Source organism: Vicia villosa, linkage group LG5 (genome assembly GCF_029867415.1).
Source record: "Vicia villosa cultivar HV-30 ecotype Madison, WI linkage group LG5, Vvil1.0, whole genome shotgun sequence".
NCBI classification, from domain to species: Eukaryota; Viridiplantae; Streptophyta; class Magnoliopsida; order Fabales; family Fabaceae; genus Vicia; species Vicia villosa.
The window spans coordinates 141,693,601-141,754,548 of record NC_081184.1 but is presented as its reverse complement, the minus strand read 5'-3'; the positions used below and the strand labels follow the sequence as shown (position 1 = coordinate 141,754,548).

At 34.6% G+C, this 60,948-nt stretch overlaps 2 protein-coding genes, 1 long non-coding RNA gene and 1 pseudogene across 4 annotated transcripts; all 4 read left to right on the top strand.

The window, feature by feature from the left end:
* The first annotated feature begins 5,881 nt into the window (after positions 1–5,881).
* LOC131607595 (uncharacterized) lies at positions 5,882–13,458 on the top strand (annotated as a pseudogene).
* Positions 13,459–29,652: 16,194 nt separating this feature from the next.
* Positions 29,653–30,445, top strand: LOC131602828 (RING-H2 finger protein ATL78-like). Its single transcript, XM_058875031.1, has one exon. It carries the CDS (start codon positions 29,686–29,688, stop codon positions 30,370–30,372), a length of 687 nt encoding a protein of 228 aa, XP_058731014.1. The 5' UTR covers positions 29,653–29,685; the 3' UTR covers positions 30,373–30,445.
* A 12,851-nt stretch (positions 30,446–43,296) lies between these two features.
* LOC131602830 (uncharacterized) lies at positions 43,297–44,111 on the top strand. Its single transcript, XR_009284146.1, has 3 exons — positions 43,297–43,426; positions 43,738–43,808; positions 44,013–44,111. It is a non-coding gene; the product is annotated as an uncharacterized LOC131602830 (long non-coding RNA).
* A 7,468-nt stretch (positions 44,112–51,579) lies between these two features.
* LOC131602827 (uncharacterized) lies at positions 51,580–53,552 on the top strand. Of its 2 annotated transcripts, XM_058875030.1 has the most exons (3): positions 51,580–53,079; positions 53,156–53,422; positions 53,501–53,552. In XM_058875030.1, the coding sequence occupies exon 1, from the start codon at positions 51,650–51,652 to the stop codon at positions 52,901–52,903; it is 1,254 nt and encodes a 417-aa protein (XP_058731013.1). In that variant the 5' UTR covers positions 51,580–51,649; the 3' UTR covers positions 52,904–53,079; positions 53,156–53,422; positions 53,501–53,552. The 2 variants fall into 2 exon arrangements, with proteins under 2 accessions (XP_058731013.1, XP_058731012.1); XM_058875029.1 differs by having other exon boundaries at positions 51,580–53,422.
* The last annotated feature ends 7,396 nt before the right edge of the window (positions 53,553–60,948 follow it).

Below are 60,948 nucleotides of genomic sequence, written 5' to 3'. Positions count from 1 at the left end.
ACATGCTAACAACCCTAGCATCTTCGACACAAGCATGTGAACAACCTTCGACTTCATGCTCAATCCTATCGAACCAAGAAGCTACCTTTCGACCATACTAGAGTTCGATCCAATATCTCACAAATCTCCACCTTGGACCTAACTCTACAACGTCAAGGAACAGACTAGCTTTCTTCATGCAGCTTTATCAACTGCATACAGTGGAAAAACTTGCAACTCGGCAATGTCTTTGTGATCATATCAGCAGCATTGTCTTCAGTCGAAACCTTCAGCACTTGGACTTCTCCACGCTCGATTACTCCTCTGACGAAATGCAGCCTCACATCAATGTGCTTAGTTCGCTCATGATAGGCTGAATTTTTCGACAGGTGTATTGCACTTTGACTATCACATTTAACAGTGATACCTCGACCTTGAAGTTTCAGCTCATTCGCAAAACCTTCAAGCCACAATGCTTCTTTCACAGCTTCAGTTAGGGCAATATACTCCGCTTCAGTGGTTGATAGAGCAACAACCTTCTGAAGTGTTGCTTTCCAACTAATTGCAGTGCCAAACATAGTGAAAACATATCCAGAAATAGATTTTCTGGAATCCATACAACCTGCATAATCAGAGTCGACATATCCTTCTATTACTGCTTTACTATCTTCACCCAAGGCTCCACCATAAATTAGGACTCTATTCAGAGACCCATTTATGTACCTTAAAATCCACTTCAATGCTTGCCAGTGAGCCTTTCCAGGATTCGCCATGTACCTGCTTACAAGACTTACTGCATATGCTATGTCGGGTCTAGTACAGACCATAGCATACATCAAAGAACCGACTATATTAGCATATGGGATGCTATTCATATAGGCTCTTTCGACATCAGTACTGGGACACTGATCAATACTTAGCTTGAATTGAGGGTTTGTTGGAGTCACAACTAGCTTCGAATTCGACATACCAAACTTTTCAAGAATCTTCCGTAGATATGCCTCTTGAGATAGGCATAACTTCGACTTCTTTCTATCTCTTCGAATGTCAACTCCAAGAATCCTGGAAGCAACTCCCAGATCCTTCATATCGAACTCCTTATTGAGTTCAGCCTTCACCCTCATCACATCTTCAACACTGTTGCTTGCTATGAGAATATCATCCACATAAAGCAACAAAATAACAAATGAATTACCAGGTCGAAATCTGAAGTAAACGCAGTGGTCGAACTGACTTCTAATGAAACTTATGCGTGCCATGAACTTGTCGAATCTCCTATTCCACTGTCGAGGAGATTGTTTCAGCCCATACAAAGATCTCTTTAACTTGCACACATAATCTTCCTTCCCCTTTTCGACATACCCTTCAGGTTGCCTCATCAGGATCGTTTCATCTAGATCACCATACAAGAACGCAGTCTTCACATCCATCTGTTCCAGTTCAAGATCGAACTGTGCCACCATGGCAAGCAACATTCGAATGGACCTATGCTTCACAACAGGAGAAAACACATCATTGAAGTCGACACCTTCTTTCTGAGTGAAACCCCTTGCAACTAACCTTGCCTTGTATCTTTTCGACGTCACTCCTTCAATTCCTTCCTTAACTTTGAAAATCCATTTACAGCTGACTAACCTTGCCCCATCAGGTTTCTTGATCAGTTCCCAAGTATGATTATCATGAAGAGATTTCATCTCATCATCCATGGCCTTCAGCCATTCAGTCTTATTTCGACTCCTCATAACTTCCTTATAGTCTCTAGGTTCTTCGTCTAGAACCTCACTTGCAGAGATTAAGGCATAAGCTATAAGATCTGCATATCCAAGTCTCTGAGGTGGCTTGATGACTCTTCTCGACCTATCTCTCGACAATAGGTAGTCATCGTCAGTTTCCTCAACTTTAGCATCTTCTGCTTCTTCTTCGACTTCATCTGGGATATGCAATTCAGCATCAACATGCTCCACCTCAACAGGAATCTCTACCTGTTCCAGCTCTTCGTCCGATGTTTCTGTACTTCGACCAACATCACCAGTTTTCTTAAAAGCCATTTCAGCTTCATTGAAAACTACATCTCGACTGGTGATACACCTCCTGTGACCTGGCTCTAGGCACCATAGCCTATAAGCTTTGACTCCTTCAGGGTATCCCATGAACATGCATTTCAGAGCTCTAGGTTCGACCTTGTCTTGCCTAATGTGAGCATAGGCTACGCAGCCAAATACTCTCAGTTTGTCGAGATCTGGTGGATGTCCCGACCAAACTTCTTCAGGTGTCTTCATATCTAACGCTGTCGAAGGACATCTGTTTATCAGATATGTTGCTGTCGAAACAGCCTCAGCCCAGAACACCTTTGTTAACCCCGCACTAGTCAACATGCATCTGACTCTCTCCAAAATAGTTCGATTAAACCTTTCAGCCAAACCATTTTGCTGTGGAGTACCTGCAGTAGTTCTATGCCCTGCAATACCAGAGGCAGCACAAAAACTGTCGAATGCCTCATTGCAAAATTCAAGGCCATTGTCGGTTCTCAACCTCTTGACCTTTCTGCCAGTCTGATTTTCAACCAGAGTCTTCCAACTTTTGAAATTCTCAAAAGTTTCATCCTTAGTCTTCTGGATGAATACCCATAATTTTCTGGAATAATCATCTACTATGGATAGAAAATACCTTGCTCCTGAATGTGATGGACACCTTGCAGGCCCCCAAAGATCAGCATGGATGTAATCAAGGGATCCATGTGTTCTTTGTTTGCCTTTGTTGAACTTCACTCTGCAAGATTTTCCAAGTACACAGGGTTCACAAAACTTCAGCTTTTCGACTTTGTCTCCACCAAGCAGATTTTGTTTCCCTAATTCGACCAGACCCCTTTCACTGACATGGCCCAATCTCATGTGCCAGATTTCTGTTTTCGACAAAGGTTTCGTGGATGCAACATTTGTCGAACCACTTACAACTTCAGCCTCAAGGGTATACAAGCCTTGTTTCTTCACGCCTCTCAAGACTTCCTTCGAACCCTTCATGACTCTTAGGATACTTTTCTCTCCTTGGAAAACATATCCTTTCTTGTCGAATTCACCAAGAGAAATCAGATTTCTCTTCAAATCAGGAACATACCTGACTTCAGTCAACAACCTTATTGACTCATCATGGAGCTTGAATCTCACAGATCCAACACCTGCAATCTTGCAAGCCTTGTTGTTTCCCAGCAATACTGATCCACCATCTTGATCACATAATTCCTCGAACAAGTCTTTGTTTGGAGTCATGTGCCAAGTGCAACCTGAATCCATAATCCACTCCTTCTTAGAGTCACTGCTTGAAACCACAAGAACATCAGATGATTCGAAAACATCTTGAACAATGGCAGCGTTGCCATTATCCTTACCTCCATGATATTTCAAGCGTTCAGGGCACACCTTTCTTGTGTGACCCTCCTTCTTACAATGGTAGCATCGAATGCCAGATGCTTCGCCACTGTAAGTCTTCGACTGGCTTTTGCCTTTCTTCTTGTCGAACTTACCATCCTTTCGTAAGAGTTTTCCTTTAACGGCCAAACCTTCGCCAACAGTCGAAGGTTTATGCTCCTTTCGTTCATTCAAGTCCTTAGAGTACAAGGCTGATTGAACTTCTTCAAACGTCAGGGACTCCCTTCCATACAAGAGAGTTTCTTTGAAGTGAGCATGTGATCGAGGCAAAGAACACAATAGTAACAGCGCTTGATCTTCATCATCGATCTTCACATCAATATTTTCAAGATCAAGAATCAGCTTGTTGAACATATCCAACTGCTCAGCCAATACTTTGTCTTCAATCATCTTGAATGAATACAAAGCTTGCTTCAGGTAGAGTCGATTTACCAGCGATTTGGTCATATACAAACTTTCAAGTTTCACCCATAACCCTGATGCCGTCGTCTCCTTTGATACCTGCCGGAGAACCTTATCACCAAGGCTCAACAGAATTGCGCTGTGTGCTTTCTCGATCATATTCGTCTTCTCCGCTGCCGTCAATTCTGCATTCATGGCTGCCTCTCCCTTCAACGCTTCCAAACAACCCTGCTGAACCAGTAGGGCTTTCATCTTCAAGCGCCACAGACCGAAATCATTCACTCCGGTGAACTTTTCAATCTCATACTTTGTTGAAGGCATCTTCTCCACGCTCACCGCACCAATTTGTTGTGAATTGAATACCAAGAACAAAGTATAATAGGGAATTAGGGAGGAGAAGAAGAACACAATATTTGGTTATAACTGCTATTCTTTTACTTTCTCTTAAAACAAGATTACAAGTTTACAAGAATAACAAATAACCTCTCTCACCCTAAATTAGGATTTGCAGCTTAGCAATGATGAGAGACTAGTATGCTATTTATAATAAAACCTAACATACTAACTAATGGGCTTTTTTCCACAAGACCCATTATACAAGCCAACTTAATAAACAAGCTAACTTAACAAATTAGGGTTTAAACACTAAAACCTAATTTAACATGCTAACAACCCTAGCATCTTCGACACAAGCATGTGAACAACCTTCGACTTCATGCTCAATCCTATCGAACCAAGAAGCTACCTTTCGACCATACTAGAGTTCGATCCAATATCTCACAGAGACCAATAATAGAAGCGAACAGACACACCTCTTCGGAAACAGTTATGTCTGTTGGAACGGGTGCAACTATTCAAACGAATCGTTATGTCCGTTGGGAACGGGTGCAACTATTCAAACGAATCGTTATGTCCGTTGGGAACGGGTGCAACTATTCAAACGAAACGTTATGCCCGTTTCTATTATTCATATTCAATTACGCGTTTGGTTCGACGAGCGTGCACTCCGCACTACCCTAACTCGTTTCAAACTTAACGCATAATTGCATTGGCCTATAGTAAATCACATTACTACCAAAATGCATTGATGATACTAAAATCACCAACTAGCCCGGGCGGAGACAAGGCCCAACTAGCCCGGGCAGCCGCCCGGGCTCAACCCCTATTTTCTTTGTATACCTCCAATTTAATAGTCGATTTTTAGACAAAATTAATAAAAATAGGATGTAAAAATTAAAACAGATAAATAATTAATGGTGTAAAGTTTTTTCTAAGGTGCATAAAATTTCTGACTCCGCCACTGGGATTATCCCATTCGGTTGGATATTTCCACCCTTGAAGATGATATCTATTGATAAAAAGCTTGTAATACAATGATGTTGGGAACTTTATTTTCTATTCTTATAAACAAAGGTGAGCTTTGGCTATTCCCTGCAACGCTTGCTCTTCTCTTATTAAGGAATTTTTTTTCTTTAAACTTCTTCTTTTAATCACTTCTGCCTCCATGCTCACAAAGGATATTCTTGTTTGTTGGCTAACCGGGTCACTTCTTAAACCTCAACACATTAATCACTTCTGCCTCTCACTTACCCCCATGTATTTCACTAAACAAAAGAGTGAGTGTTTGGATAGTATTAAAAAAAAATTCTAGCACTCATCACAAATCAATTATAATTAAAAAAAAGGAAAAAAATCCCACACACACTTAGTATGAATATAGTTAGATTAGATTGAATCAAATGTAAGCCTAAACATTTTGTCAACTTGATCTAGTGTTGTCATTTACAATACCCCCTCTTTAATTAGAAACCACAACTTCTAAAGCCAAATATATTGCAATCTAACCACTTGCGTAAATATTTTAAGTAAGCAAAGCAAAAGGGATTTGTTATATATTCTAACAAAGTAAAGTAGGCTACTATAATATATAATACAGATATAGTATAATTTGTCAAGAATTATGCAACAGTATACAAATTTAAAGATATATAGTAACTTATTTAATTTAATAAAAGCAAGATACCATATTATATAACTTTCCTATATATAGTTCCATATCAAAGACAACATAACAATAACCTCAAGCTCTAGTTAACAATAACTCATCAAATTCCCAAACAAAGAACATGTATGCTTCTACTTCCTTTACTTCACAACATGTCCATGAGATTCTTGTAGAATCTCACTCAAGAAGGTTACTCTTCCAAAATCCAAATGATCATCCATCACTTAAAACCATTTCTCATTTCTTCATAAACAACCACAACTCAACTGACCCGTCTTTCGGAGCACAAGAGTTTGATTCAAATGTTGTGATGATAGTTGCAGTCCTATTATGTGTGTTTATATGTTTACTTGCATTAAACTCCATCATAAGGTGTGTGTGTTCCTTAAGGTTTTCAAACGTAGCTATCGACAACAGCGACTCTGCTTGGAGTTCGAGTAGCAATACTTCACCTAAATTGGCTCAAAAAGGAATCAAGAAGAAAGCTCTTAAGAAATTCCCAAAAGTGAGTTATTCAACTGAGTTGAAACTACCAGGTTTGGATACCGAGTGTGTGATATGTCTCTCCGAGTTTACAAATGGTGAAAAGGTGCGCATTTTGCCTAAATGCAACCATGGATTTCATGTATGTTGTATTGACAAATGGCTAAAGGAACACTCATCATGTCCCAAGTGTAGACAATGCCTTCTTGAAACTTGTCGAAAGATTAGTGGGTCGCAGGTGCAGCCAATTGTGTTGCCAGTGCCAGAAACCATTATACAGATCCAACCACTAGAACCTGAAGCTTTGGAGAGTAACTATAGGGAAATATGAGATAATTCTAATTAATCTCTTAATTTCTTTGGTTATGGTTGAGCAAGAAAGTTCCAATACGGTGAATTACAGTTAGGAATTTTCTTTTCTTTACTATGACCTCAAATGTAAAAATACATTACTTCAAGTATTTACTGTGACCTCAAATGTAAAAATACATTACTTAAACTGTTGAGTTCATTTTTACATCCAACAAGTTACCGTGTAATTATTTGAAATTTTGAGCTGAGAATACTTATATAATATTGTTGTGAAATTTATTTGTTTTGTTTGTCAGTTTCTTCTTATTGATCTCTGTCTTTTGGGTAGAAGATTTACTTGGTTCCAACCAAATGATTATGTGGAGACCCATGTCGATTGTACTTTGGCGTGTGATGGTTGGTGGAACTAGTGAGGGTCTAACTCCTACGGGGTCTTCCTCAAAAATGTGTCTGATCATTCTTCCCCTTATACTTCATTATCGAAAAAACAAGTTTTAGATATCATATCTTTTAGATTCAATAACCATTTGCTTGATCATCGAGGTTTTTTTGGATGTTGTCTACACTTGTTGGACTAGTTCTTACTCCTCCAGTTGGAAGGTATCCATGCTCAAAATGAAACTTAAGACCCTTTCTTACATTCTCAAAACCTGGAGTATTACATTTTCTAGTGTGTTAGAAATGTCGAACGAGTTCTCTATTTATAGGTAAAAAGGTGGCTAAAATATAGAAATAATCGATGGACTTTTTAAGATTTCAAATCGATTATGAAGTACAAAAATGGAAGGTTTTCAATAGAGTCCTTACTAATTGACTACTAACCCTAATAGTTGATTATGAGGCGTTACAAAAAGGGGTAATAAAACCTCATCCCAAAGTGATGGTAATGAAAGTCCTGGACTATACTGCTTCAATATTTCCTTCTTTAAAATTAGTAGGCACCTTCTCGGAGCAGAGTTAAGGTAGTTTATTGAGATGTACCATTACCAAGCATTCCTTCCTCGTATCTTTTTCTATTTCTTTGTTACTATGTTCCCTCATGATTGACTATTCCTCTAATTTTGAAGATTTTTTGAACCATATCCTTTGTTGGATCGCTCACAAACTTGTGGCTAAAGTCTTGGTGACCAGGTTTAACATATGTGATAGTTAAGTTGCTTTCCCTTAACCAATCATCTTTTCTTAAGGGTGGACTTCAAATTGATGACGATGTGACATTCAAGTAATTTGTTGATTTGGTTAAAAAAAATCAAGAAGAATTAACATAATTTAATGAAGATTTAAAGAAGCTAATGATTGTGTGAGATAGAGTTTTCTAGACTACATGTTAGGTAGGTTTTGCTTTTGTGGTAAATGGTGTGCTAGGGTTCGTGAGTATGTGTGTTCTCTATTAATCTAGATGTTTTTGTTTCTGTATGAATATTTTTCCTCTCTTGTATGTATTTTTGTTGATCTTGAGATCATATATATATATATATATATATATATATATTACAAATTATTATTGGTATTGTTCTTATCTTTTTGTTTAAATGCTTTGTATTTGTGTTGTTGTAGAAAGAGACATCATAGATCTTGATTAAGAATGATACCTGTTAGTTTCTATACTCTAGACATGGATTTAGGGCTAATCATCTTTATGGGTATCGGAGTTTAATGCCTTTGTGTTGTTCGATCGGTTGGGAAATCGTCGAAAGAGCAATATAGTTGAACTCTCGTCAGTGTTACAGGAATGGACATTGATGTGGTGCGTCTTGAATGATGCCTGGTGATTTCGATGCGTATTATGAGTGTGTTGTGATAAGATCTTCAGATTTAAGTATTCAACGAGTTAAGTAGAAATATGATTCCAGAATGAATTCTCTTAGGCTACAATAGATTGTTTATTTGTTTTATTTATTTTCCCGCATTTACTTTATGTAACCCAATCATGAAACTTAGAACGTGAGAAAGTTGAACGACAGTTTTTCTCTACCAATCTCTATGGACTACGATACGATATAACCTATATCACCCGGTAATAATTAACCTATTACTTTTTGCTTGCTGCTTTAACGCTTCAACAACATGGTGTCGTTGTCGGGGATTGGTTTTGAGATTAATCGCATTGCAATGGTTTCACATTTTAAGTTTCGTAAATATGTCCATATCGTATATTTTGTGCATATTTTAATACTTGTTTATTTTTGTAGATTGATACATGTTTAAGTTTTCATAGTTGTATATGTTTGTGTGTTTGATTTTATTCCTCTTCACTTTTGCTATTTAGCAAGGTGAAGTTGGCTAAACAAATTGAACTCGGATAGTTCGTAAATTCTAAATCTTCACTTTTCAATTTTTCTAGTCAATTAAGGATTTTGTAAATATTGCGTTTAATGTATATTTGTGTTTTTACACATACCTGTATATACTTTTGCTTTTAACTCGTTTTTTAAGTGTTTGGTCAAGACACTTTCTTTATGTTGCGTTGAGGCGAGAGCATTGGCGTATCGTAGAGGAAGTTACTACCAGGCACAATAAAGGCATCAAGCTAACGACGTAAAACAAGCGCTTGTTAGGAGGCACCCCAACGGTTGTAAATTCTGTTTAATTTTTCTATAAATGAGTTGTGTAGGTGAGAGGTGGAGAGTGGTTGAGACTGCATAGTTACTGTACTGGTTTTTTGCCCAACTGGTATAGCGCGCTCAACGCGCTTCGCGTGCCTTGTAGCTTTTGGCCAGTGAATTCTTTTTAATGGTTGACTTGGCTAGCCTTTTTCTCACTTACACCAAGGCTTTATAGTATGGTATTTTATAGTTTTATATTTAATTCTTTTGTTTGTGTTTAGACTCAAATTTTGGCCCGATTACTTGTAGTCACATTTGGTAATTTTCCGATTTTGATAGATCAACATGCCAATTGTGCGGTAATGATATTGTTAAAAGTTGTACGTAGCAAGGTACTCGTTTATCGCTTTCTATAGCATAAATTTTTAGGAGACTTTTCATTTGTACAATTTTCATATCATTCTTTCTTTTCGTATAACTTGCTCATGACTTGAATCACATTAGTTCCCCCTTTTTACCCATAAATGTGAGGAAACTTTCCATTGTGTATATATGCGAGAGACCGGCATTTCTTGTTTTAACTGGATATTATTATGTTTAATCTTTTGTTTGTATTGATTTTGTGAATGCACGAAAATGATCAAGGCACTTGTTTGATTTTGAGCACAACTACCATAGCCAAATATTAATTCACCTTGTGAGTGTGTGATCATTCGTAACCCATTTTGAGCCTTTTTTGTCAATGTCCATATTGTTTTTGCTTAATGCTTGTTTATGAGTGTTTGGTTTTTAATTGTGTATGGATGTTGATTCTTTGTTTTCTTGAATCCTCAACTATGATTTATAGTTTGAATTTTTACCTTGCCTTAGAAAGTAGGGAGTATTCATATTATGATTATGGTTGTAATCAAGTTGGGGAGAGGATGTTACCTGCTTATGTTGTGGTTGATATGAGGTTGTGGAAAGAAAAGAAAAAGAAAAGGAAAAAAATCTGGAAAAAAAAAAAGAAAAAGAAAGAAAAAAGAGAAAAAGTTTGAAAAAGAAAATAACAAAAAGAGTATGGAATAAGATGCGCTAATAAGTATTGTGTTTGGTGTGAAACGTGTGGTTAAGGAAGAAAGTTTTAATCGAGATTTTATTGTTTGAAACTTTGTGGAAGTAATTACTCCCTTAGGTTTAGACAAGTTTTTGTTTCGATTAGCTTTGGGACTTATCCCTTGTTTGTTAACTGAGCCACATTACAACCTTGAAAGCCCTTATGATTCATGCTGTTGCATTTTCAATACTATTTTTGGATGAATGCATAATTTTGTCTATTGTTTGCAAGATTTTTGGGTGTGTGTCAAAGTCCTCATCTTACGGTGTTTTTCATCTACGGATGAGTTTTTGCTAGGCGTGATTCATGATTGAGCTTGTTGTGTTTAGAATGTTTTGCATGATTTTTGTACTTAGGATTAGTTTCGTTATCATGTTTTTGTTGTAGGATTGTGGTAACTATTTACTTTGTTCGTACGTTTTTGTTGAACCGTACAATTATTTCATTTTTCCAAATCTTGTTGATTATTGATTCGTTGGATTTTCACTTTTGCGATTTGAGTGTTTGGCCTTGTTTGAGGACAAAAAAATTCAAGTTAGGCAGAGTTTGATAAGTGCCAAAATGTAGTTATTTTGTGTATGTAAATAGTGACACTTATCGATACTTTTTGTTACTACCGTTTGAATAATTCCCCGTTTTTGTGTAATTTCGTATACTTTGAGTTTTATTACGTTTTTCGTGTAAATATCTACCGTTTGATAGTCTTAACGTATTTTTGTAGGTATTGTTGCATATTTGGAGCATGAGCAATAAAGTGTCGAAGACAGGGCTTCAAACGCGCGTTTTTGGAAGGAATAAAGTTCTGGTATAGGGTGCTTCGCGCGCACAGAAGTTTGAGTGTATATTTTTCCTCTCTTGTATGTACATTTGTTGATCTTGGGATCGTATATATATTTTCTTTACAAATAATTATTGGTGTTGTCCTTGATCTTTTTACTTAAATGCTTTGGATTTGTGTTGTTGTAGAAATAGACATCATAGATCTTGATTAAGGATGATATCTGTTAGTTTATAAACTCTAGACATAGATTTAGGGCTAATAATTTTTATGGGTATAGAGTTTAATGCCTCTGTGTTATTCGATCAATTGGTAAATCGTCGAAAGAGCAATATAGTTGAACTCTCGTCGGTGTTGCAGGAATGGGCACTGATGTGGTACGTCTCGAATGATGCCTAATGATTTTGATACGTATTGTGAGTGTGTTGCGATAAGATCTTCAGATTTAAGTATTCGACGGGTTGATGAGTAGAAATACGATTCCAGAATGAATTCTCTTAAGCTACAATAGATTGTTTATTTGCTTTATTTATTTTCCCGCATTTACTTTCCGTAACCCAATCATGAAACTTAGAACGTGAGATAGTTGAACGGTAGTTTTTCTCTACCAATCTCTGTGACTACGATACGATATAACCTATATTACCCAGTAATAATAACTTTCTCTATCAACAAACTCTACAACACGTTATCATTACAACAAACTGAATGAGATTCGGTTTATATATATACTCCAATTGAAATGAAAGCTAAATGCAAATGAGATTTAAATGCAAACTTCACTCAAATGTTAAACCAAATGCAACTAAAATGCAAATGCTAAATTTGTGTTATATCTAACACACGTTAAATAAAATTCAACATTGCGACACAATTCAACATTAAATCCACTTGTCGACGCATGATAAATTGTTTATCACACCACTATTTCACTTCAATGTGGCGCAATTAACGGGGAGTTTCTTCACATTCTTCCTTGTTGCGAGGTAAAATTTGCAGGAATATTTCACTTTCCTCCACGCTCTTGTTTGATATTCTTGCTTTTCTTCTCGCCACTGTAACGTATACCGTGTAAAAATATGGCCTGAGTTATCTGATTGGTGATTTGAAATGAGATGCTACTTTCTACAATAACCTTAAATCATGTTATAAGTTGGTATTTATTCATGTAGTTAGTCATATAACTAGTTAAAATACTCTAAAAATTATCATATGACAAAATGTCTATCACTCATTTTTTCATAAGTGGCTAATGACATAAACACCTCAGTCAAAAGTGATGGTTTTTGGACGGCTTACTCTCACCAGATGCAGGATCCAAAGAAACAATAACTTCAGTGATATCCAACAAATCATGATACGAATCCAAGTAGTGGTACTTGTCAATTTGTATTACTGCCACTCCATCCAATAAGTTAAAGCCAAGAAGCTAATCAAAAAGCATAAAGAATTTCTCCCTTTCCACAAGCACTTTCCGTATAAAAACACGTACATCTATAGACAAATAGTATTATTGGATTGCATATCAAATTTAGCTTAAACATTTTGCCAATTTGATCATTTGTTATCATTTATAATACACCACTATAATATAACCACTTGCATGAAGGTTGTAATAAAACACATATTATACATCAGTATAAATTTATAACTCCCCTATATATTATTCTCTATCTAAGATAACATAACAACAACTCTGAAGCTCTAATTAACTAATTCATCAAGTTCCCCAACAAAAAATAAACATGTATGCTTCTACTTCCTTTACTTCACAACATGTCCATGACATTCTTGTAGAAGCTCACTCAAGAAGGTTACTCTTCCAAAATCCAAATGATCATCAATCACTTAAAATCAACTCACCTGTTTTCACAAACAACCACAATTCAACAGACTCGTATTTTGGTGCTCATGGATTTGATTCAAAATTTGTAATAATAATTGCAGTCCTATTATGTGCGCTTATTTGTTCACTTGCATTAAACTCCATCATAAGGTGTGCCTTAAGGTTTACAAACGCTGCGATCAACAACAACGAGTCTTCTTCGAGTTTGAGCAGCAATCTTTCAACTCAATTAGCCAACAAAGGAATTGCAAAGACAACTCTCAAGAAATTTCCAACAATGACTTATTCAGCTGAGTTGAAACTATCAGGTTTGGATACAGAGTGTGTGATATGTCTCTCCGAGTTTAAAAATGATGAAAAGGTGCGCATTTTGCCTAAATGCAACCATGGTTTTCATGTTCGTTGCATTGACAAATGGCTAAAGGAACACTCATCATGTCCTAAGTGTAGGCAATGTCTTCTTGAAACTTGTAGAAAGATGGGCGGGTCGCAAGTGCAACCAATTGTGTTGCCGGTGCTAGAAACCATTATAAGGATCCAACCATTAGAAGCAGAAGCTTTTGAACGTAACTATAGGGAAGTGTAAAATTATTAGAGTTACTCCCTTAATGCCTTTAGTTATGGTTGACCAAGAAAGTTCAAATGAATGTAAAAATACATTAGTTAATATTTTGGTACATAATTTTATTTTTCATATAAGATTATTATTTATTAATAAAGGAAACTCAAATTTAATAATGATAAAAAAGAGTACAAATTATACTTATATTACTTAATCATAGCCGTCTCTGTTGGGTGAGAATATGAGAATGCAACGGTCCAGAGAGGGGTGAATAGACCTTCCAACAATAATTTGACCGATTTGAAGATAAGTTTAGTTTGAAAATATAAGAGTTTAAAAACAGTTTGTGTGTGTTGCTCTTTTTGTTTTTCTTCTGTTTCATACCCTGCTATTGCGTGTGTTGCTCTCTTTGTTTCTCTTTTGTTTCATACCCTGCTTTTGTGTTGTTAATGTTAGGTTAATAATTCATGACCCTGCATTGTGAAAATGACTTTGAATCTTGAGCTATCCAAGCCATATATTAGTGTGTATTCAAGTGTGTGGATTCATCGCGGAGAATCCTTTGTATTACTTAGTACTATCTCCCGTAGTACTACTCCAAATATGATTGAAGAATCTGTCGTTGTCGGAGATCCTATTCAAAACATGATCAACGATGCATTTGGAGTTGATATGAATTATACTAATGAAATACCATCTGCATCAAATTTGGAGATTGACCAGGAAGATTATGTGATCCCAAGTGCAACTCAGGAAAGAAAGGAAGCCAATGAATACTGTGAATTGGCTAGAGAAGGAGAACAACCTTTATATCAAGGGTGTAGACAATATTCTAGACTATCTTTTTTTGATAAAGTTTGTACTATATAAAGTGTTTATGTGGATTAAGTGAGAAGACAATGCCAATGATTTTAGAGTCAATAAAAGAAGCATTTGAATTAGGGGTGGCAATTGAATCCATTAAGACAAAATTCATCCAATCCATCCACCAAAAAATCTATCAAATCCATCCACCACTTAAAAAGTAAGCTAATGGATTGGACAAAATCCATCCATTTATATACATGAATTAATCCAATTCATTCATCATATTTTAGTGATCCAATGGATTATTGTTATTATATATTTTAATTCCATTATATCATTTAAAAAAAATGATTTTACTGTATTTTCAAAAAATATGATTTTACTGTATGTTGAAAAAACTAGATTTTACTGTATTTTTTGAAAAACTCGATTTTACTGTAATTTCAAAAAACCTGATTTTACTATATTTTCAAAAAAAACTCGATTTTACTGTATTTTGTTTTAAAAACCCAATTGTATTGTATTTTCATAAAACTAGATTTTACTGTATTTAGAAAAACAATTTTATGGTATTTTTAGAAATACTTGATTTTACTGTATTTTATGAAAAACTTGATTTTACTGTATTTTAAAGAAACTTGATTTTACCGTCTTTTCATAAAATTTGATTTTATTGTATTTTGTTTTAAAAACTCGATTTTACAATATTCTCAAAAAACTAGATTTAAATGTATTTAGAAAAACAATTTAACTCTATTTTTAGAAAAACTTGATTTTACTGTAATTTTGGAAAATTTCAATTTTACTGTATTATTAGAAAACCTGATTTTCTTGTATTTTGTAAAATCTCAATTTTGCAGTATTTTAAAATAGTGATTTTATTGTATTTTCAAAAACCCAATTTTACTGTATTTTACTAAAAATTAGATTTTACTGTATTTTTAAAAAAAAATGATTTTACTGAATTTTGAAAAACTCAATCTTACTGTATTTTTTAAAAGAACAAATTTACTATATTTTTTAAAAAAACTCGATCTTACTATATTTCATAAAACCTGATTTTACTATTTTTTTCAGAAAACGTGATTTAACTATATTTTCAAAAAAAAAACTCTAATTTACTGTATTTTCCGAAAAACCACAATTAACTATATTTTCAAAAAAGTTGATTTTACTGTATTTTGTTTTAAAAACCCAATTGTACGGTATTCTCAAAAAACTAGATTTTACTGCATTTAGAAAAAATATTTTACTGTATTTTTAGAAAAACCTGATTTTACTGCTTTTTCGGAAAAACCAAATTTTATTGAATTTTTTGAATAACTTGATTTTAATGTATTTTCAAAAAACATTATTTCATTGTCTTTTCAAAAAACTCAATTTTAATGTATTTTATTTTAAAAACCTGATTTTATTGTATTTTCAAAAAACTAGATTTTAGTGTATTAAGAAAAAAGATTTATTGTATTTTTAGAAAAACAATTTATTGTATTTTTAGAAAAACCTGATTTTACTATAATTTTTGAAAAACACGATTTTGCTATATTTTTAGAAAACTTGAATTTATTGTATTTTTTAAAAATCTCAATTTTGCAGTATTTAAAAAAAACAGATTTTATTGTATTTTTAAAAACTTGATTTTAGTGATTTTAAAAAAAACTCGATCTTACTGTATGTTTAAAAAATTTAAATTCGCTGTTTTTTCAAAAAAAAAACCCGATTTTACTATATTTTCAGAAAACCTAATTTTACTTTATTTTCAGAAAACGTGGTTTTACTATATTTTCAAAAAAATCGATTTTATTGAATCTTGATAAAACTCGATTTTACTATATTTTCAAAAAGATCATGGTTTTTCTAAAAATACCGTAAAAATGAGTTTTTCTAAAAATACGGTAAAATCAAGTGTTTTTCCAATTACTATAAGATCATGGTTTTTTTTTTAAATATAGTAAAACTTGTTTTTTTTAGAAAATAAAATAAAATCATGTTTTTTTCAAAATACAGTAAGATCGAGTTTTTTTAATATACAGTAAAATTGAATTTTTCCAAAATTATCTTAAAATCTGGTTTTTGAAAATATAGTAAAATCGAGTTTTTCCATAATTACCGTAAAATCAAGTTGTTTCAAAATTATAGTAAGATCAAATTTTTTGAAAGTACAATAAAATTAAGTTTTTTGAAAATACAGTAAAATTGAGTTTTTTGAAAACACTGTAAATTCTTGTTTTTTTGAAAATATAGTAAAATTGAGTTTTTCGACAAATATAGTAAACTCGAGATTTTCCAAAATTAAATAAAATCTTGTATTTCAAAAAATATAGTAAAATCAAGTTTTTTGAAAATACAGTAAAATCTTGTTTGTTTTTAAAATATAGTTGAGTTTTTCCCAAAATTTAGTAAACTCAAGTTTTTTTAGAAATACAGTAAAATAATGTTTTTTCCAAAATACAATAAAATCGAGTTTTTCCAAAAAATACAGAAAAATCGAGTTTTTCTAAAAATACAGTAAAATTAATTTTTTTTGAAAATATAGTAAAATGGAGTTTTTTATAAATTTACAGTAAAATCAAGTTTTCAAAAATTACAGTAAAATTGAGTTTTTCCAAAATTATAGTAAAATCAAGTTTTTCAAAAATTACAGTAAAATCGAAAATTTCCAAAATTATAGTAAATTAAGTTTTTCAAAAATTACTGTAAAATCAAGTTTTCTGAAAATACACTAAAATTGAGTTTTTCCAAAATTACAGTAAAATCAACTTTTTCCAAGATTACAGTAAAAACAAGTTTTTTGAAATACAGTAAATTAATGTTTTTTGAAAATACAATACATTTTGTTTTTTGAAAATACAATACATTTTGTTTTTTGAAAATACAGTAAAATCTGGGTTTTCCACAAATACAGTAAAATCAAGATTTTTGAAAATACAGAAAAATTGAGTTTTTGACAATATAGTAAAATCTGGGTTTTTGAAAATACAGTAAAATTTAGTTTTTTGAAAATTATAGTAAAATTAAACTTTTCTAAAATCACAGTAAAATCAAGTTTTTTGAAAATACAATAAAATCGAGTTTTCTAAAAATATATTTAAATTAATTTTTTTTTTATGGATGGATATCCGTCCACTAAAATGATCTAAATGGATGGATTGGATTGGATATTTTTAAGGAAGTTTAAGTGGATTGTTAATGGATAATGGATTATTTTGATCCATCCATTAACAATCCAATCCATATCTATCCAATCCATTTATTTTGCCACCCCTAATTTGAATATGTAAACATTCCAAGTTCGTTCTATGAAGCCTAGAAATCAATCACAAAACTTGGTTTAAATTAGTAACACTTCCAAATGGAAAACAAATGAAAAGGACCATGTTAACAAGAAGAAAAAAAAGGAAATTCCTGCCAAAGTTCTTCGTTATTTTCTATTAAAACCTCGATTACAGAGATTATTTTTGTCATCAAAGACGTCGGAGATATGAGATGGCATGCAACAGATACTAAAAAAATGATGGAATGATAAAGCATCCTAAAGATTCAGAAGCTTGAAAGACATTTTGACTTGACACATGTATACTTGGTTTTCATCAGATCTGCGAAATATGGGTCTTGCATTGGCTAGTGATGGTTTTAATCTATTAAAGTTTTGCGTAGAATTTAGGTTGTACAAATCCTGCTAGTTTGAAACAATATTATAAACAAGCAGATAGAACAATATTACAATTATATGGAATATTATTAATATATTGGCTGTAAAGCCAATATTTTCTTTTGTAGAAATATTTTACAGGATTACAAGTATACTATAAACAAGTTTATTATAATATTATAATTGGCAGGATTACAAGTCTATTATAGTTTTCCCTAGAATTTAGGCTGTACAAATCCTGCTAGTTTGAAACAATATTATAAACTAGCCGATAGAGCAATATTACAATTCTATGAAATACTATTAATATATAGGCTGTACAGCCAGTATTTTCTTTTGTAGAAATACTGTACAGTGATCCTGTAGAGGCTAAATAAATTACATATAGCCCAAATATTGCTCTTTTGGCTTTGATTTTTCTATTACAGTATTTGTACATCTGATATTTACCATAAATATTTTAGAGCAATATTTAGACCATTATTGAAATCCTACTAGTTTGAAACAATATTACAATTCTGCTTTCACTGCAAAACGGGAATCATCATCGAAGCCACCGACTGGCTGCTGTTCCACATCCACCGTCTCTGAACAATCGTCCTACCACGCAATAACTGTGAAATATTTAACCACAAACTATTTACCATAAACCTTACCAAGAGACATTTTAAACCTTAAGGAAGGATTACGGGTGCCTAACACCTTCCCTTAATCCTAATTTCTCGACTTACCTAGAAATCTATTTATTTAGGTTTTTTCCCGTGGTTCCCTTATCCTTAAGATATAATAAATATAGGTGGCGACTCTGTAATTTAAGTTAGAAAACTTAAAATTTAAAGTCGGTTGTAACAGTGTTCATGATATGTGTGAATGAATATATGTTATTCGAATGTGTTTTGTTGGGAATAATTATTCGAAATATGTATGTATTTAGATGTGAGTTGATAAATAATGGTGCAATACATGTTATGAGATGCTTGAATACATGGGATTAAATTGCTATGTGCTAATTGATGCTTTGATGATTGGTTTGAAGTCATGTTGTGTAATGTGGTGCAATGTTGGAAAGATGTGATTATGTAGTTTAAGAGGTTGAGAATCATCTTATTTACATAAGTCTTGTTTGTTGCACACTTACACTAGCATGAGTCTTTAAAAGAGGCAATGTCGGGTAATCTCGTGGAGATTATTTGCTTGTCCCAAACCTAACGAGTATGGGGTTTGAAAGCTTAACGGGTATGGCGCTCTGAGGTGGTTATCTAGTTCAAGAGATGGACAATCGGCTTGCCGAAAATGATAACTGAGAGATCCACATGCATATCGTATAAAGTCACACTTAAGTCGCACGTGTCGGTGTGAATTGTTGTTGTGTGTGATTATGTGATATGATTGTGTGGAATGATTTTAGTGGATATGTGTATATGTGGGTGTTGTGATTTGATATTGTATACTTGATTGTATTCATCATTGGATTACAATTGTTGATTTAGTAATTGGATATGATTACTTGAATTATGGCCCTTTGTTGAATGAGCTAAACATGTGAATCTTGATATATGGTATGTGAATGCATGTTTTTGAGAAGAGTGACGAATTTGTGACATGTATTCTTGTTGTGTTTTACATTTCTCATTATTATGTTTATTTGTAATGATTTGAACTCTCACCCTTTTGTTTGAGTGATGCTCATTGTGACATCGTGCAGGTTCCGACGAGTTGTGAACTTATCCGAGGATTTAGCCGAGGAGATTTGGTTTATCTTTTGATTAGGTGAGATTCAAATGCTCTGGTCATGTAACACTTAGGGGTTTATTTGAACTCATGTTTTGGTTATTTAGATATTGTTATCTTTTTCGTATTTAACATGATATTTTGGATATGTTGTTAAAGGCTATGTTGCCTAGATCTTGGATTTCATGTAGCATAGTGATTATGTTATTTTGATTTGGTAGATGAATATGGTATGGGATATATTCATTGAAATTGTTTGAGTTGTATTTATTCTTCCGCGTGCGATATGCATTACATATGAAAGCATGAAGTGTCAAATTGTATTACAATATGATTAGTGCATGTTTTGTATGTTTGTTCTAGGTTTTTATTGCGGTGAAAATAACATGTGACACCCTTTTTATTGTATGCATACGAATATTATGAGAATAATTGCTATAATTTGGGGTTAGAAAAGGGGTGTTACAGGACGAGTAGCTCCAACCTAACGCCGAGTAGTGAGATCATATGAGCAACCCAGAGATGATGTTGAGGTTGTTCATGCTCAGGAGGTGCATGGTATCTTAACATATGTGTTACCTGTTGCTGATGAGGTGGTCGTTTCAGATGCGGTACCTGTTGCTGAGGAGGTGCCCATTACAGATGCGGAGGTGGCTAATGAGGTGGATCCCACAAATTCTATTGCTCGTGATGATACCGACGTTACAACTCCTACTTAGAAAGAGGCATCTTTTCACACTGATGGAGCATTCCTGGGAGGACTTAGTGACCGATCAGTGCTCACCGTGTATGATGACCATGCCGCATACAGACTATGGCAGGGAGATGTATATATATTTTATGTTTTACTTCAATTTATTTATCATTGTTCTATGATGTGTTAAAAGTTTACTGGTAATTTTTTAACTTTGTTTGTTACAGGACCGTTAGCCGCTGAAGGTTACATCCCACAGTTCAAAGATGAAGAACTTTCTTAGCAGTTTAATGCTTAAGCAAGTCAGACGCATTGTTGTTGAGTTTGGTCTCCTAGAGTTCGCCAACTACTCATTGACCATGCTGGATGTGCCATTTCTGAGTGCTTTTGTTGAGTGATGGCACAAGGAGACATCTCCTTTTCATTTTCGCATGTCTTGGCTTCGAGATAGGTACAACGAGCTTGTGGAGGCAGGATGTATGAGGTTGCCGCTACAGTGTACATGTTACATCTAGTGGCATATACTCTCCTTGCGGATAAGTCCCATGTTAAAATTGATGCCCATTACATGTGGCTCTTCAGTAATCTTGAAAGTAACAGCTAGGCTTGGGGTATGTTGCATTGACCATCCTATATACAACACTTGGAGTTGCGGCTGTCTTTGAGACCACACATCTTGCTGGTTATTTGAGTCTATTCCATGTATTATTTGGCGTTTAGTTCTTATTTAATTGGTACTAATAATATTCCTTAATTATTATTTATTATGTCTATCTTTTTTTATCAGTGCTAGATATATGAACATTCATACGGGAGCCCCACAGGTAAGGAGATGGAAGGCCTCACAAACATATCCATGTGGTTTTCTGGAGTACAGAATGAGGCTTAATGCTTTGAGAGTAGAGGATGTCATCTGAACAACCATACAGATGTCTCTTGGCCCACCATGAATTTGACAAGTCTTCTTTATTTTAAGGTTATATAAGATGGGAGACCTTAATGGCTAGACACTTGCTTGACAGGTGTCTACGACAGTATGGGTATGTCCATGACATCCCACACCTAGTTACAGATGTTCCAGCTGGTGGCATTGATAGGTGGTTTTAGAGTAACATCATCAGCTCTTCCCGTGCCATTAAGGATAACACAGTGACGGTTCAACATGATACACATTGTGAGGATGGTTACTTGGAGTGGTACCTCAGTGTATCACACCCTAGCATCATCCCACTTGTTGACCATACAGATGATGTTGTGCCTTCTGATACTAGGGTGCCTTCTAATGTTGGGGTTTCTGATGTTGAGGTATCGACTGATGACATGCCGCCATCGCCGCTTCCACCAGACACAAATGACCAAGAGCGCCTGCAGATGATCGCTGTATTTTGGATAACCTCATGGGTTTGGTAAACCCAAATGGAAAGATTTTTAATGGATTATCTCAGGCATCACACATAGCTTGTGGGGGGGATATTAACTATTTGATTTTACAATTGTATTATTTTATATTTTTTACTTCGACTGCTTATCACCACTGTACCTTTTATTATATAATATTTTGACGATTACATGTTTCGAAGGTGAAGATAACTTAAAACATTACAACAAAAATAAATAAATAATAACGAAACATGAAAACATAGACACTACCAGGTGATTCTGGAAGTTTCAGCATCTTAATTATATTGTCGACAAATCTTGAAATTTTTGCATCAATCTTGATCAACTCCTTAGTTAGTCTACACATAAATGATCTCCACATCACCGTCAAATCTTCGGCGGTCTTCAACGCAATAAGGTTGTATTGCACCCTTCCATCAGTATCAATCCAATCTTCATGAAACTTGATCTTTATCACCAATCTGTTATCGGTAACAGATAAAAATTCATTCAATTTGGATGTCAAGTTGGTAAGAGATGTGGTGCCATCCCGAAGCAATAACTCAACAGAAGGTTTATATCCGTTGAAGTACACTTATTCCTTATCAAAAATTGAGGAAGAGGCATTTTGATATGCTTTTCTCAATAATTGATGAACTCTATTTATACAACTTTGGAATCACTCTGAACCATACAAAACAGTTGGTGCAATCACAACTGTACAAATTATCAGCAATATCCTAGCCGTTAAAAATGTTATATTACAGAACTATGGGAAATTTCACATTTGAACTAAATTTCTGGTAAAATATTGCAAATTTTTAAAAATTCGGAATTAATTGTTACTCAACGTAAATTTCAAATATACTAACAGAAATTTAGTGGTTACCGGAAATATCAAACTTCCTACAGAAAGTTTTATTCGGACATTTGGTTCTCATTTTAACCAGCAACACTTTTGGCATTATCAAAATATAGGGGTTGCCAAGTATAACTGGGGGTGGGTAGATAGTTAAATTCTCCTCAGTTTGGTATACTTTGTCGGTTGTTAAATATGGGGACATTAAAGGTTTGATTCTTGATACTTCTTGGGTAGTTAATAGTTCAAAGTCTTCGATTTGGTGGCGAGACATAAGATATCCTTATGTAATTGGGGGGAGGATTCAAATTGATTCAGTAACAATATCTCCTGCAAATTAGGGAATGACTCTGAGATTAAATTTTGGCATCACAAATGGATTGGTGCGACTTCTTTGAAGCATTGTTTTCTTGGTTTGTTTGACAGTGTGCAAGGTTCAAGATATTCGATGAAGGAGCCTGATTCTTGGATTAATGGGAATTGGTCTTGGAATGTTAGGGTCAATTCAATATTGACTTCAAGTACCCTGAGGAGCGAATGAGAATATCTCAATAGCACTTTGTTAGATGATGCTTCTAATCCAGATTCGTTGGATTCATTTGTGTGGTGGAGAGATGCAACTAGATTCTTTGTCAAATCTGCTCACCTTAGATTCGCAAATGTTTTATTATTAGGTTCTCAACTGGATTTTGGATTGTTTAGATGCTCTCAAGTTGTTGTGGAAATCAAATGTGCCTAGTAAAATTTAAATTTTTTCTTGGAAATTGCACTTTAGAAACCTTCAAACTGAGGACGGTCTTCCAAACATGGGGTCTTGATAGGAGCTCATAATTTAGTATGTCCCGTATGTCTAGGACAAGAAGAAACACATTTTTATCTATTTCTTTCTTGCCCGATCATTGTGCGTGTTTGACATCTTACTCTCGAATGGGTTGGTTGAGGTCTGTTGCCTTAAAGTGTACCGCTTTTAGATCAATTGAAGACTTGGGGCCTTCTCTTGAAAGGTAGAATAAAAAAGAAGTTATGTATGTTTTTCTAGTTATCAATAACTTGGTCAATTTGGTTAGTTAGGAATGATATACTCTTTAAGAATGGTCATATAGTGGTGAAAGATATTGTATCTTTAACTAAGTCTTTTGCGTGTGATTAATTCAGAACAAATTGTAAGAATGATGCAGATGTTGATTTCAATGTTTGGACTATTAGCCCATTAACTTGTATTTGACAACATTGCGATTTCGGCCTATTTCTCTTCAGTTGTATTTGGGTTGAATACAAGCTCAATTTTAATACAATTTCTTTGTTTATAAAAATATATATTTATATCCTCAAAGTTTTTGGAAATCGAGAAGAAAATAAACTTACAAAATATATTTTTAAATATTGTCATAACTTCTTAAGTTTTAAGTTTTCTGTTGAGACATGAATATTTTTCTTAAATTTTTTATGTTAAAATTGAAGTTTTTCATAGTTTGCTTCAAATTAAGATTTTTTTTTTTAAGTAAAGATATTTGTTAAGAAGAGCCATTGACTTTTTTCAAAGAAAATATCACAATCAATACTACATCTTCAAAATATAAATATAACAAATGAGGCGTGATTCAAAAAGTTGTAAAACAATGCTACTTTTTTTTTTTTTTATAAGTTTCTAGCTTGTAGTTGAGACAGATATTTTTCAAAAAGATTCTTAAGATATTTTGATGTTAAACTTTAAGTTTTCTATATTTTTCTTCAGACTAAGATATTTTGTTTTTTGAAGTAAAGATATTTTCCAAGAGGAGCAGTGACCTTTTCAAATAAAATATCACAATCAATACTTACATGTTCAAAATATAAATATAATAAATGAGGTAGTTGTTATACAATATGGACAATTTATTTTATAAGTTTTTAGATTTTACTCGAGACTGAGATATTTTTCTTAAAGTTCTTTTAAAGATATTTTGATGTTAAGGTTTAAGTTCATGATATTTTTGCTTTAGACTAAAATATTTTACTTTTTTTTTTCTCTTTTAAAGTAAAGATATTTTTCGAGAGCAGCCATTGACATTTTTTAAAGAAAAATATTAAAATGGATACTATAGATTCAAAATAAAAATATATATAAAAAATGAGATATGATCTAAAAAAGTTGTAAAAAAATATACATATAATTTGTTTTATAAGTTAAAAAATTATTAAAAAGAAGAGAAAGAAAAGTGAGGACATGTATTTAACTCTAAAAAAATTAATTGACATGTTTTGAGAGCGTAAAAATGGTTACATTATTAATGTATCTAATATAATTCGTAGATACTATTTTATAGACGACTAATTTATGAGTTGCATTATTAAAAATTCAACATATACGATAAATCAATAGTGCGAAATATCAAAAAAATTTAAAGAATATAAAAATAAAGAAATAAAATATAAAATAAAATATTTTTTTTTGTAGGAATTAGATTGTTTAACTCTTGAATGAATATTGTTCAACTACTTTGTGCTTTGGGAGATTTATTTTAGGCTTTTAGGTCTCATTTGTTGTGTGAAAAATGAAAAATGTGCAAATTACCATTCTTATGGTTCAAAACACATGTTTTGCATTACACTAAGTCAATAAATTCACATTGATTATAAAACTGCAATAAACTTAACCAAATTTATCATGTATCAACTAAATATATATTATATATTATATAGAATAAAGTTTCTTTGACTATTCTCGTCCACTAAAAAAAGAACAACTGATTTATAAATAAATTTGGCAGAATTTCGTCTTATAAAACAGGAAAATTCGTTGTCTTTTTCTGCTGAAAATTTGTTCCATTTTGGTAGAAAAACTCTTCCAAGGTGTGAAAAGAGACAACTCTATAAAAAAAAACTTTCCTTAAAAAGTGCCTCTAATAGCACGACACTAAAATAAAATCTGACAAGTAAAACAAAAAGAAGCCTAACAGTGCCCAGACAGTGAATTATTAAATTTTAAAAAATTGAAACACAAGGTTTTGGAAGAGATAATATTAATGAATTACAAGTATGAATATTATTATGTTTTTTATCTATTTACTTTATACTTACTTTGTAATTTAAATATTATTGTGATATGTGACTAGGTATTGAAATGACCTTTCTCTTTTACACTTTTCTCTATTTGAATGAGTGCAGTACAGATTGAAATTTCAAATACAACGTACATATGTAGAGCTGTCAAAATGGGGCGAAGCCCATAGACTGACTCATTTGGTCCGAAAAATTTTAGGGTCTGGGCCTCATTTTTCGAGCCCATTTACATCCGGGCCTTTTTTAGCCCGGCCCTAAAAAGCCCTAAAAAATATGGGCCGGCCCGTATGGGCCATGGGTAGCCCACCGGCCCGGAAAAATTAAATATTTTTAATATAATTAAAATTTATCCTTTCCTAATTATAATTATTATAAAAATTTATAACATTTTCTTGTTATAATTATCATAAAATTATAATTGTCATGAATATTTATAACTTAAAATTTGTTGGAACAAGTTATTTAATTATTTGTGCTACATTATATAATTTGTGATGTATTTTGGATAGTTTAAATTAAGTTAATGTGTTGTTTTACATTTTAATTATTAACTTATATGGATTATTTAGAAATTATAGTTTTGGATATAAGATTTAATATATATATATATATATATATATATATATATATATATATATATATATATATATATATATATATATATATATAAATAAATAATGTATTCTTGCATGCAATTATATGGTTACTTACAAAAATAAGGAGAAAATTTTAATTTTTTATAGAAATGGGTACGTTTAGGGCCGAAGCTCATTTAGGACCGGGTAGCCCGCAGCCCAGACAGGGCCGGGCCTGGATAGTAAAATTAAAGCCCATTTAAAAATGGGTTTTTTGGGCCCGGTCCTAAAATGCCCGAAGCCCATATGGGTCGGGTAGCCCATATTGACAGCTCTACATACATGTAGGAAAAATAATCTTTTAATTTAATCAAATTGCAATCATTTTTTTATTCAATTATATTTCCACATCCCTATAAAAAATTGTGTTTATGCAATGTAAAGCAGCTATCGTTATAGTTCAGAATGTTCGGAAAAAATTAAGTAGCACTATTTTTTAACAAAATGTAAATAGTGATACTTTTTTAATAATATTTTTTAACAAATGAAATAAGTCCCATAAATTTTAAAATATACACATAACTAGTTTAAAAAAATTATTATTTAATAATAATTAAATGTTTCAAAAATTTAAAACATTTTTTTTTATAATTACATGATTTGTTGTTGGTAAGAAATTAACTAGTTCCCATTGAAAAGTGTTTTTAATGTAAAAGATAACAACAATCTACTATTATTTTCCTTATTAAACTTCATTTTATTTGGGAAAATTATTCTCCTAAGAGCTTATATACATAAGATAGATTTTTTGTTTCATCTATGGGATTTCAGGTTGATTTGCTCCTTGGATCCCTCTAGAAATCGGTGGCTAAAGTTTTGATTACGAAGCTAGTGTTGGTAATGGATAAGTTAATTATCTCGAATCAGTTAGCCTTTAGTATGGGTAGACAAATTATGGATGGAGTGGTGGCGTTGAATGAAATTTTAGACTTAGTCAAGAAAACAATGATTTCTTTTTAAGATGGTTTATAAAAAGTCTTATGACTTATTTAGTTGGAATTTCTTTGATTACATGAGGAATTTTAGGTGCACTATAAGATGGAATCTTAGATTTGTACATGTGTTTTATCGAGGACTCTTTCAGTCTTAGTCAATGGGCACCATACTTAAGAGGATAGTATTTTGAAAAGCCTTAAGCAAGAGGGGTCCATGACCCATTTCCTTTGTCTTCATGTAACAAAAGGTTTCAATCAAAAACCCTAGTCGACTTAAGAGAACATTTTAAGGAGTTTTAATCTACCTCTTCCCAATGAAAAGATATTTATATTCCTATGGCCAACATGGACTCAACCTGAAACCAATTCTTATATAGGATTCTTAATGTGGTGGATAATGTAATTTCAACATCTTTTTGGGATGGTTGATGGGTTAGGGCGTGCCCTTCATAGGGGGAAATTCCAAATGATATTTAAGGTTTTTAATCAAAGGGACACTTTGATAGTTCAAATGAGGATATGAGTAAGGGATTTGAGGTGTAGGATAAATTTGTTTGAGTGAGATATGGTTTTTTTATTTTCTTGTTTATTATTATTAAATGGATTTTTTTGGCCAAATTATTTTTAGATAATTAGTTCCACGACCTAACCATCCAGCAAAATCGTAGTTGTATAAGGAATGAGTCATGCCCTTTAATAGAGGGAGAGATTATCTTCCTGGACAAGTGGACATTTCATTTATTCTCGAAATGTGGCCCTTATTTGGCTTGGGATTGAAGTGTGTTGGACTGAGCTGATTGTATTGGACCGTATTGAGTGACATCATGTGCTTAGCGCATGATGCCGCCATTTCACGCCCAAACTATTACCATGTCATTCTTAGGTCAAGAACATGACGTGTTTGCCTCTTGAGGACCTTGCAAAGTTACACCAGTTCAAAGTCCCTCAAATAGAAGCTTATAAAGATTATGTGATTAAAGTGAGTTTGTGTAAATCCATACCCTCTGTTAAAATGGTGGGAATTAATAGTCTTTTATGTGTGAGACCTAGAAGGGGGAATCCCATAAGTGAGGCCTTAGAGGGTGAGTCCCTCAGGTGTGGCTTGAAAAGGTGATTCTCTCATACGAGACCCTAAAGGATGTGTCTTTCTTAAGGCCTGAAAGGGAGAGTCCTTTAGGCGAGTAATTTGAGTGCATCATATAGGAAGATGAAAAATAATATTGGACCCTTTGGGCAAACAGGGGCATTTAATGCAGTGCGATGATAAAGATTTTCAAGCGATGTAATATGTAGATATCTTAGCATGCATGTAATAAGGTCCGTTAATAATCTTTCCCTACAAGAATAGACAAAACCATATCATCTAGGCAATGATGACCTACTCCACCTGAGTTCAAATTACGCCCTATAAATACCGAAGTCATGGTTTTTCATTTCTCATCTTCTCTTCCTGTATTTGTCTCAACATTTTCTTAGAGATTTCTCCTACAAGTTTATCTCCAACATCCATGTGTTTTAGGTGTTGCACAATTGCTCTCTACTGGATAACCATCGATCTCGGATGCATTCATGGTGAGAAGTTAAACAAGATACACACTGGCCAACAAAATTTCGGAAAAAAGACTAAAAATCAAGTCTACCGACTTTTTTGAATTATTCGGTAGGGGCAAAACACACCCCAGATTTTTTAATAAGCCGGTATAAAATCATACCGAATTTTTAACCAAAGCTAAATATTCTGTTAAAAATCCAAACTTTTCCCATTAATTTTATACATATTTCTATCAAAAATTTTGTTTTTTCACTAGCTTTTTGAGAATAAATTTTTCACAAAAATGTAAGAATTGAGAGAAGTAAATTACAAGAGGTATTTTTTGTATTATGAAAAAACAATCTATAGCGTGTCTGACATATTTCTCTGGTTTGGTTTGAGGTTATAGGCTCCAACATGTCTTCCGATATTAAAAATACTAGTTCTTAATCTCATTGTCATAATTCATGGTTGATGATGTTAATGTTTTGAAACTCAACTTGTCGCTTGTCACTCGTTACAAGAGTACTAAAAGACGTTGGCAGCTTAGAAGACAAAACACCTTTTCCACTGACTTGTCTTGTCCACATTGCATTAAGTCTTTAACCTTGAAAATATATATATTAATTAGCATCAATTCATCTCTTTACTATTCCTTTTTGAGCTCCATGAATCCTTTGTTCGGTGGGAAACAGCCATTCATTTTGATATATATAATATGATATATATGATATGATTTATGAAACTCAGTTGCCATTCTTCTTGGCATAAAGTGGAAATAAAACGGACCCTATATAAATCAAATTAAATAATATACATAAAGACATAGTGATCAGTGGAGAAAAAAAAAAAGAATGAAAAACACATTAAACATTAATTAAAGTCAGCAACCATAACAATATATATAGTCCACTCATCTAGGACAATATTATAACAACCTCTCAAGCTCTAATTAACCAACTCATCAAGTTCCCCAACAAACAACATGTATGCTTCTACTTCCTTTACTTCACAATTGGTACATGAGCTTCTTGTTGACTCTCACACAAGAAGGCTACTCTTCCAAAACCTTGTTGATCATCAATCACTAACCAACTCTCCTGTTTTAACAAATAACCATAATTCAACACACTCACATTTCGGAGCTCGTGAATTTGATGCAAATGTTGTGATGATAGTTGCAGTTCTATTGTGTGCGCTTGTATGTTCACTTGTATTAAACTCTATCATAAGGTGTGCCTTGAGGTTTTCAAACGTAGCCATCAACAACGCCTCTTCTTCGAGTTCGAGCAGTAACTCTTCACCTCAATCGGTGAACATAGGAATCAAGAAGAAAGCTCTCAAGACATTCCCAATAGTGAGTTATTCAACTGAGATGAAATTACCGTGTTTGGATACAGAGTGTGTGATATGTATCTATGACTTTACAAAGGGTGAAAAGGTGCGCGTATTACCTAAATGCAACCATGGTTTTCATGTTCGTTGCATTGACAAATGGCTAAAGGAACACTCATCGTGTCCAAAGTGCAGACAATGTCTTCTTGAAACATGTAGAAAGGTTGGTGAGTCGCAGGTGCAACCAATTGTGCTGTCAGTGCCAGAAATTATTATACAGATTCAACCACTAGACCATGAAACTGTTGAACGTAACTATAGGGAAGAAAGCAGATAATTGTTCATTGTAGTTTGAAAGTTTTAGTTGCTTCAGGTTGACCTCAGTTGTAAATGTAAAGTAGTTAAAATTTTGAGTGCAATTGATCTTCAACACCATTCTGGCATTAGTAAATTATATGAACTGGCAATATGAATGCCTTCATAGCAATTATAGAATTTATTATAATGAAATTACGTTTAGTTTTGAAAAACTTCAAACGAAGGCAAATGGGAACACTAAATTGTTATGTTCTAGTTCATATATGTTGCTTAACAGTAGGGGTGATCAAAACCAAACCAACCCAATAGAAAACCGCAAACCAAACCAAACCGAAACCGCAAAAAACCGCATTTGGTTCGGATTAGTTTGGGTCAGTTTTTACAAAACCGCACGGTTCGGTTCGGTTTGCGGTTTGTATTTTGTAAACCGAACCAAACCGAATCAAACCGCACTATGTTACAACCTAAATTTTACTAACTCACATCCAACCCAAACTTAAACTTATTATACATTAGCATTATGATTACGAACAATTTTCTCATCCTTACACATATAATTTCAGTCCCGATCTTCTAAAATCTCTAATAACATTATCGCACCTTCTTTGCCACATACATCTTCTCTCTTCTTCTATAATCTCTACTCTCTTATATTCTTTCTTTTTCACCTTCTCATTTTTATGTAAATGTTCCGTATTTCAGTTTCGTTTTTATCGCATATCTTCTTCTCTAATCTCTCAACACTTTTTTTCTTTTTCACTTTCACTAATCTTTCGTCTCTTCTATTTTTTTGTTTCGTTATAATAAGTTTTATATTGTTTTATGCTATTATTTTATGTTTAATATTCCACTTTTGTCTAATTTAATTTTTACATATTAAATGGAAAATTGTTGTCAAAATATGACGAGTTTTGTTGTTATTTGATAGTGTATGAATGTATAAATACAAAATTATGTTATCATCTACATGTGTATGTATGGCTCAATAAAATATTTGTAAAAAACCGAACCAACCGAACCGAACCAAACCGCATTAATTTGGTTTGGTTTGGTTCGGATTTTTTTTAAAAGCCAACCGAACCAAACCAAACCGCACTATTTTTTCTTTTGCGGTTCGGATGATTTTTTTCGTCAAAACCGCCCAAACCGCACCGCGAGCACCCCTACTTAACAGCGCTATTTTGTGGACTCGTATTTCTTTAATGCGTAAGGTTTGATTAATTTAGCTTCTGTCAGTGATCAAGTTGCTTTACAATTTTTTTAAGTGGGGGCATTTTATAACGAGAGATTAGAGGAATAAATATCAATAATTAAATTCATCAAGAGAGAATATATTAATGTGGCTATTAATTTTCCTATTTTGATGAATCTAATGATTAATATTTATTTCTCTCATCTCTCATTATAAAATGCTCTCATTTGATATGCTCCAAAATATATATATATATATATATATATATATATATATATATATATATATATATATATATATATATATATATATATATATATATATATATATATATATATATATATATATATATATATATATATATATATATCGTCATCACAATCAATTTTGAAGATGGTTTATCGTCATCACAGTTAATTTTGGTGAAGAACACTGGATCCTCGTTTTGTTGAATCTCGGTGAAGCCCAAATGCTGGATTTTTGTTGCATACACATATGTATGCAAAATATTCTCAACTGCTCTGCATGCATTTGTTTCCGATATAAAATTAAAAAAAGTTAGATTAATAAAATAAATTTTTAGTTATAAGATAAGAGATTATATTAGAACACTAATATTGTACCAAATTTTTTTCTGCTCTTGCAATCTATCTTAGATATTAAATGTAGAGAGTTTCTTGTTATTGATGTGTTGGCAATATATTGAGTGTTGGTACTTTATATATGGACGACAAAGATTCGTTTATAGACAAAAACTGAATTACTTTGTCCCTCGGTTCTTTAGGAATATTAGAGTATAATAGACTTATGGGCCTTGATATTTGTAGGCTGGTAGCAGTAAGGCCCATTAGTGTGTTGGGCTAGCTAAAGCATTAGGGCCAACTGTATATAGTCAGCACTGTTGCATTGTATGAAGGTTAACGAAAACATTATCCATTGAATAATAAACAAGAGCATCATCATCTTCTTTAGAGAATCAGAGATTCAAAGAAGATGATCCTTGATCATTTCTATCATGGTATCATTCGCGTGTAACGATCTTCTCCGCTTCCGCAATCCGTCGTCTTCTTGAACATTTTTCTCTCCTCTGCAAGCTGAGCTAAGCTCCTTCCATCGCCTTCTCCCCTTCTTCAAGATTCATCCATGGCGTCTACAAACAACGATGGATCACCGATCAGAGATCAAGAAACCTCCAACGTCTTCGCTTCAAACAAGTCGAGCAACACGTTTGGACCAAAACTATCCATCAAGCTGCAAGAGAACAATTACCTGCTCTGGAATCAACAAGTTGAAGGAGTAATCCTTACTCAGAAGATGCACAAACTTGTTGCTAATCCACAAATTCCGCAGCAGTACAAGACGGATCAAGATCGCATTTCTGGTACGTTTTCTCCTGAGTACGAAGCTTGGATTGTCCAAGACCAAGCCGTGTTCATCTGGTTATTATCCACTATCTCTGAATCAGTTCTCCCTAGGGTTCTTGCGTGCAAACACGCGTTCGAAGTTTGGGACAAGATCCATCAATACTTCAACGCACAGATGAAAGCAAGAGTTCGTCAACTAAGAGTTGAATTGAAATCCACCAAGAAAGGTAACAAATCTGTTACTGAATTTGTGCTACGCATCAAAGCTATTGCGAACTCCTTGCTAGCTGTTGGGGACTCAATTACAGAGCAAGATCAAGTTGACTCCATCCTCAATGGCCTACCAGAAGAGTACAGTCCTTTCGTGATGCAGATGTATGGCTGCCCTATCCCACCGTCCCTATGCGATGTGGAAGCATTACTCTACGTGCAAGAAGCACAGCTTGACAAGTTTCGTCAAGAACTAGCTGCTAATACCGTTTCAGCCAATGTAGCACACACAGGCCATGGAGATGCAAGTTTCAGAGGCTCTCAATCAGGCAACCGTGGAAGAGGTCATAGACTTGGTCGTGGTCGTGGCCGTGGCAGTGGCAGAGGACGAACCTTCACTGGTAGCACGGGGAATCGCCCTACATGTCAGCTATGTGGGAAATACGGACACGCTGTCTATACTTGTTGGCATAGATTCGATGAGAACTTTGAGCCAGAGAACTCACAGTCTCAAAATGTGAACTCTTCCTCCACCAACCAGGCCTCTACTCAGGAGGCGACTCAAGGAACAAAGCCTGTTGCAATGATGGCAACCACACAGGAGTACTCTCTCCCAGCAGACTTGGAATCTCAATCCTGGTTTGTGGATTCAGGTGCTTCTCATCACCTCACTCCCTATGATTTATGTTTACATTACAAAAAGCCATATGTAGGTACCAATCGTGTATATGTTGGAAATGGCCAAACTCTAACAATACAATCAATAGGATCCTCCTTCTTTTACTCACCTTTACACCCTAAGTACAAACTAAAGCTCTCAAGTGTTCTTCATGTACCTACTATAACTAGAAACCTATTGTCAGTGTCCAAGTTCTCTGCTGATAATCATGTTATGTTTGAATTCCTTGCTGATAAATGTCATATAAAATGTCAGGTTTCTAAGCAAATTCTGGTTGAAGGAGTGCTAGATGCTAGTGGCCTTTATTGCTTCCCTCAACTACACTTGCAGCCCACTTCTTCTCACCATCACACCAATGGTCTTAGACCTGATTCAAATGTGCATTCTTTTGTAGTTTCAAATTCCTGTGTACATGATTCAAACAAATGTAATATCAATACTATTTGGCACCATAGATTGGGCCATGCAAATTTCAATTCTGTTTCATCTGTTCTAAAACAATGTAATATCTCTGTTTCTAATAAAGAAAGTTCTGAGTTTTGTACTTCTTGTCATATTGGTAAAGCTCGTAGACTTCATGCTCCCTTAACCAATACTGTTTATGAAAAGCCCTTTGACATTATCTACACAGACTTGTGGGGTCCTTCCCCTAATCCCTCAAGCTCAGGGTACAAATACTACATTGCCTTTGTTGATGGCCATACTAGATATACCTGGCTGTATTTCCTTAAACAAAAATCTGAAGCTCTCCATGCTTTCACACTATTTCACCAATTTGTACAAACTCAGTTTAATGTTAGAATCAAGGCTGTCCAGTCAGACTTTGGAGGGGAATTCAGGACTTTTACAAAACACCTATCTGAACTTGGGATAGTGCATAGACTAACCTGTCCTCATACCTCCCATCAAAATGGTTCTGTTGAGAGGAAACATCGCCACATAGTGGAAATGGGTCTCACTCTCCTAAGTCACTCATCCATTCCTCTTACCTATTGGGATCACAGTTTTTCAACAGCAGTTCATGTCATCAATAGGCTCCCTACTTCTAATCTGACCTGGGCTAACTCTCCCTTTCATGCCTTGTATGCCAAGCAACCTGATTATCACTCCTTAAAAGTGTTTGGATGCTCTTGCTTCCCTTTACTCAGGCCCTTTAACAAACATAAATTTGAAATGAGGAGCCAGGAGTGTGTATACCTAGGTCTGTCTTCTCAGCATAAGGGATTTAAGTGTCTAAGCAAAAATGGCAAAATCTACATCTCAAAAGATGTCACCTTTAATGAAACAACTTTTCCCTTCTCAAAACTCTTTCCTAAGTGTGACTCCACTAGACACTCTACCTCTGCCTCAGGTCCTCTAAATATCTCCTCTTTTCCTCTAATGTCAGGTTCACATAGTGTCACCTCTAGAGGTCCATCTTTGAACACTACCCCTCAAGAAAGTCTAGTTGTTCCCAACACTCCCACCCCTCAAAGTCTGCACAACCAAAATTCTCCTTTCCACACTCCCAATCAGCACAATGTCTCTCTTAGTCCTGCTCAGTCAAGTCTTCAACCTACTACTCATAGGTCTAGGACTAATGACAGAGTTACCCCTACTAGGGATGAAGCACACAATAGTCTGACAACCTCAGGTGCCAGGCTGGCTCCTATAGACACTCAGGAGTCCAGTCAAAATCAAATTCAAAGCTCTCCTTCTCATGATAGTATACAATCTGTCTCTGCTGCACCTACATATCCAGAGGATATAACACAAAATATATCTGCAGCCTACAAATGTCCAAGGGATAATAACATTACCAGTCCCAGTCAAAATGACCTAACTTTGCACAGTCCTGCTAACTTAGATCCTGAGGATCTCAACACCCAACACCTCAATGACCTCTCTCCTCCACATAGCCCTAATAAAGTACCTGCAAGTTCCATAAGTGAATTGCATGAAGCAAATCTGTCTGATTCTTCCTTATCTCCCATTATTGCCTCAAGTAAGCCTTTGGTGTCTCATGTTGAAAACAGTCACCCTATGCTCACCAGAGCAAAAACAGGACATTCCAAACCAAAGACTCTGTTGGCCTACACACCTGCTGAACCAACTACCATAAAACAAGCTCTTGCTAGCCCTGAGTGGTTCCAGGCTATGAAGGAAGAATTCACTGCTCTTCAAAATAACCAAACTTGGTCCCTAACCACATTACCTCCTGGTAGAACTGCTGTAGGTTGTAAGTGGGTCTTCAAAATTAAGAAGAATGCTGATGGATCAATTCAAAAATACAAAGCTAGGTTGGTGGCTAAGGGCTTCCACCAAGAGCATGGATTTGATTACACTGAGACCTTCTCACCTGTGGTTAAACCTACAACCATTAGGGTTATCTTAACTCTTGCCATTACCTACAAGTGGGAAATTCAACAAATTGACATTAACAATGCCTTCTTGAATGGTAATCTCAAGGATGAAGTGTATATGATCCAGCCTCCAGGATTTGTCGATTCTGATAAGCAGCTTGTTTGCAAATTAAACAAAGCACTCTATGGCCTAAAACAAGCACCTAGGGCTTGGTATGAGAAATTAACACATGCCCTTCTTCAGTTTGGGTTCACTGCCTCCAAATGTGATAATTCCTTATTTGTTTTTTGTTCAAAAGGCATCATTATGTATGCCTTGGTATATGTTGATGATATTCTACTTACAGGATCTAGCTCAGTGATACTTCAAGATCTCATCCATAATCTGCATTCCATCTTTGCTCTAAAGAAACTTGGTACACCTAGCTACTTTCTAGGGATTGAGGTGCATTTCTGCCACAATGGAGCTATGCTATTATCCCAGTCCAAGTATATTCAAGATCTGCTAGCAAGAGCCAACATGCCTACTGCAAATGGGGTGCCTACACCAATGCTCAGCTCGTGTAAACTCAGCAGGTATGGCAGTCAACCTATGTCTGACCCTCATCTCTACAGGTCTGTTGTTGGAGCACTCCAATATGTAACCTTGACACGACCAGACATTGCATTCAGTATGAATAAGGCATGCCAATTCATGGCATGTCCCCTTGAAACTCATTGGGCAGCTGTCAAACGATTGCTTCGATACCTCAGTGGCACTTGTAAGTTTGGTCTCTTACTATCACCATCTGCATCCTCTACTAAGTTCTCTTTGCACGCATACAGTGATTCCGATTGGGCTAGCGACCCTGATGATCGTCGCTCTACGTCTGGCTCTTGCATATACTTTGGTCCCAATCTTGTGGCATGGAGTTCCAAAAAGCAATCCCTTGTTGCTCGTTCCAGCACAGAGGCGGAATACCGGGCTTTGGCACATTCAACTTCTCAAATCTTATGGCTTGAATCACTCCTGACAGAGCTGCAAATTCCCTTCCATACTCCTATGCTACTGTGTGATAATCTCAGTGCTGTCATGCTCTCACACAATCCGGTCCTTCATGCTCGCACAAAGCACATTGAACTTGACATTCACTTCGTTCGTGAAAGAATTGTCGCAGGTAACATGAAGATTCAACATGTACCAGCTGCTATGCAAGTTGCAGATACCCTTACCAAACCTCTAGGCACGACTGCCTTTCAGGAGCTGCGCAGCAAACTCAAAGTGGCTCACATTGATCACCTTCTTTCAGTTTGAGGGGGGGTATTAGAGTATAATAGACTTATGGGCCTTGATATTTGTAGGCTGGTAGCAGTAAGGCCCATTAGTGTGTTGGGCTAGCTAAAGCATTAGGGCCAACTGTATATAGTCAGCACTGTTGCATTGTATGAAGGTTAACGAAAACATTATCCATTGAATAATAAACAAGAGCATCATCATCTTCTTTAGAGAATCAGAGATTCAAAGAAGATGATCCTTGATCATTTCTATCAAGGAACACCGAGGTAATATGTCATTTCTTTTTTAAATAAAAAAATAAAATAAAGATTTTTTCCCTCTATGGCTAAATCCATCGAGGTAATAGATTTTTTTCTATTGCAAAAATAAATGGTGAATGGAAAAAATTGAAAGTAACGTGTATTATTTTCTTTTTTTTTTAATTTGTTACCATTCACCAATTTATTTGTGTGTTGTAATATTCAAACAAATGACTATATTCAAAATAAAATTTTCAAGATCTTGTTTTTTGCAACAATTGCTTGTATTATATTATGAGTATAATTTTGAATAAATTTCTCAATGTTGTCAGACAAGGAAAATAATAAATTATAGAATATTTATTTAATTGACAATATTGGAAAGTTATTCCATAATATAACAATGGCCTTGTAAGAGGTGAAAACAACGTCATTATGTGAGATAGATTCCAAGAACGAAAAAATATTTTTTTTCAACGTCAGTAAAATTAGTTTCTCCTATTTGTGTATGTAAGAACAACAACACGCAACCTTTAAAGATATCTTAACTAATTAAGAAAACTTGAAGATTTTGTTGTCTTGCTATTCATCTCAAAAAATGATGCTTACGAATTTGGAGCGGTTGTAAATGAGTAAGATTTAAGATAAAATTTATTGAACAAATATTCTTATAGAAAAATATAAGTATCAAACCCCTTGGTTAGTATGTAAACGAAGGAATATATCATTTAATTTTTAAATAAAAAAGAAAGACATCACTCTTAACGAAATAAAAATATAAACTTAGTTGCTGAGATTCAAAGGATGTCCCTTAAATTAGTTTTTCTCTCGGTCATCTATTTCAACAGAGGAAATAGATGACATTTAAATAAAAAAATTAAACATGGCGCGTCCAAAAACTATAACTCAGTTATTTATTGATTGAGGTGAAAGTTGTATCTTAAAATATAATATTTATAGCAGTGTTACCTATGTATTCTATCTATATATCTATCTTTCATAACTATTTCAAGCAATGACCTTACTACAAATATATGGTGGTTTCATGGGGTCAAAAACCCATAAAATAACAAAAAAAAAATCACAAATTTTACAATTGCGGCCAATTTGTTAATGGAAAAATGTAATGAATTAGGCTCAAGTCTATAAATCCATTATGATTAATAGTGTTGAGTCATTATCCTTTAGAAGGATCTAGATAGTCAGTAATAGGTGTATGCCAATGTTATAAATAGGTGATTAATGGTGAATATATTTATCATCAATGAAATGAATGGAAAAGTTAGTTTTAGAATTGTTAACATTTTTAGTGTAGTTTCTATCTATTTCCCTTAGCCTCAAATTGTGCTTTACAAAAAAAAACTCTCCTATATCACCTACTCATAAGTATTAATGATTTGGCGGCCACAAATTATTGAGAAAGAATTACAAGTGTGTAGTATGGGGAAGTTTCACATTAGATAGGAATGTAGAGACTAGGGTGACAATTAAATTCATTAAGACAAAATACATTCAATCCATCCACCAAAAAGTCCATCCAGTCCATCCACCGCGTGAAAAATAAATTAATAGATTGGATTAAATTCATCTATTTATATACAAGGATGGATTCAATCCATCCTACACATTTTGATGATCCAATGGATTATTTTTTTTCTTATACTTTAAATCAATTAAATCATTTTCATAAATAAGAAAAATCATGTTTTTCGAAAATACGAAAAATTATTTTTCAGAAATAAAAAAAATTGAAGTTTTTCGAAAAAACAAAAAAATTGAATTTTCTATTCATACAAAAAATCGCGTTTTCCAGAAAAAACAAAAAATTGAGTTTTTTTTTCATAAGCACGAAAAAATCGAGTTTTTTCGGAAATTCAAAAAATCGAGTTTTTCTTGAATACAAAAAAATCAAGTTTTTTGTAAATGCAAAAAATTGAGTTTTTTCGGAAACACAGAAAAATCGAGTTTTCTCAAAAATTCAAAAAAAATGAGTTTTTTCATAAAAACAAAACGTCGAGTTTTTTGGAAATACAAAAAATAGAGTTTTTTAGAAATACAAAAATTTGTGTTTTTTTGGAAAAACAAAAAATTGACTTTTTTCGAAAAAAACGAGTTTTTTCAAAAATACTAAAAATCGAGTTTTTTGGAAATATAAAAAGTCGAATTTTTCAGAAATACAAAAAATGAGTTTTTCCGAAAAAATAAAATATCGAGTTTTTAGAAACACGAAAATTCGAGTTTTTCGGACATACAAAACATTGATGTTGCCGTAAATAAAAAAACAAGTTTTTTCAGAAAAATAAAAAATCGAGTTATTTGGAAATTCGAAAAATCGAGTTTTTCATAAATACAAAAAAAAAATGAATTTTTTCAAAAATACGAAAAAAAATCAATTTTTATGAAAATATGACAAATATATTTTCCAAAAAAATAATCAAATTTTTTTGATGAAATATTAATTTTGTTTTTGAAAACGTAAAGAAAACATTCTAGGCCCAAAAAAAATTAAAATGTTAATGGATTGATTAGATGAATTTTTTTACTTAATGGATGTATTAGATTGGATATTTTTATAGAAGTTTTAATGGATTATTAATGAACTAATTGATTGTTTTGATCCATCAATTAACGATCCAATTCATATCCATCCATTTTGTCACCTCTAGTAGAGACTAGCATTTATAAGTAGGATAACTCACACACCTATCACCTTGAGGTTTTTGGTTAGTATGTGGTATGTCTCTCACAAAGATGTGTGGCTATTAAAGAAAACTTCATTGTAAAAATGTTCCCTCGTATTGACTCCCCGAATAGCGCTAATAAATGGTATAATGAGCATTTGGTTCGAGTGAAGGGACCAACTTTTTTGTATCGAAATCTCCGCAGGATGTGTCCCGTTGAAAATTGTCAACGGCAATACAAGTGTATTTTGATAAAAGAGCTTCCACTTGAGGGGAAGCATGTGAATAGAGTCACACTTAGGGGGAATGTTGAAAAGGAATTATTAATATGAGGAAGTTTCACATTAATTTGAAATATGGAGACCTGAGTATTTATAAGTGGCAGAACACATAACTATCATCTTAAAATTTTAAGTGAATATCTAGTGTGTCTTTCACATAAGTGTGGTACTCTTAAAAAAAATTCATTGTAAAAATATTTTCTTGTGTTGACCTCTCGAATAGCCCCAAATTTGAACATTCATAAACAACTCTTTTTAATTTAAATAAATAAATAGCTTAATTTTGTGGTGTTTAAATTTTTCACCAACAACAAAAATATAAAATATATTTAAAAAGTGCTATCAAATAGACAATATAGGAAAGAAAAAATAGTTTTTGGCTGAAAAAACTCACAAATTTGATTTGTAATAAAATTTGTAGCTGCCTTAATTTTCACAAATTTCAACAAAAGATTTTGGGGTGGAAACAAGACCCTGAAGATGAACACCAAACCATTGAAACCAAAATAAAAAGCCTAACAAAGCCAAGAAAATATTCAATTTTAAAAATCAAAAAGAAAGATCGATATTCGATAGACAAGATTTTGGAAGAAGATAATATAAATGAACTACAAGTAGCAATACTATAGTTCATTATTTATCTATATACTTCACACTTTGTAGTTTTAATTTTATTGTGATATCTGACTAGGTATTGAAATCACACATTCTCTTTTTCACTTTTGTCTATTTGATGAAAATACGACACTTATCATCAATTTTTTTTATTAAAGAATAAAATCCAGCAAGTGTTCAGTTGAAAATTGAAATACATGAATGAAAAATAATCACTTTAATAAATTAAATCTCAACAATTTAGTTTTTAATCAATTGTTATATTTTCTCTCTATAAAAAGTTTATATTAATGCTAATGTAAAGCAACTGTGAGAATATTCGAAGAAAAGTAGCACTATTCTTTAACAAAATGCATATAGTGACACCATTTTTTGGTAAGATCACAATCTTGTATTTTAGTGAAAAAATATCACAATCAGTCGTGTGACTCAAGTATTCAGAATTTCTTTCAAACTTGTACCAACTAGAGTTTTCCACTCTAAAAGATAAAAGCTATCTAATTTTAAATAGTAAGATATTTGTATCATTAAGTTTTTAGATATTCTACTTTAGAATAACCTATTTTTCGTTTTTGCAGTACAGATATTTTTCTTTTTTGCAGTACAGATATTTTTTCTAAAGTGGAGTCATACACTTTTTCTAAAATAAATTTTTCACAATCAATACTTTAAAATATAAATAAAACACACACACACACACACATATATATATATATATATATATATATATATATATATATATATATATATATATATATATATATATATATATATATATATATATATATATATATATATATATATATATATATATAGTAATGCTATTCTTACACCCATATTATACACTAATACTTACACCAAACACTGTTCACCGTATTTATACGGTGAACAGTGTTTTTTAAAATAAAATAATAATATTTATATAAAAAAAATTATTTTTAAAATTACGGATGACACTGTTCATGTACGGATGTACATTAACCAACTTCATTACTTCACTAACCAAGTTTTTACACTGCATTAACCAAGTTTGATGACTGCTAAAAATTATTTTTAATACCTGAATCTTACATTAACCAACTTCATTACTGCATTAACCAAATATTTACACTGCATTAACTAAGTTTGGTGACTGCTAATTAAAAATTATTTTTAATGCCTGGATGTTGCATTAATCAACTTCATTACTGAATTAGCCAAGTTTTTACACTGCATTAGCCAAATTTAAGTAATGTTATTCTTACACACATGAACAGTACTTTACAGTAGTATCAAATTTGGTTAATGCAGAGTAAAAATTTGGTTAATTCAGTAATGAAGTTGATTAATGCACGTCCGTAATTTTAAAAACTTGGTTAATGCACGTCCGTAACTTTAAAAATAAAAAATATTATTTTATTTTAAAAAACACTGTTTACCGTATAAATACGGTGAACAGTGTTATATATATATATATATATATATATATATATATATATATATATATTAATTAAATTTTTTAATGATATTAAAATAATGTAAAACAAAACTATAAAATTAGTAGAAACACAATATCAAATATCAATGTATCGGAGAGACTTTCTTAGAGTTCTCATAGGTCGGTCAACCAGCCTGATCAAACAGTTCATTTTAAAAGTAAAGTATTTTTTTCAAGAATTTTTTTGCCTTATTTGAAAAAGTATGGAACCTATTAAAGATAGTTTGTATGGATTGTGTGCAGTCTTTTTGACATGTTAACTATAAATTTTAAAAATTATAATAATATTTATTAGTCAAATGACTTCAAATATATGAGTGGGTGAATTGTGATTAAATTTGAGAATTTCTTTGTCAACCTCCCTACCTTCTAGTCCATCTTTGGTGAAAACCCCATACTACCCCTGACTTCGGAAATGCATTTCCGAAATGCAAGAAAAATGTGTTTTCGGAGATGCATCTTCGAAAACGCCTTTTTTTTTAAAAAATTGTCTTATTTCGGAAGTTCATTTCCGAAAACAGCATTTCGGAAGTGAACTTCCGAAATACTGCGCGTTCTGCAGATTTATTAAAACACTCTCCCTCCCCCATTCATTTACCCTAACTCAAATCAAAAACAAGCAAAGGCGAAAATTTGTGCAAACACACTTCCAAGGCTGCATCAAGGCTCCAATCACATTGCTATACAACATTCAAAAGCCCACAAATCACTCAATTTGTAAGTTTTAAATTTGTTAGATTCATTATTCAAATGCATGTTATTTAGGGTTTCAATTGCATAAATGATATATGGACTGGTTGTTAGTAGTATTTAGGTTGTTTAGAAGCTTTTTGAATTGGTTTTATGTTTGATTTTGGGGTCTGCCATGGAAGTTTCAGAAAACCCCATCGCAGGGATGTTTCGGAAGTTCATTTCCGAAAACATCTCCATCCCAGTTTTCGGAAATGAACTTCCGAATTGTATCAGAAGTTCAAATTTTTTAGTTTTTTATTTTGTCTCGCATATTAATCGATTTCAATTGTTTACAGGAACATGTCAGGCAACCAACCAGCACGCATCAGACAGGGTAGGGAGACCCAGACTGCGTCAGCTACACAGGGTAGGGAGTGTCCGTTTTAATTTGCAAGTACTTTATTTTTAACGCCTTTGTTTATTGTGCCTGTTTCTTTGAAGTTTGTGTGCATGCGTTCTGCTTCACCTCCTTTGTTCTTTAATGACTTGTCTGTTTCCCAAGCTTTTTTGTCCCCTTTCTTCTTTTATAAAAGGAGGTCTCATGGACCTTTCTTTCTTTATTTTTACGCAGGAATGGGTGGCGCTAAGGGAAAAAAGGAGGTGAAGGAGAAGAAGAAGGTTTCGACCGGCTCTACTTCGTGCTCTCGCGGAGTGAAGGAGGTGAAGGAGATGAAGAAGGTTTCGACCGGCTCTACTTCTCGTTCCCAGGGGGCCGGGGCTCGGATGCTCAAGCTCAACTATCTGACGTGAGAGTCGTGGTTGATGCTGATGGTTCTGAGACTGAGTGGGATGAGGATTGGTATCAGTATCTTCATTCGGAGGAGTTCGCTCGTCGGGCAGAATAATGTGTTTTTGTTTTGTTTGATGTGTATTTTGTAACGCTCGTCGGGCAGAATAACGTGTTTTTGTTTTGTTTGACGTGTTTTGTTTTGTTTTGTTTTGATTTCGGATTGTATCTTTCGCACAGTGTTTTTGGATTTTATTTATCATATTAGTATTTTCTGTTTATATGTCGCTTATTTTGTTTGCCGTTTGCGTTTAATTAAAATGCGAGACTGTTTAAGAAAAAACATAAAAAAAACACAGTTTCTGCATAATTCGGAAATGAACATCCGAATTCACCCCCATGAGGTGTTTTCGGAAGTTCATCTCCGAAGACACCCCCCATGAGGTGTTTTCGGAGATGCACTTCCGAATTATGGAAATTTTAAAAAAAAAAAAAAACGCTTCGGAAGTTCATTTCCGAAGCAGGGGTATTTTCGGATTTTCGCTGGGGGTGACCCCCATAGGGAGGTGGCTAAAGAAATTTTCTTAAATTTTATAAAAAAAAAGCTTAAAAAGAATAATAGATTTTCAAACAAATTTTAAGAAAATAGTAGTAGAAGAAGAAGGAGAAGAAGAAGAAGAGAAAGACAGATAAATAAATAATAAATAATAAAGATAAAAGAAGATTAGAAATAAGAAAAAACATATCATATTTATCCTAGTTCGGCCTAAAACCACGAGGCATATGTCCGGTCCCAAATATATCACCTTATAATTTTCTACTATTAACCAAGTTTTTACTGTACATGTTCAACTTGCAAACTTTACACCAAATTTTTATTACAATTTCTATTGATAATCTTTTACACCAAACTTTTATCACAGATTCAACTTTCAACCTTTTCATTGAAGGTTGGAATATAAGGGAGAGAAACAACATGTTTCTTTCTTTCCCACAAGGTATTTGGAAACTCAGAAAAAACTTGTCTGGATTTATGATCCAACTCAATGATTCTCTTTTTAAGATTTTCATTTTTATGATCGTTATCAATCTTGGAATAAAAAACTTCTTCCTATAGATATTTAATATGATTTTGTTTATTCTAAATAGTTTTGAATGAAAGATAATCCTTTTTTTCTAATGGGAGACGTGAATTTGAAAGTGATAAGATTTCCCATTATATTGGTGAAAATTCCTTATTCTTTTACGATAAAGGGATATATGGTTATGAGGAAGGGTGTCCCGGAATTACTCCTTGATTGAGATTTTTGACCAAAATGAAAGGAGTTTTGAAACAATACCTATGATTACAGATGTAAGCACTAGGAAGCTTATACTTGGTATTCAAGAGAGTGGCATTCATAGCGACCAATGTCTCATTAGTCTTTTCATAATATTTGGAAGGGACAAGTCCTTCTCTAATAACATTTTGATCTGCATTTCTATCTATTAGACAAGGGAGATTGATTTTGAAATCATCAACTACAAGAGTGATAATATAATACCACTTTTGAAAGGTGATTCTTTCTATGGAATAAAGAGTAGGTGAATAATCACTTATGAAAACTTCTTCAAGTGTCATAGGAGGATCAGAAGACTCGGGTTTATCCTCATCAGTATTTTGAATATGAGTCAAAAGGGATACTTCAGTTTCTAGCTCAATGTCCTTTGTTTGAAGGTGAGTAATATCCTTTTGAAGCTGACTAACTTCCTTATTGAGATTGTTAATCTCACCTCAAAGATCATTAGTAGTTATAGGTTTGGAAATGGATGAAGAAGGAGCTTTGTCAAAAAAGTTTCGACACGCCAAAAGGCTCTATAATTTTCACAAGCTTCGTGTGTTTAGGGTTTTGTTCTTTGAGGATAAAATCCCTAAGTCTTATGAGGTACTAATGTCGATGTTCTTCCTTCTGAACCTTTTTCAATAAGATCGAACAAGAGATCTATTTTAACTTTTTAGTAATGACATTGATAGAAATATGGCAGAACCCTTGACAGGTATCCTTTTCAGATGAATCTATTATAATATAGTTTGGTTCTACATCTTCCGAAGAGTTTTGATGATAACAAACACATAATTTTAGGTAAGAACAAATATGCACTCTAATCCTACGTTTTAATTTGCAGAAGTTCTGAAGTAGGTAGAAGGCTGCATTAAGAGAATCTTATAAGAAGAAGATGTTCTAGACAGTGATTTCTCAGAAGCAGAAGACTGCATTGAGAGAAGCTTATAAGAAGAAGATGTTCTAGAAAGTGATTTTTCAGAAGCAGAAGACTGCATTGAGAGAGGGTTACAAGAAGAAGAAGAAGATCTAGATGATTAGAGAAGTATACAAGAACAAGAAGTTCTAAGTGATTGAAGGAAGTTTACAAGAACAAAAAGTTCTAAGTGACTGAAGGAAGTTTACAAGAACAAAATGCTCTAAGTCAAACAAAGAAAAGTCGTAAACTTTGAGGACTCAAACGCTTCAAGCACCAACAAGCTGCAACGATTACTCTGATGATCAGAAGATCCAATATTCAATAGTCAAATACAGAATCATTCCGTAACGGTTGAAAATTAATTACAACAGACAAAATCTTCATTTTTGGAAACAGAATTAATCAGTATTTCATCAGGTTTCCAAAACGAGAATGGTTGTCTCTCAAACAGATCTAAAAGTTCATGCTATATAAAGGAGACATCGTGAAAAAGAAAATACAACCAACACATGCACGAATTCAAGAGCTCAAAATTCTTATTATTCTTTTAAGTGTATTCATAATTTTACTGTGCTTAAAATTTGTGTAACCATCACAGTTGTGATATAGCTTATTAGAAGCAATCTCTTAAACACAAAATTTGTAATTGTATAAGTAATTCCTTGAGCAAAGTGGGTTGTGGTTTGATCTTGAGAAGACGTCGACAGTTGTCTTCGAGATTGAGTAATCATTATTTTGATTTAGTGGATTAAGACCTTGTAAGAGAGAGGCAAAATCACCTTGGCAGGGAGGACTGGGGTAGTTTGAGTTCAAACGAGCCAGGATAACCAAAAGTGTCATATTTTTATTTAGTTTTAAAAACTCAATCCAACCCCCCTTATTGTGTTTTTCGTTTCTTCAGAATCACTGTTTAGATTATCATCATAATAATATTTTGAACTATTACTAGAGGATTCATGAATCTCTTGAATTTTGTCATCAGAGAATTAAGAGATGTGATTTTGTCTCAAAGCTCTTGGTCATTTTTAAATAACTCATTGATCTTGGTTTTGAGAGGGAAACATCATTCTTTATATCCTAACTTTTGACACTTATAGCAGCGAGGTTGCCATTTCTTGGAAGATTTTTTTGTAAGGTTTCTTATAAGAGTCTTCTTTATAAGAATCCTTAGGATTATGTATTTTCCTTTAAATTAATGGTTTATCTCTAGAGTGTTTAGAGAATCTTTTGGTTTTATTAAGCTTGGAAGAAAGGGCTTGGATTTTCTGCAAACCAAAGGCTTTGCAAAAGACTCTAACTTCCTTTGTAACTAAAAAGTTGGCCATAAGTAATTTCTTTGAAATTAACCTTTGTAAGGCTTGTGGCCTCTTTGAGCTTTTGATGAGCTCTTTCTCCTAAGAGTTTAGGAAGGCCAACAATAAATCTTTCTTTCAAGGAAGATGCATTGCAATCTTCCCTTTTATAAACATGTGTAAGGAAGACATCTTTGTACCACCTATAATTAGATAGTATTTGACATCTTAAATTTGATAGGACCATTTGAGTGGTAGTTATTTCTTCTTGGGGATTTCCTATGAAATATATTCCAATGGTGATGATAAGGAAATGTGTAGCGTTAGATCTTTCAACAAGACTTCCAGCTTCATTTTCATAGGGGTGAATATGTTGAATAATGTTTTGCTTATCATCTAAGGTCATGGAATGGTCCCACCAATTCTTTAATTGACCAGTAAATTCAGTAACAATTAAAGTTACAGTAGTTGGTTCATCAATGTTTTGAGTATTGAGTATTTCATACTCATCTTCGCCATCTATGTTCCATTCATGGAAAACACGTCCGTCAAATTTTAAAGATTTGAATTGGGATCTCTCCTCAAACTATATATCAAGAGGAATAGGTAGAGCTGTCAATATGGGTTACCCGGCCCATATGGACTTCGGGCTTTTTAGGGCCGGGCCCAAAAAACCCATTTTTAAATGGGCTCTAATTTTACTACCCAGGCCTGACCCTGTCTGGGCTGCGGGCTACCCGGCCCTAAACGGGCCCATTTCTATAAAAAATTAAAATTTTCTCCTTATTTTTGTAAGTAACCATATAATTGCATGCAAGAATACATTATATATATATATATATATATATATATTAAATTTTATATCCAAAATTATAATTTCTAAATAATCCATATAAGTTAATAATTGAAATGTAAAACAACACATTAACTTAATTTAAACTATCCAAAATACATCATAAATTATATAATGTAGCACAAATAATTAAATAACTTGTTCCAACAAATTTTAAGTTATAAATGTTCATGACAATTATAATTTTATGATAATTATAACAAGAAAATGTTATAAATTTTTATAATAATTATAATTAGGAAAGGATAAATTTTAATTATATTAAAAATATTTAATTTTTTCGGGCCGGTGGGCTACCCATGGCCCATACGGGCCGGCCCATATTTTTTAGGGCTTTTTAGGGTCGGGCTAAAAAAGGCCCGGATGTAAATGGGCTCGAAAAATGAGGCCCAGGCCTTAAAATTTTTCGGGCCAAATGGACCGGCCCATGGGCTTCGGCTCATTTTGACAGCTCTAGGAATAGGTCTACTATAGTAATTTCCCCCTGGAATTTAATTGTATATGGTTTAACTCTTGGTTTGGGTTAGAGGTACTAGCCTCAAAATCAAAATTATGAATTTTGTCTTCCAAGTAAAGGCAATTGATATTTTTGGATGCAGAAGTCCTAGCAATGCTTCTGCTAATCTTTGCTGCAAGACTCATTGAAGGAAAATTAAGCTTTTCCTATATCCTTCTAAGGTTGAAATAAGGACCATTAGTAGTGCAATTGAGGTTTTCCAATTACTTTGATTTATTATAATTTGATGTTCTATTTTTGTTTTAAAAATTGGAGTTTAGGAGTGAAATGTACTTGATTTGAAAATATAACAGAATGTTCCGTAGTTACTGTTTACGGTGATTTCCGGTAAACAACCGCTAGTCTTCCAAACTATAATAAATATGATTTGGTTACTTGCAGGATCGACTAGATTGATCCTAGGACACATAGTCAAGAAGATTGTTATCAATGTTTGTTCGAACCATATTCATTATTTGTCTTCTTCAATAAGCGTTGTTCGATTAAAGAACAAATAGTCTTGACAATCACTTTGTTATATATAAATGTGACTTCAATGGAAAGATAAGTAACATAACATAGAAAATTAAAAAGACTATTGAAACGTAAAGAATCTTAAACTGCAGAAATGTAAAAGACTTTGAAAGTAAATAGCATGAAAGTAATTCGAAAATAAATGACGTTAAAATAAAGATACAGAAATGTAAATGGCAAGAAGTAAACGAAATGCAGTAATTCTGGAAGATAAAAACAAAAGATAATACACATGTATTAAAATGGTGGTGTCATACGTACATTTTCTCAGCGAACTTTTTCTCTTAACGCTTGATACTTGAGTAAATATGTGAGTGATTTGTACAAAATGAACACACAGAATCCTAACATTAAGACTCCTATTTATACTAGTTTCGACCTTAACGGTCCTATACTAATCTGCTGCCACGTTTCTCATCAGAACTTCCAGCGAAGCCATCTGTTATTGAACGGTTACGAAACCGTCTTCGAATTTCAAATCTTCCCGCCTGAGTCCGTTTTCGACGCGTGGCAGTGTATTAAAACATTACGAAAACACGCTAAGTAGTAATACTTAAATACATATTCTATGAATTTTGTCTAAGTCCCGAAGACATATGCTTTCATTAATCTTTCAGCGTTCACTTATCTTCATCGAACTTAGAAGTCTTTATTTTTCAAAGCATGACCATCAGTAGCCATTCTTTTACTTTTTAAGGGATGGCCATCAGTAACCATCTTTCCTTCGATTCTCAACTCCTTCGAAGGACAAACAATATAAAACGAAATCTTCAGCTAACAAATTGCCCCCAATAAATGCCTGTTTCGAGAATCAACAGAAATAGGCGTTTCTTGTCATTATAAGATTTCGTTTTTATGATCCTTGAAAGTTCCAAGACTGCTGACTAGCATCATAATCACTGATAACACTGTTTCCGAAACGTCTTGTCATTTTCAAAGATGTCTTCTCATAACTTACATTCCCACGTTTTAACCTTACTTCCTGATCATTACTCCTACATACTAGGAGTGAAGCTAACTCATTCGACCGCCGTTGGATTAAATCACCAGCCGCCACGTGTCTCTCGGGCTTTACCCAAAAGATTTAAAAAGGTTTCCGTTAAACCTTTAAATATTTGATCTTGTGCCTCTATACCGCCTTTCATTCATCTTCTTCACCGAAAAATTGAAACATCTTCACTCTTTTTAGAATCTTGTTCTTTTAATCAAAAATTTCTCCATGGCTTCATCTTCAAATGTTCTTCAACCCGCTTTGAAGCTCCAATCAACAACACGTTCTGGGGAACGAGAGTTCGTTCCAAACCCTAACACTGAAGAAATACGCGCTATTTACGCTTCCCAGGTAATCATTCCCTTTGAACTCTCTGGAAAAACTCTTGCCTTTATGGGTCCGTTACCGAGTGAAAGTATCCAATCTGTGAATAAATTTTTTCCTGCTTATTACAAGACTAGACCATTAGTTAGCAAAGTTAAGATAGATGAAGACGGTCGCTCTCCTTTAGGCAAATCTGCTAATGTTGAGGAAACTTCAACCGCAACCCCTTTAGCTTTAACCAAAATTAGGTTAAACTATATGACCAATTCTGTAAAAGTGTTTAGGTCAATCCCTTTAGCCAAAGATCCTGACTTGTACTATGCCTGGCTAGAAAAGGTAGAGAAACAAAAAGGATCCTTCTGGAAAACATTAGGAATATACGATTTGATTCAACTGTCAAGAACGGGTTTAGAATACAGCCAACCCATGTTAGTAGCAGCGGTTCATTTTTGGGATGCTTCTCACAACACCTTCCATCTCCCATGTGGAATGGTTACCCCCACGCTTTTCGACGTGGCCGCTATTACAGGACTTCGACCAACTGGTGAAACCTTCGATCCCAATGAAATGGATAATGACACTATTGGTTTTAACGATTCTCAAGTCACTTATACGGCATTCATCCAGAAGCATCATATTACCACTGAAGCGATAGTATCTGATGAAGAGCATATTGCTTTTCTAGCATTATGGCTTTCACGATGTGCCTTCTGTTCAAGGTCTATCCAAGTTGCGAAAAGGTACCTTTGCATGGCTAATCAATTGCATGCTGGGAAAAAGCTCAACCTCAGCCAACTACTTCTAGGGTCTCTTTATGAAAACCTTAGTGAAGCTGCAAACCTTACCAAGAATTTCAAATCTGGTAGTTTACTTTACGCTGGTCCTTTCTGGCTATTGCAACTGTGGCTTAATGCTACATTCGAAACTCATCTTCCCTTTCGAGGAGATGTCAATGAGGAGGATAGCACAATCAAAAATCGAACTATAGAGGGGACCAGGTTAGCTTACCTAACTCCAAAAGAGGAAATGGGAAAGCTTCATGAACATTTCCTGGCGTATTCGATGATGTTTGCTCGGCGTGACCAGTTCGATCCTTCTATGGCCCCATTTGTACACAGAACAATAGGTCCTGAATGGTTTACTCGAAAATTTCCACCAACATCTCAGGATCAACAAACTGAATCTATGGAAATTTGGGAAGCCTTTCTGACTCCAAGATTATTTTCCCACCGTCTTCGACCATCAAAGGGTCAATGTATCCTCATGTGTTATCAACCAAATTTGGTCTCGAGACAGTTTGGGCTAACTCAAATAACACCCAAGTGCTTATATGAGAAAAGGAACCATATGTGTTTCCACACTTTGTATTTGACTGAAGAAGAATGTGAACAAAAAATCGACAAATACGTTGACGTCACCAATCTTTCTCCTATTCCTTTTGAACCTTCTTTTTACTCTACACCAGATTTTCATCAATGGTGGACAGAGTATTATAGCTCTCAAATTTTTGATGCTGATAGCCTTGCTCAGGAACTAACTGCAGCTTTCAATGATGTGCAGGAGAACTTCCAAAAAGGTACTTCCACTCATATTAAAGAAATCCAAGCTTTTCAAAAATTCTTTGAAACTATCTATAGGCCTGATGATCTTAGTCGGACCGTTCGTGAGGCTGCAGTTACTTTGCGCGAAAAGTTTTCCGCCAAACTAAATAAGTTGAAATTGCCCTCGTATGTTCGACCAGAACTACGTTATGAAGTGGCTTTCAAACTCAATCCTCCAAAATTCCCCCCACTACCAAGTGCTGATTTTGGTGTGGCTCTAAGTCCTCCTTTCCCAGACTGGTTCGTGTGTGGGAATGCTCTCAAAATTCTTCAAGAGAGTACCAAAAAACGCGCTGAACGAGTGGTTCCGACTAAGCATACCTTGGATACTTTCAAAGGACATCTTCATATAGATCTTAAACATGTTCGTGTCCTGACTCCAATACCTGAAGGTCTGGATTAAGACAATCTTTTCGACTGACTTATCTTTTCTTTATTGATATACTGATTTCAGTCTCAACTACAGCTGTTGCACGAAGGAGGAAGATTAAGGAAGCTTCTGCCCCAAAAGACTCTGGGACATCTAAAAGCAATAAACCAAGTGGGAGTGACTCCCTCGTCACTGATAAGAAGCCCACGGTACATACTTATCTCATACTCTCAATCTTGTACAATCTGTGATTAGTACTCATCTTTCTCATTTTCCACTTGCCAGAGTTCGAAACCCCCAACGGGTTCGAAGCGTAAAGCTTCTTCGACCACTGGTTCGGATGGCGAAGATAAATCCCCTCCTCAAACTAGACAAGGACAGAAGAAAAAACACAAAGCTGTTACCCCTTCAAGAAAAGGGAAAAAGGCAAGTCCTTCCAAAGCTGTTTCTCCTGGTGATAAAGCGTCCTCTGAAGAGTCTCCTTTGAAAGCTGCTAGTAATGCTTTCGTTGTGGAAAGCCATAATTCAAGTCCAGACAATATTCCACCCAAGGTATTTTGGGTTTGTCCCACATATTATCTTGTGATTTTAACTAAATAATTGTACTGACATTTTACCTTGTTATTGCAGGATGATGCTGGCACTGCTACTTCCGGTTTTAAAGACCCTGGCCTCACCATTGATGTTGACAAAATTTATGGTAATTGTCAAACTTTAACTTTCGTTAACTAAACTCCTCAAAAGTTTATTTTTATGACTAACTTTGCTCTGTTTAACATAGGTACCTCTCAAAATCAAACTCGTGTTCTTTCGCCAGTCTTTGAAGACGTTAGGCCAATTGCTACCATATTGCCTAATGAACCAGTCGAAGAAAGCCACTCTACTGACGAATCCCCACCTACCCATCAAGGCAAAAATTTGGAAGAGGATCATCCATTCTCAGGCAGCGACAATGTGAACCAGCAATCACATGACAACGAAGATTCTGCGTCGGAGAAAGATGCTATGGAAGAGATTTCTCAGCCTGAAAAACCAGTTTCTCATGGAACTTCAACTCTTGACGCAAAAACCATTCCTGAGACGACTTCGACGCCTGCCCCTGCAAAGCTTACTCCTTCAGAGCTTGAACAACTTAAGCAAACTGATCCTCTTAGTTTCTTAAAGGCCATTATGAATGTGAATACTCCTTCGCCTCCGGAGCTTAATGTCTCACCAGCTGTAACTGCAGACTCTAGTGACAAGGAAGATATTCCCAGTCTTCTTCGACAAATAAAAGAAAGATTCTTTGGGGTCAATCTTGTAGATGTTCTCAACCGGGACCCTATTAAGAGCCACAACTTAAATCAACTTCTAAAGAAAGTAGATTTGCTTCAAGTTTCCACAGAAGTTTCAGAGGTAATTGTTCTGCTGGGCTCTCTACTCGAGCAACTCCAAGCTAACATCCTTCGAAGGCAAAATGTCGAAAAAGAGCTATCTGAGACAAAGGCCTCTCATGACTCTTCATGGAATTCTGCTATGGACGCAACGAAACAAGGTGAGGCCCTCAGGCTCAAACATTCAGAAAATCAGAAGGCCATTGATGATTATGAGAAGAAAATCGGCTCTTGGAAACAAGAAATCAAAGTACTCGAGGGCAAGATAAAGGAGGCTGAAAGTTGTCAAGCAGTCCTACAAAAGTCTAATCAACAAGACTTGCTCGAAGTGGTGCAGTCAGGAATGAAACATTTCGAGACTGCACAAAAGTTAGTGCCAGAAATCGAAAGGTTGAAGAAACACCGGGCACTAATTGAACTTCGCATGTCTTCATGGGAGACTCAATATTTGAAGATCAAAAAGGATCTCCCTGAGGATTTCAACTAGATGTTTTCGATCTTGTTACTTATTGCACCTTTATTTTGTAATCGAGACCACTGTAGACATATAATATTTGTACGCTTGACTCCCATTTATCTCTATCATATTTGCCAGTGTTGATTTAGCAAATCTTTCAATTTCTTGTCAAAATATATCTTTAGATTTCCTACAGTGCTTTTATTAAATGCAACATGTAGAACCTGAACATCCTTCGCAGCACTCTTGCCTCTAGACTTGACGTTTCCACTTCTTCTAGCCATAATCATTATTAAAAAGTGACGTCACTTTCTCCAAAACGTCGGTTTTAAGACGTGCGTGCATCAGTTTAATGATTACTTCTCAACTTCCAAGGGCGGGAAACGGCGGAAGCCATAACTTCTTTCTTTGGAAAACCAACCGCAGTCCAATCACTCATTAAAAATTGAAACCCACCCTTCAGTATTCCCCTTCTATATAAAGGGTCCAATATCACCTTTATTTCTTCATTCATGCGTTTTCTCTCCAAACCAAACACAGAAAAAAGAAAAACACACAACTTCTCTTTCAGAACAACTTTCTTGTCTTGTAATGGCTGAACCCCTCTTTTTTAACGACATCAAAGCCCTCATCAGAGGCGAGTTCAGACTCTCTGAGGATGAACTTGTTCGCCATTTCATCACCATCGAAACCCTGTTTGTTAACCAGGAACTAAACTTCTACTTTGAGGAAGTCCTGGAGGGTGCTATTTACCCCAACATGGTGGCAGAATTCTGGATGAATGCGTCTTTACGCATAGATCCTGAAGGTAGGACCACCATTGATTCTGAAATTCGACACGCTCGTCTCAGCATTACTCCCATCACTATTGCCAATCTGATAAAATGCAATAACTCTGGTGAAACTTTTGATGACAACAGTTTCAGCATGACTACTCATCTCATGCTGAGAACTCTTATGGACAATGATCGCTTCAGTGCCAAAGTCATCAGGATCTGGCACCAGATGCTCGTGGGGAACTTCCAACCTCGGCGGATTGAGGAAAACAACATCATGGTTGAAGACTTGGAGTTCATCCTCTGTGGTCTTCGAGGGAGGAAAATTAACATACCTTTGATGATCTTCAAGGGACTTGTTAAAGCTGTCTCTGCCGGTGTTGACCGTCGAGGGAGTGTGACTTGTCTTCCCTACGGGAGACTCCTTAGTTACATTTTTCTTAAGAAAGGCGTAGTGAGAAGGATGCGTGATTCTGGAGCCAGAGATATGTTCGAGGCTGAACCTTCTCCTGTGTTGTCTTTGGACAATTTAAACCAAAGGATTGACTAGCAAGTTTTTACCTTAGGTTTAATCTTTTTATATATATATGCCTTCCTTTCTTTTTGTAACCTCAGATCCTATTCTTTGGATCTTTTTGTAATGAATGTACTTCTACGCTTGAAATGAAAAGAATATTTTGGTGTCTTCTTTGATTTTCCTTTCCATAATTCTTTCTGATTGTGAAGCCATTTTGATCAATGTGAAGTATATTTTTGACACATGCCTGACCATTTTGGCTTTTCGTAGTACCCTGAGTATCTACGTCTTTGCAATCTTTACTTCATGCATGCTAGGTTTATATCTCTTCAAATATTTCCCATTTACTCTCAAGATCCTATGATCTTCTGCTAATTCTTCAATTTCGTAAGCATTGTTCGAGAATACTTTTAAGATTCGAAAGGGTCCTTCCCAATGTGGGGACCATTTACCAAGTGCCTGATTCTTTCGATCTATAGGTAAAATAACTTTCCAGACTAAGTCATTATTAACAAAAGTTTTACCTTTCACCTTTTTATTATAAGCTCTGGACACTCTTTCCTTTTTCCTTTTTATCATTTCCAGTGCTCGAAGTCTGTCTTCGTCCAAATCTACTAACTCATTCATCATTAACTCCCAGTATACGTTGGGAGGAATGTCTGCTTGTCTTTGTATCCTTACTGATTGCAAACATATCTCAATTGGAAGTACTGCGTCATGTCCAAACGTCAACTGGAAAGGAGTTGTATTCGTAGCTTCTTTTGGAGATGTTCGACAAGCCCAAAGTGCTTGATCTAAAGTCTTATGCCAATTCTTGGGTCTCTTTCCTACATGCTTCTTGATAAGGCCAATTATTATTTTGTTTGCTGCTTCAACCTGTCCATTTGCTTGGGCGTAATAAGGTGTAGAAGTAAATAACTTGAAACTTATTTCTCTGGCAAAATCTTGCATTTTTCGTCCAGTAAAGACTGATCCCTGATCAGTTGTTATACTTTCTGGGATTCCAAACCTATATATAATGTGTTTCTGAATAAACTCAATCACCGCCTCTTGATCCACATTTGCCAGTGGTATTGCTTCGACCCATTTTGTGAAATAGTCTATTCCTACCAAAATGTATCTTTGCCCTTTGGATGACTTGGGGTGAATTTCTCCAATCAAATCTAGTGCCCATCCCCTGAAAGGCCATGGTTTTACTATTGTACTTAGTTCGTTTGCTGGAGCGTGTTGGATACCTGCATGTTCTTGGCACTCTTGGCACCCTTTCGCGAACTCTATGCAATCCTTTAGCATCGAAGGCCAATACATCCCATAACGAAACAAGAGCCATTTCATTTTGTGCCCTGCTTGATGTGCACCACATGCCCCACTATGTACATTCGACAGAGCCAAGTATGCTTCTGCTTCTCCCAAGCATTTCAACAATACCCCTTCAGGAGTTTTCTTGAACAATTCGTTTCCCATCAGAAAATATGACAGGGCTCTATACTTGATTTTTCTGTCTGTATCCGTCGAAGGATTTTTCAGATAGTTAATAATTGGACTCCTCCAATCTGTGTCAGCCAATGAATCTATATTTAGTACCTCGAATTGTTCTTTATTGGCATAACCCAATTGTGAATCCTCCAGATCACTTGGCGAAAGTTTAGTAAACATTGCTCTTCCTCTTACTTCAATCAACTCTTCCAACTTTTCTTTTGATACTTTATATCCCGAAGCTAATTGAGCCAAGTCGTTTGCTTCCTGGTTATTCACCCTTGGTACATGTTTTAATTCCACGTATTCGAATTTCTTGAGCAACCTATTTGCGATGATAAAATACATGATCAAATTCTCTTTGATGCACTTGTACTCCTTTGTCAATTGTTTGATGACCAATTCGGAGTCTCCTTTAATTTCGACTCTGGTTGCCCCCAATTCTAACAAAGCCTCAAGTCCAGCAATTAAAGCCTCGTATTCAGCTTCATTATTGGAGCATAATGGACCTTCGATTTTATACTTGAGCTTTGTTGGAATTCCATCAGGAGAAATTATCAACATTCCAATACCAGTTCCCTCTCTATGCGTTGAACCATCGAAATATAACTTCCAAGGTTTCAAATCTACACAATGCTGATGATTCTCAACCACCGCATGGTCGACAATGAAGTCTGACACAATCTGACCTTTCATTGCCTTGAGAGGCTGAAATATTAATGAATATTCAGTAAGGGCTAAAGCCCATTTGCCAATTCGACTATGTAGTATTGGCTTAGATAACATATGTTTAATAACATCACAATGAGATGAAACGTAAACATCAACTGGCTTTATATAATACTTAAGTTTGATACAGGAGAAATACAAACAAAGGCAGAGTTTTTCTATATCAGTATATCTAGTCTCTGCATCATTGAGTACTCTACTTAAGTAATAAATGGCTCTTTCGATGCCATTCTCATCCTCCTGGGCAAGCATGCTGCCTATTGTTTTATCTGATGCTGAAATATATAGGCGCATGTGCTTCTTCCCATTTGGGGGAGATAGAATTGGTGGACAAGTCAAGTATTGCTTTATCTGATCGAAAGCTTCTTGATGTTCAGCACGCCATTCGAATTTTCCTTGCTTAAGCCGAAGTAGAGGTGAGAAAGCTTGCGTGCGTCCACTTAAGTTAGAGATAAATCTTCTTAAGAAATTTATCTTACCCAACATTGATTGTAATTCTTTCTTCGTGGAGGGAGACTTGGTCTCCATAATGGCTTTTGTCTTGTTTTGGTTGATTTCTATCCCTTTTTTGTGGACTACGAAACCCAAGAAATCACCTGCCTGCACAAAGAAAGCACATTTAAGGGGGTTCATCTTCAAGCCATATTTCCTCATTCTTTCGAATGATTGGCTCAGATGATCGAGATGACTCATACCCGAGGTAGATTTTACCACAATGTCATCTATATACACTTGCATGAATGTTTCTATGAAGTCGTGAAATATAGAATTCATTGCTCTTTGATAAGTTGCCCCTGCGTTTTTTAAACCAAAAGGCATCACAACCCATTCGTAAGTGCCTATTGCTCCTGGGCAACGAAATGCTGTCTTGGATACATCATCTTCTGCTATAAAAATTTGATTGTATCCCGAATATCCATCCAACATGCTCAAATACTCAAAACCTGCGGCTGAGTCTACTAGCATTTCTGCTATAGGCATGGGATACTCGTCTTTCGGAGTAGCTGCATTAAGGTCACGAAAGTCTATGCATACTCTTAATGAGCCATTCTTTTTAATTACAGGTACTATATTAGCAATCCACTCAACATACCTTGTGGTTCGGATAAATTTGCACCGTAAGAGTCTTTCGACCTCTGCTTTAATCTTCGAGTGAATCTCTGGCGCGAATCTTCTGGGAGTTTGCTTTATTGGCTTCTTCCCTTCTTTTATTGGTAACTTCAATTCGACTAAGTCTCTTTCGAGACCAGGCATCTCATCATAATCCCAAGCAAAACAATCTCTATTGTCTTTCAACATTTTAATGACCGTTGCTTTCAATTCTGGTTCTAGTTTCGCGCTGATATATGTTATTCTCTTTTGATCATTGTCTCCAAGATTGACTTCTTCAAGTGGATCTTGGGCCAACATCTTTATGTTCGACGCCATCGGGTCTTTTTCGAATCCCAAAGGTTCTTCGTCGTATATTGCATCTAACCTTTGACTTGGTTCTTCTCCTATGATCTCTTCAACTGGAACCGTATCTTCAGGGAGTTCGAAACTCGTACGTATTTCCAATTCTGATATTCCTTCTTTGGTTAGAACTGTATCTATCTTTGTACTTGATAGTTCGGCTTCGAGAGCCATTTTTCTTTTGTTCTCGGCCACATAGGCCGAAATCTTTTCGAAGAACGCAGACTCAGACATGATTAATGTCATCGTCCCAGCCTGTTGGCCGTACTGCTGGATAATTCTCCAATGGTGCTGTATCTGGTGGACCATCCATGATCTCCCTATCCCATTGGAATCCATTTGGGTGTAAAGTCAAATAGTACATTGCATTTTTGTTTGGGGTATACATCTCTTCAGCAGCATGACAAGGGCCTATATTTGCCAGATTTCTATCGAAGTTGGTTTTATTCACCTGGTTGACTTCAGCCATGTAGTAACTCTGATCACCTTCGATATTCTCCACTATACCATCTTCTCTCCAAATTGTCACCCTCTGATGCATTGTTGAGGGTACAGCTGCTACCCCATGAATCCATTCTCTACCAAGCAAAAGGTTGTAGTTTGCTTTTGCTGGTATAACCATGAACATGGTTGGCCTGGTAACTGAGCCTACTGTTAAGTTGACTTGAACAACTCCCAGTGTTTGTCCTATTTTGCCTTCGTAGTTAGATAAAACCATGTTATGTGGCCTTATATCCGTATCGAACATACCAATTCTTTTTAGCATGTATTGAGGCATTAGGTTCACTGCTGCTCCTCCATCAACTAAGACTTTATTAATGCCCACGTTCTCAATCTTAGCCCTGATATAGAGTGGCTTCAAATGATTTCGCATACCCTCATCAGGCCTTTCGAAGAAAGCATTCTGTTCTTCTACTGCACCGTTATTCAACACATAGTAACACACAGGTTTGTGTTTTGCCATTTCTTCGATATCAGCCTCTTCACAGTCTTCTACTTCAGTTTCCTGATTAAACTCGTGAGGGAGTACAGAGACAACATTGCAATTCAAGTTTATAGATGACACTCCATCAGAGTCAAAATCATTTGTCATTCTGTCCTCTTCTTTCCAAGAATTTGAACGCATCTTCTCTTCTTCGTCCAAGAGTTTTTCAGCTTCGAATAGTCTGCGTTCCACCGGAGGTTTGTTCGACTTTGCCCCCTGGTATGGGACTTGGTTGCTACTAGAGTCTCCAGCTTCTCTTGGCCTGTATTCCTTCTGAGCCTTTTTTATTCTCTGATGCCTTCTCCACTGGGAC

What these genes read in the sequence shown, in the direction of transcription:
- LOC131602828 (XM_058875031.1), top strand. Translation starts at nt 29,686, where the DNA reads ATGTATGCTTCTACTTCCTTTACTTCACAATTGGTACATGAGCTTCTT.
- LOC131602827 (XM_058875030.1), top strand. Translation starts at nt 51,650, where the DNA reads ATGGCTAATCAATTGCATGCTGGGAAAAAGCTCAACCTCAGCCAACTA.